This window comes from Leptosomus discolor, chromosome 5, assembly GCF_034619465.1.
Source record: "Leptosomus discolor isolate bLepDis1 chromosome 5, bLepDis1.hap2, whole genome shotgun sequence".
NCBI classification, from domain to species: Eukaryota; Metazoa; Chordata; class Aves; order Leptosomiformes; family Leptosomidae; genus Leptosomus; species Leptosomus discolor.
The window spans coordinates 79,799,131-79,871,219 of NC_141395.1; positions in this window are offsets into that span (position 1 = coordinate 79,799,131).

Below are 72,089 nucleotides of genomic sequence, written 5' to 3' on the forward strand. Positions count from 1 at the left end.
TTTGGCATTGCTAACCTCCTGCAGCTGAACAGTTAAATACCCTCCCCTCTATGCTCTTAATAATGTAAGTGGCATTCACAGGGGTTTTAAGAGCACATGCCAAGCAAAAGCACTTTCAACACCACAAGAAAGTGAGTTCTTATGGCCTCTTGGCTGGGAATGTATGCAGGGGCCTTGCATGGTGGCACTGCAGTCTGCAAATCCTGGCACCATTTGGTTTTGCACGTGCCTAGGAATGCCTGCCCTTCCTCTGCATTCAATTTTCCCGTCTCCAGCTTTATTTAGTCAGATGTTTCTCTTGTGCATCCAGTAACACTCAACCACAAAAATGAGTAGTTGCTGTTTATAAAATCAGCACATTGTTATGTAATCCAGATGACAGGAGAAGTGTGAAATGCTATTAAATACTTGACTATAACCACAGTTCAGTTAGATCTAGACGGTTAAAGTGTAGTGGCGTCTAGGTTTCCTGAAGAGCCGACTCTAGAAGTAGGAGGCCCACTTTACTTTCATGGTGTAGGAAACAGAACAGCTCTCATTGAAGTCTACACACTTACTCTGGCTTTTTGCTGGTCTTAATGAAGACTTAAGCCTACTGGCATAGTAGAAAATATTAGATGCATTCATAACTGCAGCTTCTTGAGACAGGCAGTTTGATTTTACAGAACAACATGAATGAGAAATACATTGGGAAAATAGCAAAAAATACAGGTTTTGCAACGCATTATTCTGTAAATTGTGAAAGCAGCACGGTAACTTAAAGGGGATATCAAATACGAGAACAACAACAATAATATTATCCTTAGCAAGCTTTCAAACCCAATATTATTCTAGATTTTTCTCTTAAAATTGTGATCTTCTGGGAAATTCCAGAATATTTTCATTTATTGGGAGAATGATCACACTGATAATACAGCAGTTTTGTTAACAAAAATATAGTTTAATAAAATTCTTTCATCTCCTTACTCTAGTGGGAATAAAAGAACAATTTAGGAGTTCCAGCCACGACGTTTCAGGTCTGGCATTCTGACTAGGAATAACAGTTACTAAATATATATATGTTTTCTTGTTCATAATTGAATTTTTCTTCAGTGCTATTACTATGGACTGGAGGAAATTTTGTTCTTTCTTTACAAATGTGATTTCTTTACCTCGTGGTGCCTTATAAACTAGACACTATATTTGATTCTGTAACCGAGTAAGACAGCCAAGTCTGAAAATGAATCAGAACTGCTGAAGCGACACCTCCCTGCTCCTGCTCTGGGATCTGCCCACCGACCCTACCAAAACGCATGGAGACAAGTATGGACAGAGCTGGGTAACAACCTTCATGTCATCTTGCATTATTTCCTAAAACTGAACACTGTATTACCTGGTGGAAGGCGCAACTTGCTATAACCCACTATTGATAACAACCACCTCATTAGATTTACACTTACCAACATTTATACTTACTACAGTCTGTTCATATGAATAAGACGGAATGGTCTCTATTTAACTCCACATCCAGACTTAATATCCTTCTTGTCAACATACTATTCAAAGCAAGAAGAGCTGAATTTAAAACACCTACATTTCTTTATAAAACAAAGAAATAGCATTAGCTTGAGCCTCACATCCAGAAACACAGGGAAAAGAAACACCTCCCCTAAGTTCTCTTCAGAAGTAGTGTTTCTTTAGCCGTAAGCACAGGAATTCTGTATAAAACGATGAAATACTTTATAAATAAGAAGGACCTTGGGATCTGGAAAAAAATCCCATGGTACTCAGACATTATTTCATTTCCCTGTCCAAGGGTGTAGATTTCCTAGAAGCAAAATCCACTTGCTTCTTTTTTGTCTCTGCCACATTAATCTAGAGGTTTTGGAGGTAGCTTTCAGCATCATCCAAGTATTCAGAGTCTGCCTTCAGTCTCTAAAAGTGTTTCTTGGATCACAGTTGCACTGACTTCAGTTTTACTGATACTGAGTGAATTCTTACCTGGATTTACTCAGTTTTGTTGCAATCATCTGTAAAGAGAACCAGAAACGTCTTTGATGCTACCTCCTGCTGCCCAGCTGTCTTTAGAAAACACCATTAATAAACTCTCAGGGATGATGTGTCAAAAGCACAATTGTCACAGAGTTGGTTCCTACAACAAGGTAGGAGTCCTTGCTTCTCTTTTACCTTGCGCTGCTTAGTCCTGCTACCTCATCAGCTCTGAGTTTCTGTGAGTTCTGGGTGCTCCTCAGTTTACTGGTCAAGATAAAAGAGAAGAAAATTTCATCTCTTTAGCTGCAATTTCTGCTGTCCCCATGTGGAGTGACAAACAATTTATTCCAATCTGCAACCGCCGTCCATTGTTCCGCCCTCTCCCTGGCCACCACTTTATGCATCATAAGGACATAGAGCTCAGGTACAGAGAGATCCCCCTTGAAAGATACTATTCTCAAGATCATAAAAAGGGATTACAATTCCTGTCTGTTCCCAGCAGACATTTTCTACGGAAGAGCTAAACGTTAAAATCTATACTGAACAAGGAGTGTACTTTTTTATGTAAGAATTGAGCAAATGTTATCTGCGCAGATCTAACAGTGAAGAGTAAGGTACCAGTGCCCATGAACCTAGGAGTGCTGTCAGGTGCGGGGGTATGAGGCGCACACTCTCTCGCAGGGAAAATTGTTCCCTCTGTATATGGCAGTCTCTTATTTCCTTCCGACATCTGACCCCAGTCCATGTCAAAGATTATCTCTGATACACAAAAATGTTTATCAAAGTGGGGTGCTTCAGTGCTAAGAGTAAGCAAGGACTGCATGCTTCTGACGCTGGTTGGGATCTGGTTTAATAACGTACCAGCAGCTGCTGCAGATCGTATTCAATCCGATTGCTATCGTTTCACGGTTCTTCTTCCAGTTGTGCTCGCAAGAAACTCATCTTCCTCTCCCTCTTCTGTGTGCTGCTTTGTTCAGCGAGACGGAGCAGCAAGACAGGTCAAAGAGGTCTAGCCGTAAGCAAACACCATAGTCCAGTGCAGGCAGGTACCTTAAGCCCTGATCTGGGCTGCGAGGTAAAGCTAATCCCCACGAACCACCCACACGTCTGTTTGCTTTGGGACAGATACCCAGATACTCCTGCGGCTGCCTCCCACCCTCTGACCCTGCAGCAGACCCTCTGCCACACTCCTTTTTCCAGACAGTGCTTTTAGAGCTAGATGGGATCAAATGTTATCTCAAATCGAATTTTTGGATAAGTGCATTATCAGGCCATGCGCCGTGAACAGGGGTTACTTTAATTTGAATGTTAAAAAAAAAAAAAGTGCAAACATTTTATAGAAGAGTGCACCGGTGTCCTATTCCCCCAGAAAATGATGACTTAATATTTCAAGTAAATGAGTAGATAATATTTATGAAACAGACCTTTTAAAGGCAGGAAATTAGGGACCTGCATGAATTTGTGTCACAGACTCCACTTTACGAGTTACATTTTATCATTCACAGTACAAAATGAAAATAGAGAGCTCTGTTTCATCAGTTACTCATATCCAGCTGCTATGAAAATAATATGTTTGATATAATTCATTTGACATTTGATGGGTTTAAGGTTCCTCTGACAAGATATAATCAACTCATTATAGAGAAACAGAAGCCTTCCTTGTTACAAATAAATTATTCCTAGTCATGATTGAATTACTGTGTATTCAATGAAACTGTGATGGTGGGGCTTCCAGTAGAAGTGGATATTTTATCATCAGGCCTGTGTGATAAAAGCCAACTCAAGTCACTTTATGTTTTCTCTCCTCAGTGCTCTGATTAATGAGTGGCATTACTCTTCTAAACCGACAAATTAGGTCTTTCCTCTCCATTTTTTCACATTAAAGCTGTTAGATCAAAGTATAAATAACCTGTCTTTCCTTTTTATGCACAAAGACTGGATCAAGAGCTTGGATAGAGTGTTATTTTACTTATATTTGTTAGTTTATTCTTTAAAATCTCACACAGTCTTTGTGAAGCAAGACTAGCTTTACGGATGGGCTGTGAATTGTCTGGTGTATATCAAAACTACGATTAATTTAATTTTGGTGTTAACATCAAATCTGTTGCATGCTCTGCTCTGCACCATTACTTTGGGGAAACAGGACAAAGGTGTGTAATTTTGCTGGCATCAAAGAATTAAAAAGGCATCTCCACAGGGAGCTGAGGCAATGCAGCCATCCAGGACTACAGAGTAATGCTGAACATGCTCGGGACTGAGGGTACGCACAGTATGCACAGCCTTGCGAGCTCAGCTTCCATGAATTCAAAGGAATTTGCACACGCAAAACCTTTTTACAGTTTTTACGGCCTGTAAAATAGATCAAAATAATGTTACATGGAGGAGACATAAAAACAGCAATAAAAATAAGTCTGGGATGACAAGTTTGGGGAGCAGACTAACACATGAGGTGGAACCCTGCAAATACCACCGAAAGACTAGGTTGCCTGCTTCAAAGGCTTCTAATTATAACAGTGCTTGTTAGACATTAGAAGAAAAAACATTTGGGCCATTTCGAAGCAAAGGCACATAAATTACCCAGCAGCTACTGACTGTTTCTCTAGATTTCCAGAAATATTACCTCTCATAGGAGCCACTTATTATTTCTGCATATCTAAAATATAAAAAAAGGTTTCACGTATAATTAAAAGGAGTAAGAGCAGACCTGAGGGCTATGCACCGTTTCCTTTGTTCATCTTTAGAAGGAGAGTGACTATTTCTTTGTTCTTTGCCATTTTTTGTGAGATAGAATGTATCATGTGTGTGTGGCTTCCTAGGCCATAAAAAAATATCCTGTATTGTGCTTAGTTAATGTTACCACACAGGGTCACCCTGAGTCCAAACAGATCAAAGCGAACTAAAAATGAACTACTGACACCACTAATACCGAAGAAAACCAGAATGATGCAATACCCATAAAGTCACTTTAAGTCTCACTAATTCCACATGTACCAGTCCTGACTCTGCTCTGTATATTATCTTATTGCCAGTTACAAGCAGTACAATTCACCATGACACAGAAGGATTTAAAAATTAGCCTCCAGCTATTCCACTAAGTACCATTCACTAAAACGTGATGATCACTCACGGGAAAGTTTGCAAGATCTTGCAAACTGCCTGTTGAGACTGAATGGCAAAGCAATATACTCTCATGAGTCCCTGCTGCTTTTCAAAGCGCAGCTCTGTAACCCTTGGCAAAAGTCAGAATAATCTCATGTTGCCATACTTTTAACTCTCTTAGGTGACTTTGAAAACCCCAGCATCCAATGTCTCCATCACGCTGACAGGTTTTAGTCTGCAGTTTCTTCTTGAGTGCTGGCATTCTTTGTGATTTTTCAGCTCTATCACTCAATATAACTTTGACATCTTTTATTTGGCCTTTGTTTCCTTCTGCATTTTTCCCCTTGTTCCCTGGAGCTGTGAGTTGTATTTCTCACCTATTTACAAATATATCTAAAGACTGTTTTTGCTGTGGGTCAGCTGACGATGCTTGCTTTTCAGAGAGGGATGTGAAATCAAACGATGGAAGAGACCTGTATACATAATTAATATACAGATTACGTATAACATTGTTTTCCTCATTTAGGCAAAATTAGAGAACCTTCACTATGTGAAAATACATGACTGCCATCTGTGGAGAACATAGACTTTAATATATATGTAGCTAACCAGGGTTTCTTCAGTTCACGCTTTTTTCTGCTATCATTTGCAACCAGATGTGACAACTGTGTGTCTCTCTCACTGAGCTAATTAGATCTGATAAGCAATTTCTGGAATTCAGGCTCCTCTGAAACACAAGACTTTTCAAAATCTACATTGCCTAGTTCAACAGAGCTCATTCTTGCCTACCATGCAGACGTACTGTTCACACAAATATATATCTTTTACGTATCTTGCTAGTACACAAAGGATACCAACCGTAATACAGGTGATCAAAGACCAGGGAGTGCATTGTTAGAGTGGTAGTTTCTGGCTTCTTCACTAACTACCAAGTAGCCATAATTTAGTTATCAACCACAGTCTCTGTCAGTGAAATTAAGGAGAGCACAGCTAGGAGAGGATTTGAGAGCAACACTTCAGTAGATACTCTCTTTCCTTTTGGTGGAAGAATGCCCAGGCCAGTGGTGGGAGGGAGTCAGAGCTCATCAGGAAGGGCAGCAAAACTCATGTGAGAGGTAGGATTTAACTGATTGTGATGGTAAAAAAGTTTATAGAAAAAACTTGGGGCAAAACTAGAAGAACTAAAGACTTCCCATCATCCTCTCTCTCTCCACAGGCACCTACCATCACAGGAAAGACAGCTGAATCTGCTGGAAAAGAAGAAACAATCTTGACAATGAATGCTGGAAATACAGAAAATTTAAAATACAGGGAGGTTAAAGCTGCTATGTTTCACGAGTCTGTCTCCAGCCTATCCGCAGTGAGAAGTGCTTCCCCAGGGCAACTCCTTCTGTTACCATGGGAATAGAAACAACTGATTTAGCAGCACAGTAACCACTCAAATTGGGTTAGTCTGTGTGTATTTCACTAAAAGATGTTTTCTCAGCTTTATCATCTGAGTTGTCATAAACATTAATCTGTTCATTTGACAATATTCAACAAAAAAATAAAAGCCACACACATCTGAAAATTATTTGACATTAGGATTTGAACAATTATTTTGCACAGGCTGAACCTGAAGAGTCTTTTTTTTTTTTTTTTTTAAAGAAAAAACAAGAAACAAAGCAAAGCAAGGGTAGTAGATTGATATAGATTTTTAACCGCTTCTTGCTGAAATCTATTGCATAGACAAGCTGATGCCAATAGCAAAGCTATTTCCTCTGATCAGCAATAAAAAAATTATTAGGGATTGGCAAATTGATTCAATAAGATAATTTAAACAATCATTACTTTATAAATGACATTTTAACTGTCCTTAATAACTGTAGAATGTGATTAGCTTAGTGCCTTTCAATAAAGGCTTACTCTGCTTTCCCCACTTGAGACCTGGGAAAATTTTTTCTTGAATCAGAAATTACTTTACCTAGAATTAGAGTTTCACATTCTTATTTCCTGAATTAAGCTTCCACTGTGGAAACAGGCTATAATTGAAATGGAAGGTGTGTTTAAAGTTCTTTCTACTCTATTTTGAGGGGAAAAAAAAGTAAACCATCTCAAATTCATAGGTTTGGATTGCATATAATGGAATTGTTATTGGCATCAGGTTGCCTGTGCAATAGCTTTTAATAAGGGCAGTTAAAAAGACTGGGGAGCTAAAATATTAAGTTTTGGGATTGTCCATTTAAGAAAAAAAAATCTTTTTTATTATTTTATTCAGAGAATATAGGTCAATAACTGAATGCTTTTGTAGTGATATTCTGGATGAAAATTGTAGATAATAAACCCTGAATGACAAACTGGATTCTGGATGGTAAACTCATGAATTGGTTAAAAATTCAACTAAAATTTAATAGGAAAAAAGTCAACCAAGAGCTATGAAAAGCAAAGGTTCAGTCTCTGATTTAGCAAGTCTTTAAGCCATGGACTTCAGAAGAGATGTTCCTAGGAGAAATACCACATTGGTTATAATTTGATATATAATTTCCTATTAGCTTAGCAAAATGCTTAGCTAAGAAGTTAAGCATTGCTTCTGGATCCTCTGCTTAGTGTAAACAAACACCATGGTTTTGATCTGCTGGCTGATATTAATCAACACAAAGGACTAATCAATCATTTCCTCCAGCTTCCCGTGTAACACTTCAGCAGTTCTCTGACATCTTCAGATACATCTTTGTGTGCAATGCTTTCATTTGCAGTGTCAGCCAGACTTGTGTAGACCTCAGGGAGAAGAGGCCAAAACTCTTAACAGGCTGTTCAAGCGAAGGATCTCACTGGCTGACAACCCTTGTCACTTGCATTACACCTTGTCTAGCTTTAAGTCTCATGCCTTAGTTAAACCTGCTTATGTCTTTTATGAAGAGCAAGAAGGGTATTTACAGCTTACATTTACTTCTGAAGGAAGCGTGTTTTGCCACCCTGTTACTGTCGAATTTAAATGCTGCTTTTTTTTTGTTTGGTGGTGTTAAAATAAGTTCCCAGGTAGAGGTCGTGACACAGGTTATGTGTGTGATGGTATGATACCAAATGTTAAACTCAGCTCTTCTGGTGGGTGGTATCAGCAAAGACTGCAGGACTTAAGGAAATTGTGAAGAGGCTAGTTTTGGAGTCAAATATCCTGCTGACTACCAGGAATTAATTTAGGAGTGGGATTTAGCAGTTTTTCACATCTATCTTATAACTCTACGTGACTTCTTTAGTCCAAAGAAGAGCAGAATGGCATTCAGATGTCTGAGCTATACTGTATATCTTATGCCACAGGCATTGCCATGGTTTGTTTGTGTCTCCTAATAGCAGTGGAGCTGAAATCTTTTACACTGAAGAACAGTTTTTGTTGAAATGGACACTCTTTTCAAATAATTTCAATCATCTCAGTGAAAAGTCTTCTGGGAAAACTTGTAAATTAAACTCAAGACCAAAAAACTTCCAGGATTTGTTTACATTTGGGAAAAGTCTTAAGGGTTTTTTTCAACATTCATTTTTATTTTCAGCTTGGAACTTTTTTCATTCGATTTTATGTTACTTAATTACAGCCTCTTATTGAAATGACAGATTATATTATTTTAACTTTATTTCAGAATCACTAGGGAATCGCTACTTATGTTTTAATATTTGTCCTGCTAGATCAAACTACTCCTTTTTATTAAATTGTAGGAAACTCCACACACAGAAAATAAACAAAAGGGACATGGGAACAAATTTTGTTTCCACTTTGAACAATTATCATTAAATAGAAATTTCCTGTAGTGATGTTATAATAAATGAATATTAATAACATTGAACTTGAATAAAATTCTAGGTTTAAAATATTATGCAATTAAAACGTTCTGATTATATGTCACTAAAATATTTTCAAACTGGATAAAACCACATCTCATTATGAAAGAATTTCTTTAGAAAACTTGAAATTCACATTTTTCACCAGTTTCATTTCGTAAGCTCTCAGCCAGCATCAGTTATACATCTAAATCTCCTCGCTGACATGGAACTTATTTAAAACATAACTCTGAGGGATAGGCTCATGAGATACACATCTCATTTCCGAGATGGGCCCAGTGGGATTGCAATTAAGCAATCATCTTCTAACCCAGTTCAGCAATGGCAAATAAAGGCTTGAAAATCAACCAAAACATTACTTGAACATATTTTAGTGTTGTTTATTATTAAATAAAGTTGTTGATTGTATTTTGCTTCTGCCTTTCAGGCATTCCGTGAAGCCCTGACACAATGTCTGGAGCGTTGCTTTTATTAACACCTTCCTCAGGCAGATGGCTGTAAATTTTTCTGCATCATGTGAAGTGTATTGTGAAGAACTTCAGTGAAAAAAATCATCACTGGGATATTTCAAGTTGGACTCTGTTCTTATTTTTGTTGTTGTTGCTGTTTGCTGATAGAAACGGAGTCTTACTAAGTCCTGTAAATGCCCTCAAATCCTGTGAGTAATTTGCCAAGGGAATTCATGTTGTTTCCATCAACAGCAATACGCCAAGATGATCCAGGATTGCAGTTAAAGCAGTCTGGAGACTTCTTTGGCTGACGGATGTTGGGTCATCTTGATCTGTAAGGACAGCTCCTGTGCCCAGATCATTTTGCCATCCACCACATCCATTTTCTCCCTCTAATTCTGACTCCTTAGGCGTTCACTCCCTCGCCAAGAACAGCCAGGGGAAATCCCAGGAGGACAAGCCTGCTGGCTTTACATCCCTTTTGTGTGGCTGACAGAGTGCAATGTCGAGCTGGGTATAGCGTGTACACGGTGGTATTCAGTTGTAGGAGCAGGCACAGCTGCAAAGTTGCTTTCCAACCAGTTGTTTTTGATATTTATTTGTTTCACGTCTGGCTCCTGAAGAAGCAAAGCATAATTTTATGGACTGTCCAGAATTTGTTCACTGGAAAAAAACCAAAACATTACCACCAAGGGAAATAGGCAGACAAAAGATTTCACTATCTTTGTCCTTATGTTCCTTCCTAACGGCAGTGACAGTTGAGAGGGGCACAGAGCAATGCTTTGCGTACTTAACTTGATGTGTCAGAGAAATAAATTTTTTAAAATTAGTTTTGCACAGGAATTTTTTTTTTTTCTTTTACGGGAAGAAAATAGTAAAACATTGAAAAATATTTCACCATTTACAGAAGTTCCTATCAAGAAGACTTTACCAATAAAATTGGTGAATTTTCCATCCTAGCTAAAAGAATAGCCTTTAACTCTTCAAAAGAATAATAACACTGCCAGTTCCATTCACGATTTTCGAGAAATATGACAAAGCTGGCACCATTAACTCACTGGGATTTCCAGTGTAGAGTTGTATTGCTTTGTTTAATGAAACATGTAGTAAGACTGATAAGTGCACTAGAGAAAAACCTGGACTTTTAAGGAGAATTGTTCCAGCATCTTTGGAGTTAACCATCTGCATTTCCTAAAGGCTTTTCTCACAAACATTATACCCTGTGTGCCTAATGTGACCAGCCAAAGAGCTGCTTATTGATCCAGAAGCCTCATTACAACTTGTACAATGTGAACATAGCATCACCGGTCATGCCATTAGTGTAATTATCTTATTTCATTAGTGATAATGCCATTTTGCATTACAGTATATTGGCTCACTTAAAAAGTAATAAAGATTTGCAATCAGGGGCTGTATTTGTTAACTTCAGAGCGTGCCTCGGAACTTGTCCTTGGTCAGGCTAAGCAGCAGGATCTGCCCTGTGGAGCAATACTGAAGTGCCTGTGGTGCTGGGGGTGGCAGCCCCACACACATGATGGTGTAACGCTGTTTAGAGAGGTGTAAGGCACCGACGGCCACACCTGGCTTCCTGGAGGTTAGCAGAGACAACTACATCTCTGGGTTTTGGACCCTAAAAGGCAGATTATTTCTCATTAATATGCCACTAACTATAGGCCAGAACCCACTGAGGAAGTAATGGTTTCATATCAGGATCCAACCTTTCCCAGCGCGATGGCTCCACTTCAAAGCAAACCAATGGCTGTCGGGCAGGATGTGAACACTGCTGGGTGAAACACCAAAAAAAGTAATGTATGTGAGCATCTTCCACAGGGATTTCCTCTTCTCCCTTTCCCACACTGACTTTGACTAGAGTGAAATGGAAATTCCTGTGGAGACTAGCAATGCTGGTCATCTGCTTGGGTGCAGAAATGTCAACTTGAGGCTATGCCTGAGGTGTTGCATTGCAGGGCAGTAGAACTAGTGGCTGGACCCTGAATATTTGTTAATCTTAGTAGGTAACCCCCACTCCCAGGCAAGTGGAGGCTGGCAGGTATTTTTACTCCTCCTTGACCTTTTTGTTTGCCCTCCCATCAGTGAGTTCAGCAAGGAAGCAAGCTCTGGGATGGTTCCATCTGTCATAGCTTTGCTCTCCAAACTTTTAGTCAATGAGCAGAACATCCTCCTACAGAGGGGACGCTTTTGCAATGACAAGTCATGGTCAGAAAACTGCAGCACTTGGACTTCTAATCACAGATCACAAGTCCACTCAGGTTTCACACTGGGATTGTTAAGTATGTGGATACATTCAATATATTTTCATGCATTTGATTCGCTCTCGTGCAGTTTAACACAGGACGTGCTGGTCAGTGTTTTCAGCCAAGCAAAAAGCTGAAGTATTTGGAGTCTAAATTGCAAAATTGTTCAGAAGAAAAGCAGAAATCTAGGATGACAACTGAAAACTTATGCTATTACCCTCTCATCCTTGCTCTCAGTTACGAAAATACCTCATAGCCCTTCCCTGCCATAGATGAGAATCAACTTTTCTTAACTTTGCCTCAGAGAAGTAGTGTTTCAGAGCAGACAAAACCCGAATCACCTATGACAGTTGCACACAAAAGTAATTCACATTCTAAGCAGGCCCTGTGGTCTCTATTTTTATTTCTTCTAACTATTTAGTATTAATGGAATCTGCTGCCTTAGCTCTTTTGATTTGTTCTTAATCTTTATGACAACATGAATAAAAAAAACGTTTCAGGTTACTTATTTCTGACCAACACTTGGAAACACACTAACACCAGTGTGTTGTTTTCTTTCACTGGATTTTTGTTCCTCAAGGATTGCCATTAAAACCACAGTTAGTAGACGGGTATCTCAGTTTGCTACTTTGGTCAGTCTCAGGCATTTGGCATGGCATGTAAGGGATGCAAGAATTGCGATCTCCAGTGTCAGCACTGAATTCTCTCTTGTCCAGTGTCCAAGAGTGCTAAAACCATGTCTTTTAGAACCAAACATAAGTAGATTCATCATATATAATTAGTAAATCATGCGTAATTGTGAAGCCAGTCTGAGGCTGGAACAGTATTTGGTAGTTGAATAACATTTGAAAGATGCTTTTCATCCTAGTAGCACTGTGAATCATTTCTGTAGTCACAGAAACACTGAATTCTACTCTTTGCCCTCAATATTCTTGCCACTATGATAGACAAGTACAAATCTTGTACACAAGAAAGAAATTGAGAGGCTTAGAAGTGGAAAAGTGTTTAATAAAATTAGTATTAGTAAGTAATAAGTGCTTTTAACATGCTAATAACTTGAACAAGGATGCCTTGGGACTTACCTCTTGTAACAGTGTTCAAAAAAGAATCTTTAGCCATTTCGTGGCAACTTAAATTCTCAAAGTCAATGGGCATCATTATCCTACTGTAAGACTGTAGATGCCAGTGACGAATTTCCTTTAGCAGTTGCTAGTACAGGCCTTTAATGTCAACAGATGCTGTTCTTTCCTGGCAGACAGATGCAGTAAACTTACATTCTAACTCCTTGACTCCAGGACACAAGTCAAGAAGCATGGAAAGTATTTGCAGTGAAACATAAAATAAGAAACCTGAATATCCAAATCTTTTTGCTTATCCAAAATTGTCGCTTTATCATGTTCTTGTCATACAAAGAAATTGCCTTCACTGTGAAAACACATGGGATGGCCACCAGAAGTCATCATGCTTTTGATACGTATAGACAAACACACTCACAAGATGGTCTCAGTTCTGCACAGACAGTCGATCATTTCATTCTGTAAGTCTAGGCAGTATCAGAGCACTACCAAACACACTGTCAGAAACAATCTGACATCGTCAAAGTGATGGCTTCGTAAATTTTATCACTCTTGTCTAACACCGTGATTTTATGAATTGTGCATTGTGGTTTGTGATTTGATGTTATGAAAGATGGACTTGATAAATGCCTTGTTTATGTGTATTTATTTTTTCACTATAGTTCTAGCTGAAGCATGGATGATGATTTCTTTAGAGTACATGTGAAGACAGCACTGTTGAGAGTAACTAACAGTGTGATACATATGCAAAATGTCTAATTGTGGGGAGGAAACAGCTGCTCATTTCAAGATCATTCTCAGGTATCAAGAGTGTGAATTACTACCTTCTAATCTTCTCAGTCATGCCCCTAGACTGTAAAACCAAAGGTTTTATTGTAGAATTACTCCTAGAGAACCGTCTAATAATTATCTGATCTTTGAAATGGATACAAACTCACCATATCCTTGGGAGCAGCAGGTAAAGGTCACACACTGAAATTGCTTGCTAGTTCACACAACCAGACATGATGGCTATTGCTAGCTTAAAGGTTTTTTATAATGGCTACTCAAATCGTACTGAATGATCAAAACTGTGTAAAATATTATGGCTAGAATCCGGTCAGAAACTCATTGCAAGTAACCCTGATGAAATGAATAGCAGATATTGCAAGAGGATGAGACTATTCTGTAAGTACTTCCCTAAAAAAATTACTTCATCTTTGCCTTTAGGATTCCACTGTATTCAAAGCAAAGGGCCAGGCTCCCACAGAAAATGATTCAAAGCAAGAACCTTCCTTTGGTACTTTGAACATCCCTCTGAGGAGCATTTCCCTCGGGGGAAGACAGTGGTGTGTCATGAATGTTTCACTAAGTGTCTGGCAAAGGTGTTGTACTGTGTGCCGCCGGGAACACCCTCACCAAAGTGCAGCTAGCGCTTTGTAAATCCACACCCCAGCTCTCTGGTGCTAACTTCTCTCCAGAGCTGGCGTAAAGCTTCTCAGTGAAGGCAGAGCTGCATTTCACTGTTGTAGGGCTGATGGTTCAGACCTGGCCAGAAGAGCCAGATTTGCTTTTCCCATTGCCCCTACAAGAACATGGCACGGCTGAGAGCACTGAGACTGAAAGGTGCCATCCCAAATTTCACACATGGTGTAGATACTACTGCTTCAGGTACTCTCACGTATGTACGCTTAGCCTGGCTTCTCTGCCTCGTGACATGCGTGGTGGGGACAGCGTGATTGTGCTGCTCGGCTTTGCCAGTCCTGTTTGCCAGCATGCTTTCCTTGAAAGCCTGTGGACCAGAGCTATGCCCTTCTGTCTTATACAAATCAGTTCAAAGGCAATGGATGAAATATTCCAGTGGGTTACTACAGTTATGGCTGAAATTACCTCACTAGCGATGCGTGCCCCTTCCTTCACGGGTTTTCCATTGGTTGGGAGGAGGGTATTACTGGGAGAAAAGTATTCACCTGACTAAAGGCTCCTTATGTCAGTTTTTGCTCATTAAGTCTTTCCTCTGAGGTTTGATTAATAGAAATTAAAGACATCCAGTAAGAACAAAAAGTAAAAGAAGAGACTGTAGGAGATAAAACAATAACCCAAAGCACACGCAGGAAACACGAAGACATGAAGTCAGAAGACTTTGATGTCGTGCTGCAGGGAAGTAGACTCGATTTGGACAGACAGTGCACTAGGGAGAGTAGGAAGTTTGTTTCCGAGTGTCTCTTGTAGGAGAATTATCTGAAATCTGTGTAAATAGCAAAAGGAGGGGGCACGGTTGAAAGGGCAAAGTGGGGCAAGGCAACTAAAACAAAGGGGGAGATGAGAAAGCTCACACTTGAGGGAGATCCGTGGGTGTGCTCTGCCCCTGAACAGAAAGTACACTGCCAGTCTCTTTTTATTGTCCGAGGTTTCCAAACGATTTCTGAGCAAACAACCACGGGTAGTTCGACATCCTAATTATAGCCTGCTCACCATCCATTTCTGAAGTGTTGCTGAGATCCCTGGCACGACAGCTGTTTGAGTGTACTTCCCAGAAGTCTTGGGCTCCCTGCCACGGTAATGTACTTGATTTATGTCAGACTTTTACCAGGGGATCTAGGGGAGACTTGACTGTGCAGCTGATGATGTTTTCTTTGCTGCAGACACAGGAGCCGAGAGTGGCCCTTGTCCCGCTTGTGCCCGTAGGCGTCCGAGCAAAGGTCCTGGAGTCAGCTGGTTCCTCAAGTGCTCTCTGGGGAAGCCAAATCTGCCTCCATGTGGGATGAAGAGCTTTTTCTTCCTCTTGCTAGCTCACTTGACAAAGTGCTAGACTTGTTAAAAAGGACTTCTTTTTTATTAGGTTATTGCAGGGTTTAAAGCTGTTAAGCACAAACCACTTTTTTAAAAAAATTATTTTTTTAGAGAAAGAAGTAGAAACATGGTGCCAAAACACTGCAGAGTTCCCCGGGGTGCAAGCCCCTGGCCTCAGTCCATGGAGTGAAGGAGACTGAGTCCCTCCACACTGGCAGCAGCGGGATTAAGAACAGTGAGTTTTGGCCCTACGTACAGTGTAGCCGTTGTGTTTCTGCATGCCACAGAGCCAACCTACTGAAAAGGTTTACAGCTTAAATGGAGCCGGGTAAGGCAGGCTTTCTCCTTTTTGTATATGGAGAATCCCGTATGTTTCCACTGTGTCAAGATTATTTGTTTCTAGGAGGCATGGAAACATGTTCGACAAATAGTGCAGGCAAATCATACGGCTTGAAACTTTCTTGGCTGGAAGCTCCAGAGCAGGACTGTAACTGATTATAGTTTCTTTTATATTCTGAGAAGGCTCAACAATCCTTAATCCAGCTTCATAAATAAGAGGTGATCATTACTTGCCAGTAAATAAAATTGATTTTAAAGTTGTGACTGTCAGGATTCTAGTGACCATACCTTATTTATGAACACAACGTGGGCTAAATGTTGCACTGCAAAGGATGTGCACAGAATAAATAGCTAAAATGTGAATGAACTGTGATTGCAAAATGCCATCAACCTCAAGGCTAAGTGCTCTTCTGAGTTAAGCACCATTCAATTGTTTGCTTCTGCACTCCACAAGTGGAGGTGGAAAGCGCAGTGATGATGTAAGAATATGAAAACAGACCTTCTTGGTGGTGGTTGTGCGGTTGAGCTCAAAAGTAAGAGCTGGTTGTGATAGGCAGTCAAAATCCGAGAGGTAAGGAGGTTCAAATTCATGGTTTTTAGCTTTCAGAAGTGGACATCAGTAATATCTGCAGTGGAAAGCACCGGATATGAGGGTTGGTGGCCAGATTTTTAAAAGTCACAACTAACTTTGGATGTCTAACTTGGAATATTTAACAGCCTGATTTGGAGAAGGGAAATATTAAATGCTGGCTGGAAAATCAAACCCAAGATAAGCCATCCAAACGTGGCTAAGTATCCAGTGAAACTGCAGTGCAGCTGCCAACAATCTGCCCCAGCATATGGAAGAACTCCAATATCTTTTTCTCCAGTCCCACCCGAATACCTGCTCCAGGGTGTGGTATAAAGATTGACTTTTCCACAAATTTGTCACAATGAGAGACTCAGTCTGATCAGAGAAGGTGCTACTACAGGGTAATTAATTTCAGCATACTAGATTCTTATCCTTAGACAAGATCAATAAAACTTGTCCCATCTTCTTTGGCTTTACATGCAGAAAGGAAAAGGTTCAGTCAGAACAAATCTCAATAATTAACTCAGAGCCTTTAATTAAATGTTAAATATATGCGTGCATTAAAGACACACATGTTTTTTGTATCTCTGAATGGTACTAAAAATCAGCACTGGCACCTCCATCACCAGCAGAAGGTTATGCCCAACATGCCTCTGTGAAAACAGCTATTTTAAGACAGATGAGACCAGCTGATCTCAGTAAAATGAACATGTGCCCTGTGAACAAACCTAAGAAGAGAACAACAGTAACGTTAAAGGACAGCATTTGAATGAAAATTAGAATGTATTTTTCTTGACTCTCTATAACTGAACAGCTGCTGAATAGTAGAATGAATTTGAATCATGTAGGGATTACACGACGTTGTTTTAAATGGTGGTAAATCAAATTATTAACAGGGAATGACATTACCAGCATTGTGTATAGTGATAGCTTTCCAAACGCTCCGGAAGCACCAGGTGTAGGTGACTGCTGGAGGGAAAGAGATCTACAGTCATTGGTCTGTTTCAGTATGACATCTCCTTTCTTGAGTGCGTAACTTGAAACATTAATCTAGGATGATATGGCTGACTATCCTTAAAATGAAAATAAACAGAGGTCAAGTAGCATAATCTGAAGGAGGGCAAATGGAAAAAAACCCCTTTTGCTGTAGAAATTCCACCCAATTTTAATATAGATCTCAGCTTACGCCTAAAAAAGTTGCTAGAGATGTGAAATGCTTCAAAATGTTAGAGGAATCTACCATGGGATGCATTTTAAGGGTGTTAGTTGTTGACCTTTGACATTTACGGCGAATTAGTATTTTTCCTCTGCCAGATCATTCTTTCTCTAGTGAACTTTTGTTGCCAGGAAGATGCTGAAAAGACCATTTTGGTGCCTTTCATCACCAGCTGGTCCATAGAAATGTTTACCAATGCCCTGTGGCCACCCATCCCAGACATAACCTAGGTGCAAGGCAATTGATGGAAGTACTGTCCCAAGTCTGACCACCGTGCTACTATAACCATTTGCCTTGCATTTGTGGAATCACGGTAGCTACATCTCTGTAAGCTTTTTGTCAGTCCACCTATGCCAAGCTTTCTGAATTGTCAGGTTACGTCATGTTATTTTGTGAGATCTTACAAGATGTGTGATAAAGTTTTCTTTGCTTGAGTGAAGGCTAGTAAAATTGTCCAAAGAACTAATGAGGGTAGGAACACTTTCCCATGCTATATATTTTGGCATCAAATTTTTCTTGGCTAGTGAAAGTTAGTGCAGAAGAATGATCCCAGAGTTGGTGGAAAGAGCAAAAAACACCCCTTTAGGAGACAGATTTCCCAGTTCTTCTGCAGACTGTAACTATACAGCCGCCTTTAACCACAGCGAAATTTCAGCTAGGAGAGATTAGTTACACTTGCAAAATGGCCACCCGGGTAAGGGCTAGAAAAAAAGCTTTGGCTCTAAAGGATTTCCTGTTAGGGTGGACCTGATTTCACCAAGCTGGCTTTTGCATGTCATTTAATACATGGGATAGTTGGGATCAAGTGGAGAGAGTCAAAATGCTCTGTTCTCTGATTCCAGTGAGCTCGATGACCTTTGTGCGCTGCTAGTAGTCTCTGATGCAGAAGCAGCCTTAGGGCTGGAGCTGAAGTCAAGGCCAGGAATAGTGAAGGGTTTGAGCACTTCTAAAATTGATTTCTTACTCTTCAGAAAGTTGAAAAAACACCCTTTTGTTGATTTATTCGATCTGATGCGCAAGAGAGAAAAATATTTATATCGGAGCCTCAGTCATCCAAGTTCTGAGTCATGTGAGTAGCAATTTATTCATGTTAATTCAGTGAAAGCATCAGCTTCAAAGAGATCACTGACATGACTCCAGATTTGGAGGATCAGGTCTTATTTATGTGATAGCTTGAAGAGTGAAAAAATGAAGAACTGTCTTTTCTAATGTTCCCTTCTTGTACAATTTATTTACATTTTTTATAAACATTGATTAGCACAGATGTTCTTAATAAGATTTTCACATCTGATCTGAATACATTTTTCTATTATTTTGCCCTTGAGAAGCTAGAAAAGAGGAAAAAAATTTCCCCACTCCTCAATTTCCTTTAAAGAAAAAGAGAGGTTTTATTTATTGTATGAACAAAAAGAAAAGATATTTGTGGGTAGATCTTGTGTGTTCTTTGGCTGAACTACCTTTTAGTCAGAAACAAAGACGTAACTCCAGAAACCAAATCTTAATCAACACATGTACAGTGTTACTTTACCAAGTTATTTTCATTATGTATGAGATGAAATAAATATTAATACTAAACGTGGGCAAGAGACTTTAAAATAATTTCAAAAATCATGGTATAAGTAAGCACAATGACAATGAGCTCATTGTCAAGCCTTAAGTATCCTTTAAGAAGCCAGCTTAATCAGGAAATGCTAGCAGGTTTTTCCACAAAGAAACAGTTCAGGGACTAATATTGCAGCACTGCAAATTTCTCACCTACACAGATACTGGCCCATTGTGAAAGAGTTCCCTCTGTGACTGGGCTCTAGTGAACACATGGCAAAATCGCCAGTGGATCTAGCTTCATTTGTGTGCTGACAGAGTTAAAAATTAATGAAAACTTTTAAGAATCGCATATGAATAAATTACTTTTATTTCCTTAGCACTGTTAACTCACTAATTTGCAGGATTTATTTTTTTTTTCCTGTGGACTGTGTAATCACGACCAAAGAAAAGACTCCAGGGAAATTATATCTCTTGGGTTTCATTTCTAGAAGAGCAGAGAAGTATCTTTTACATTGTAGAAGTCTGTTTTCCATGCCTGAAAACTCATCTGGAATCTGACTAGGCTCAGAACATTGAATTGCAACTTTGAGCCTTTATTTCTGAGGGGCAAACAGTAAAACATATTGTAATGACCACTACTTAGATTATTAGCCTTTTGTTGGAAACATCTGCTTAATCGCTAAATATCTGATGCACATGAAAGCAGCTTTAACTGTAAGGTCAGCGGGAACCCTGTTTCAGAACAAACCGTCATCCAGTTGTTTTGCTACTCCCTTGGGTAGACGAACATCCAAGATAAGATGAAGTCTGAACCATTCCATATAAAGATTTTAGGATATTCTGGGAAAGTCTTAATGATTCTTCCAGTTTGGGCTTGCTTTGGAGATCTTCAGAGGCACGCTCTGATTATTGGCTTGAAAGGAAATGTAGGGCCCTGTCAGGATGAATAGACTGAGTTCCTCAGGACAGGCAAACCAAAATGTCCTTGCACCTGGGGTTGTCACATGTACTGAGAGGTGACCAGTAGCACAGACTTGGTCCTCAAGATCTTCAGCTGGGCAACAGAGCACCTGGGCTCCATGTCCAGCCCTAATCAAGGGTTAATTATTCACTCAAAGTGGAAGGGACATCATTAACAATAGTGAGCATCAGTTCCAAGCCAGCCTCCTCCTTCCACCCCCACATTACACTGATGTTTGAAATGGGAAAACAGAAATTAAAGTCTGTATCCACCCTTTGTGTATAATAAGCTGATATCATGTCAGGGCATAGAATATCCAGGGAAAATGTTCTACCTGCTATTAGACAATAAAAGGACAGCATCTCCATTGTACATATTTTATCAATATTATTGAAGAAGGATAAAATATGTTTGGTGAATTCAGGCTGAATATAATTTGATCTTTTTTGCTATATTGCAAACCTGAAAGTTGCAGAGTACAATCCTTCATGTCCCCCTAAACACGTGCATGCATAGGCTGAATAAAGCTTCCATTCAAATAAATATGAAATCTGAAAAATTTGGCAGCCCAAGATACAAAATGGACCAGAACAGATGAACACAATGGTTTCTTCTGGATAAATTACTTATCCCCTTTTGACTCATTTTTTACATTTTACGATCTAGAAAAATGAGGCAGGTGTTATGTCTAAGTAGGTCTGAGATTAGCGATGAAAACTTCTGTCAGAAAACAGGAAAAAGTCCTTATAACCATGGTCAGTTAAGTTCCTTACTGGATCCTTTACAGGACTGATGTAACAAACAATTTATGAACTAAGAGAAAAATACTCCTTTCCTTCTAGATACAAGATAACTTACAGAAGAATCTGACGCAAATAATCTCTGGTCAACAGAGACATCATTCTAGTAATCAAAAAGCATGGTTATTCACAGAGTCATATTCTCAAAACATTTTAACTAGTTTCCTTGGGCTCTTCGTTAGCAAAAATAAGAAATGCAAGCTTCCTACATTACCCTCTGGAAGTCTTAGTTTTGCAGTAATAGTGCTTAGACCTGGGACACTGATACTTAGTTTTCATACTTGGATCATGTACTTTAAGTTAGATAGTTTCAATATCTCCAGGATGTCCAGGCATGACATAATACGCCATTTTAAGGATCAATACGTCAGCAAAGTCAAGTCACATAATGAAGGAGCAGTTTTAACAGAATACTAGGCTGTACACCTTCATCTTCTACAAAAACTAATTATCAAATGAAGATTAACGTATCTTTCAGATTTCAAGGAATTCATTTAGGCTAACGAGAACTGAGATGGAGTCTAAGCTTGATATGTCTTTGGTCTGGCACTGTTTCAGTATATCGGAGAAGAGCCTTGCCACCTACTCTGGATTTGCAAAGCAATGGCTTAATAGCAGGCTTAAACGAGTAGTTGTAAATCCCACTGTTGATCTCCATCTCACCAGGCTGGCATTGCCTGTGTGGCCAGGAGACAGCGGTGGAGTTAATGGCATTGAGGTCTATACCCAATAGAGAGTAGTTATGAGCCTATTGACTTTAGAAAAGAGAAAGCTGACTTAACATCAACTTGAACAGGAGCTTCGTTTGAATTTTTGTATATTTTTATTTGAAACGTTGTGCTATTTCACCAGTTCAGCTCTGAATCACATGAAGTAATGTGTAAAGCTGAAATTTGCCTTCTTTTAGTTTTACTGGGACACAACTTGCACAGCAAGAGTTTGAAGTTCTAACTCAAAAACTGATTATTAGAGGAGCGCACCGAAGTATAACATTTTATAGACATCATTGTACTTAAATTGCTTCAGGAATACACCAGGCTTCCAGGCTTGCTAAATGGAGTGGAAAGAAAACCTTAATTATGCTACTGAGGGCAAAGGCAAATTTACTTCACCTAATTTTAAACAAAGAGAGAAGAAGTAATATTTAAAATTTGAAAAGGACTCAAGATATAAGCTTCAAACTGCAGTGTTAGGGTATTTTTAAATTGTCTCTCTGTTTCTTAAGAAAGCACATCATTAAGCTCTCTGGTTGTCTTAATGTTAGAAGATAAGATTCACCCTCTGTTCACATTTGCATGCAATTTTTCTTGTTAATAGCCTATTTGAGAAATTTAGTGTCCTGCTTCCCAAGAAGAACACGGAACGAAGAACAAAAGTCTCTGTACAAATAAATACTAGAGAAAATCTGAAAGGCATAGAATTTCATGAGTATTTCTTCAACTTATTATATTAAGAAGGTGAAGTCATGCCTGAAGAAACAACTGTTGTCTCTGTCTCTGCAACCCTATGCTGTTGCCAGAGGCTCTGGCCTAAAGGAGTCATGGAAAGAAAGACCTGTTAGGAAACAGGGATGAAGGAATTAACTCCTAACATCTAAGAAACACATAAACCATGTTGTTGAGTCAGAAGTTGAAGAATGAGGCATGATGATAGCATAGTACTGGTGTGCATTTGCTGTTTGTTTACTGTGATGCTCCAAAAGGCACAAGAGTTCTTGTTTCTCACAGGGACCCACTAGAGTCTAACAGAAAAAACTGAGCAAGATAAACATGACAATTATTTAGAACTCTGTAGTCAGATAAGGAATAGGGACACCTTTGCCCAGGCTCAAGATTTCCTCATTTTCCATGCATACAGTTTCATTTCATTTTTTTAAAGTTCTTACAACGAGATCTAAAGTCTAACTACAATAATGGAAATAAAATGTTTAGCAACTATTTTAAACTTCACTTACTGAATATGGGGGTAGATCAGTTTATCTTTATGATTGAGGGATGACCACAAAATTCACAAGTGGTGGAGCGCAGAGAAACCATCAGTACCAATTACACAAGGCTATAACCCTTGAGTGAAAATAAATTGGTTATTCCAACCGCCTCACATTGCATGTTTGATTTATATCATTTAATCCTCTCTCTTTGTATTTATTATAATGGTTTCAATGCTTCCAATTACCAGTACTGGCTACTGTCCTTGAGCCGGCATCCGAAATAATTTTGTGTCTAACTGATAAAGCATTGACAGGAGAGATTTACAACATTAGTAATAATAAGTATTTGTGCATAGTGTTATAACTGTTGCCCTCTGAAAATCTCAAAGCACTTTATAAATGTTGATTAAGCTTCATAACTGGGCCCTTTGTGAGGTAGCAAAATTTATGTCACGCACTATTTTACACTGAAACGTTAACAAACAGCATTTGATCCCGACTGGTATAAGAATCTCAGGTAAAAGAAGGAAGCAGACAGACCCTGAGATCTAGCTACTCTGAAAAGAACTGGTACGAATGCTTTTTTTCACTTAAAATGTTGTTAGAGATGTTTAAGATCTTAGGTCATGACAAAATATAAGTGTCTTTTGTAAGATGGTAGTGTGACTACAATCACTGCGGAGAAACTAGAAAGGAGAGGATACATATTTTTAATATAACAATACAAAGGTATTTTTACACTATTCCCAGTGTAATCATAACCTGCCAATTCTTCAGAGTCCCACACAATTAAAGGATTCAGGGAAGACCTCCTTCAGCCTATACATCAACTACCAGCAAAGAAAGATCGTTAGAAGTTGAAATACCATGCGGGTGTCTCCTTCTTCTCAAAGAAATCTAAGAGGCTGGAGCCGTTTCACTAAAATGCTTCACAAATAATAGAATTTGCAGTTCAGGTGATGGAGATTCAATGCTGGAGAATATTCCCTGTCACTTGTTAGTTTACCAGTGCGCATGAAACCCCTAATGCGGAGGAACCCGAAAGTACGGGTCTCTTCTGAGTTACTTTGGTGAATAGACTGAACGGTGTGTTGTGCATGGACTTGTTATGACACACTGACACATTCTCTGCAACAAGGACAAATTACGGCACAGCTAGGCAGATTCAAAGTAAAAATGGTCTCAGGAAAATACTTGGTAAAAAAAAAATTAAATACTATTTGAGCCTAAAGAGAACACTACTACAGATATTGAACAAATTTGCCTGTAAAAGAATAAGATTCCTAATAGCATTGGGGTTTTGGGTTTGTTTGGGGTTTTTTTTGTGTCAGCATAAATATCTTGTAAATTAGCATCAAGAGAAACAAGACAAAATATTTGGGAAAACTGGGAAACATTCAATTAAATGAGTTATTGTACAACTTCAGTCTCCAGGACATAGTCAACAGAGATACATCAGAGATAGATTTAAGCTGTTTCAGTGGCATTAAAGATTAAAGAAGCCCCATGGCAAAACAGTATTTGGATACAGCCTGTTTCCCACGTTGCTCTGAATATGAAGTGTCCCAAAGAGAAACACTGTGGCCAGTGCATTGTTTGAAGCATCTCTTGTCATCAGTGAGGTTGGACCGAGACAAGGACTTCCCTTAGCAGGACATCCTTGGGTAGGAATTGCAGCTGTGAACATTTGCAACAGGCCTTAAAGCAGGATTGCGAGGCAGGTGGGAGAACGGCTTCACTGACCAGTTGGTAGACTGATACATGTTCCTGTCTCCCTGATGTCAGTGGGACTTCTGCCATTGATCTCAGTGATGCCATGAGTTGTCTCATCTTATTTTGTTTTCTAAGTTTTATCTACGGTTTCCATTAGGCTGGCTGCAGTTCAGGAAAATTATTGAACCAGTGGACAGTTTCTCATAGTTTCACCTTCCTAATTCATCTCACTAAGACTGTTCTTAATGAAAAACTATTGTAATCACTTTAGCACAGTGAAACACTTGTTACTAAGGCACTTTTTGTAAGAGAGAAGTAGTCAAACTAGGATTCAATCCTCTTCTTCCAGAACAAATCTTTACACCTTCTGTCCACCCTTTCCCTTAAGGTTTCTTGCCTTCTTATAGCAGTCCCCAGTCTCACACTTCTAACTGAGTGAGAATGCTGTTTTTCTTTAGGAAAAGGAGAAAAAAAAAAAAAAAAAAAAAAAAAAAGAAGTCAAGTCCTCTTTAGAGTTGGGTCTCTTTATAAAGGGTTGGCTGAACTTTGCAAACTTTACCGAAGGGGGAACCCTTTCCCACAATCCATTTCAAGATCAACTCTTTTGATGTCACAGCTGGCTCAAGTAAACTCATTTCCTTCTTCCCTAATGTGTGTCTGATGCAATTTTGGCAAGCCGTCTCTCCCTGCTGTTACTGCTGCCTGTTTTGAAATGAGTCCAAGTGCAATGTTTAATATGAATGTTTGGTTTGGCCTAATCATCTGCGCTTTGTTTCACTGGTACTCCGCATTATACATTTATATATCCAGATCTATCTATAGAGATCTATAGGCAATTTTTTCCCCCTTTCCCTCCTCCTTTGCAAATAATTCACACCACATGTTTTCAGTTTATTCCTTTGTGGTCTACTCCACCCAGTTCCTAAATCAGTAAATCATCTTCATGCTTCTTCCCACACTGAGTGAAAGCAAGTTCTCAATTACAGAGACAGAATAGAATTTGCAAGCCTTTGTGGTAGATGTTGATTAGTTTCTTGGTAAAACTTGAAGGTGCTTGACAACAGAAGAGAAGGTTTCGAAATGCCAAGATTTGCCTAATATCATACATACTGCTTTAATATCGATGGCAGTTTGAAGATATGAGGGGCAAGCTTGTGCAGGAAATGACACGGGGCATCAAAATTGTGGACACTGCTTGCTTTCCCTGACAGGAAGATGTTGATAGCAGGGGGACCTCATCCACTGCCAGAAATGGACTGACCATCCCCAGAATAGGAGATGTGAGCCTGCAGGACCCTTGTGGGTCACGTGTGGGAGTCACACCCTTGTGGCCTCCTGAAAAATCTCTTTGACTCAACACGTTTATTCAAATTTGATGCAGGGATTAAAATTTGACTCTAAAGTTAAACCTGTATTAGTAAATTAAACATTGCCAGGGGGTGTTCCCAGGCCCTGGGGCTTGATTGCTTACATTGCTGTACTGTTAGAATGGCCCTCGGCATCACTTTGGCCCAAGTCAACCCAAGCTCTTCCAAACAAGGCTGCATGTTGTTTAGTGAACAATGGGGCCAAAGGCCATTCATGTCAAATAAAAAGAATACAGCCCCCACTGTTTTAAAAGATAAGGGAGTTTAAGACTATAGCCCTATAATCTTTCATGTTGCTTGGCATCTGTGTCAGAGAAGATGCTGGGAGTCGTTAATTTACCAACACAGACATAGCTTAAAAGGTATTTTTACAGCATCTGGCATTAAACATCTCCTTACTGCCTAAATGCAGGAATGAATGCTTCCCTCTGCATGTAGTTCAGAGAGACATATCCTGTTTTCTTCCTCTCCCCTGAAAGGAAATTCACAGTATCTGAGGTAGTTTGCACTGAATCACTAAATCTGTTCTGGAGGACCTTCCTCCTCTTCACTGGCTACAGAGAAGGAGTAGGCCCTAGCTCTCAGCCAGTGACTTTGGGATATAAAAGACGTGCTGCAATGGGCAAATCAATAATGAGACAGAAAACAGGGATGCTCCTGAATATGGATAAATAATATTTCGATACACCAATATGGCAGGTTGGCCTTGACCAGCTGCCAGATGCCCACCCAGCTGCTCTCTCACTCCCCCTCCTCAACAGGACGATAGAGAAAATAGGATGGAAAAGCTTGTGGGTCAAGATAAAGACCAGGAGGTCACTTACCAGTAACCACCATGGGCAAAACAGACTTGACTTACAGATAATTTAATTTCTTGTCAATGAAGTTTGGATAGCGAGGAAAAAAAAAAAAAAACAGACAAAAAAGCCACATCTTCTCCCCACACTTTATTCCCAGTCCCACCCTCACCCCTCCACTCCCGACCCCTCTCCCCCCGAGGGGCGCAGGGCTGGGGCTGGGGGTTGCGGTCGGTCCCTCGCAGCCCCTCTCGGCCGCTCCTCCCTCCTCCCACGGCTCCTGCTCCAGCGCGGGCCCTTCCCCGGGCTGCAGCCCTTCAGGGACAACCTGCTCCCGCCCGGGCTCTCCACGGCCGCAGCTCCGGCGGGAAACAGCCCCCGGCTGCGGCCTGGGGCCCTCCCCGGGCTGCAGGGGGGGCTCTGCTCCAGCGGGGTCTCGCCAGGGCTGCAGGGGAGCCCTGCTCCGGGCCTGCACACCCTCCTGCCCTCCTCCTCCTCCTCCTCCTCCTCCTCCTCCTCCTCCTCCTCCTCCTCCTCCTCCTCCTCCTCCTGCCCTCCTCCTCCTCCTCCTCCTGCCCTCCTCCTCCTCCTCCTCCTCCTCCTCCTCCTCCTCCTCCTCCTCCTCCTCCTCCTCCTCCTCCTCCTCCTCCTCCTCCAGCCCGGGGCAGCCCCGGCCGCCCCTCACCAAGGCCGCCCTACAGCCCCCCTGCTACCAACAACCTGGACACATAAACTTGATAAAACCAACCACTCAAGAAAAATCCTGTGTTACGCAGGAAGGGGAGGAGTGGCTTCTACACTTCAACAGCTTGGATTTTTTTCCTGGAAGTCAAGTGAGCTTTGACCACAAATCCAAGCTAATCTCAATGCCACACTCAACTGAACAGAAATAGCAAGCGCTCGCCATGATTTCAGGGAAATGGGAAGGACTTACAAGGTTCAGGTCACATACAAGAATCTATCGATATTGCCGGTCTTTGATATAAAGATCATGAGTTAGAGCCCTAAGATTATTAATTGGTTTTGAAACCTCCTCGATTTCCTTCTCTAATGGGCAGTATTGAGATAATAATGACCCCACTAGTGCATTGTAGGAAGTATACAGACCACAATCCCAAGCTCTATGAATAACAGGAGAGAAAGGAACAGAAAGGTAAAAAGCTGGGAGAGTTGACGGAAACTTATTACAAAGTTAGATGGTCAATGTGTTTACACAGTGCCGAGGGTTAGCACCTAAAATAAACCAAAAAAATCTCAGGCCACTGAATACCAAAGAACTGTGATGGAGCAAGGCGCTAGTGCTCTACTGATCAACTAGCCAAATACATTTTCTATTACCTTTGAAGTGAAGTTATTCACGTTCATATACACTCACCATCTTAAGCTGGCATCAGGGACTATTGTGGGACAAAATATGAATACAAAGATTGAGATCCTCAGCTATGAATGAAGAACATGAGTGCTTTCCTCAAGGGTTGGCACTGGGATCGATGCTGTTTAATATCTTTGTCAGCAATATGGACAGTGAGACTGAGTGCACCCTCAGCAAGTTTGCTGACAACACCAAGCTGTGTGGTGCGGTCGACACGCTGGAGGGAAGGGAGACCATCCAGAGGGCTGGAGAGGTGGGCCAGTGCAAACCTTATGAAGTTCAACAAAGATAAGTGCAAGGTCCTGCACCTGGGTCAGGGCAATCTCAAGCACAAATACAAGCTGGGCAATGTGTGGATAGAGAGCAGCCCTGCAGAAAGGACTTGGGGGGCTGGTGGATAAAAAACTGAATACGAGCTCGAAATATGCACTTACAGCCCAGAAAGCAAATCACATCCTTGGCTGCATCAAAAGAAGCGTGGCCAGAAGGTCGAGGGAGGTGATTTTTTCCCTCTGCTCTGCTCTGGTGAGACTCCATCTACAGTACTGTGTTCAGCTCTGGGGCCCCCAGCATAGGAAAGACATGGACCTGTTGGAGTGTGTCCAGAGGAGGGCCACGAAAATGCTCAGGGAGCTGGAGCACCTCCCCTGTGAGGACAGGGTGAGAGAGTTGGGGTTGTTCAGCCTGGAGAAGAGAAGGCTCCAGGAAGACCTTATAGTGGCCTTCCGATACCTGAAGGGGGCTTACAGGAAAGCTAGGGAGAGACTTTGTATTAGGGAATGTAGTGATAAGACAAGAAGTAATGGTTTCCACCTGAAAAAGGGTAGATTTAGACCAGATATAAGGAAGAAGTTCTTCCCTGTGAGGGTCATGAGGCACTGGAACAGGTTGCCCAGAGAAGCTGTGGCTGCCCCCTCCCTGGCAGTGCTCAAGGCCAGGTTGGATGGGGCTTGGAGCAACCTGGTCTAGTGGAAGGTGACCCTGCCCATGGCAGGGGGGTTGGAACTAGGTGATCTTTAAGGTCCCTTCCAACCCAAACCATTCTGTGAGTCTGTGATTCTATATGTGTCCTCAGAGCAGGAGGAACAAAAGGTCCCAAAGGAGAAATACAGTAATAGTCACTTTTGATTGGCTAATTGCATCGGACTGATTGGTTTTGATGAGTCAGTCCTGCCTGTTTATCTCATTTACTTTTCATCTGTTATATAAAAATGTAAAGAGACACAGTGAATTGTTGGACTAACCTCTACAGGAAAAAACACTTTAATAAAAATCATGGCATTTAATTGGACAGTATCAGTTTTTATAATTTAAAGTAGAAAATTTATTAAGGAGAATTGGCTTTTCCATTTTAATAAGGTGACTGTGTTTCATTCTGATTTATGTGCAGAGCGTACTTAATGTATTTTAAATAATTTCAATTTCGTTCTGACATTAGAACACCAACTGCAATAGAAAGATAGCTATTTTATTATATTGAATATTTGGATATTACTAGGTGAATAATATCAAAGAAAAAAGGTTTCCCAGATTAGGTTCTTGGGAACTATTTGCATCTGTATTTTAGATTTCAGTTTTAATTCAGGAAAAAAATTTTGGAATTTCCTGCAGAATAGACATTTCTGCTTTTGACAAGGCATACTGGGAAACTCTTTGGCATGGGAACTGTTATTTATAGCAGATTTGATTAGCACACAGTGACTGCAATTATACTGATAACTAGGAATGATTGGAATGTATATAGATCAAATAAGAATTTATTAATTGCGAAAATGTTCAGCAGATATCATACCTGACAATTTTAATTACCTGCTGTAGTTCTTGTACTGCTATGAGTCAGTAGCGGTGACTATATAATCTCTATTGCCTCTTAAGCATGAAGCATTTTAAAGAGACTTGCAGAAAGCAAAGCATGTATGACTTTGTGATGACATTATTTACATTTGTGAGACTGAAATTCGACTTGGGTTTGTGACACAGAATTCAGTGCACAAATGTGGTCTCCTTACGGTGTAAGGAAGAAAATTACAGTAATGTCATTCTTGTGCTGAAACCAGTCTTATTTGTTGTTCATAGACACTAACTGGTCACCTGTGAAATGAAATTAAGGGTGGTATGTGTTTGATAGAATTTGCAGTTTTCTAACTAATGATTTTAAAGATAGAAGAAGAAGCTGTGCAAATACAAAAAAAAAAAAAAAAAAGGAATATAGAGAGATTCAAACTTGGTTAAGCCATGTGTTCTTCAAAGAACTTGTGCCCCAGAACCAAACAGAGAAAAGTGGAAATGGCATCAAAGTTCCCGAGACCAAGTACCAACGTGGTGGAAGAAAAATAAAAAAAAAGAATTGGAAGAGTGAAGACAAAAATTAGATCCAACTCTAAGTAAATGCAGGGCAATATTCCATGATGCATTATTGTCAGAGGAGGACATAATGTTAGTATGATACTCGGTAGAGAGGGAAAACGATTGGCAGGTGGAGCTGAGAAGGCTCAACCCTTTTTTTCCTAAATTCTGATTATGACTCTGGATGAACTGGCTGGACAGACTTAAGTGAGTTAGGTACCTCCTACCCAGGCCTCAGGAAATTCTTTCTGGGGTACTCAGGTGACTGGCCAAAGAGATTTGTGAGGAAACCTCAAGGAAGTGGAAAACAATTTCATATTGTTTTGTGAAGAATTAGTAACACTTTAGACCTACCTCCTTTCCTTTTACATCAGGAAAGAAACAATTTATTGTTCTTGTCTAGTGGGGATGGTGCAAAAAGGAACTGTCTTAAATCACAGTGAGGGTGATTTAGGTTTGGCAATAGGAAAAGGCTTTGAACAGTAAGTAAAGTTAAATTCTGGAATAGATTGTCTAGGGAAATTTTGATGTCTTCACCACAAGAAATTTTTAAAGAACATCGGAAACAGCTATCAGGAGAAATTCGGACACAATTAATCTAGCATTTGGAATATACCTGGCTACATAATTTATTATCCCTTGTCAGATTTACTCTACATTTGGTCAAATCATATTACTCTGTGTACTGCTGGTGAACTGGCAGAATACAAGTCTGCTCTGCCTTTTCTAAAGCGTATATTCCTGTACACTTGCATAGAGTATGGGGGGAAATTTGCCATGATATTGCTATTTCCACATACACACGCATACACATATACATGGAATTAGCAATATCATGACACAGTAATTTTTTACATGGAAATGGCAGCTGCTTTTACCTAGAGGAATGTTTAGTGGGTCTATCATGATGTACACATACATACCATACTCTTAATAACTCAGTTATTGACCCTGAGCAGCTTGGTTTATTTCAGCTACCAGACACAGCTTTCCTAGTTTCATCATATTTCTTTTTTTTTTTTTTTTTACCTAAAGAAAAGGTGATTTTTTTGGAAAATATTACACTGTCAAAATTACTTTTACTTTTAACTTTCAATAGGACTTGAAAACTCTCAGCCTCTGCATTGGCTTAAGAACTATTATGTACAGAAGCTGAACACATGGAAATCTCCAGTAGCAGTAAGAAATTCGTAGACATGTTGAAGAGAAGATTTGAGAATTTTGCAGCTTTGTCACTGGTAGATAAATTGCTTTGGAAAAAATAACAGTAATCTGAATTTTCACCACTTTAAATTGAAATCAGACTGGATCTGTCTGTAACAATTTCTAGAGAATTTCAGACTCTTCATTCACCGGATACCTCAAGTTGCCTGGGCAGAACCAGCTTTGTGTGATCCATGTCTGAACACCACCTGGTATTACTGCGATGAAATAAGTGAATTGTGAAATTCTGAATGGAAATAAATGTTGATACTAACAGATAGCGGAGTAAAACCATAAAGGGAGAACCTGAAGTGTCACTTAGGCAACAAAAGTACGGTCTAGACAAGTTGTAGCCACTAACGGTGAAGGATCCACCTCCAAATATGCCAATCCACTGCCAGCCCCTCAGCTGTGCTATAGCAGTGTCCAGCTGTAAGCAAAACTGAGGGCTAGGACTTCAAAGCACAGCCCTTCCTGCGAACACCCATGCTGTCTCAGCTCTCTTGTTCTTCCAGTGGGAGAGCTGGGTCCTAGACCTGTCTTTGGACCTGTGCACGGGGAGGTCTTCTCAGCACAGAGTTTACAACCTGCCTATGCGCTTCCCTCCATGAGAAATCCTGTCGACCCACCCGGTGCTTAGCTTTCTGACCTCACTGCCATGTTGCAGTACACTACACAGATGTTAACTGTGTTTTCCAAGCTGCAGCCTGGGCTCTGCCAATATCTGGATGCGTGTCTTGAAGGAACCGAATCTCTCTATATCTATTCCTTTATCTTTTCAAATAACAATGTAGAAAGAGCTTACCCACTTTACAGGGCTTTTGTGAGACTGAAGTAGTTGTTGCTTGTATGTGACTTTGAAGAGGTAAAGAGTAAGCATTATTATTTGAGCATCATTCCTGAGCTACAAAAAAAAACCCACCCCGTTCTGCAGTCAAGGTGCTCAAAAGAAAAGATAAATGCTGTGATGAAAAAGAGGCCTTGAGCACAGATGTGAAATCGCTCTTGAAACCTGTGTGATCTCCCCACCTGCAGATCTCTCTCCACCTGCTCGGCATCCCCTGCTGCCGTCGAACAGAAAACATTCGGCTTTTCTGCCAGTGCAACAAAGTGAAACCGTGTGCACTAAATACCCTCAACCCTTCCTCTGCATCTGTCCTTACCATCTCTGATATACAGACTGTGTGAAAACCTTTGAGAACATTTTTCTTACCTCCTGAATGGGTGTTGTAAGAATATACCTTTTGGGAATCTGTGAGTGTTCCCAGTATGTGCAAAGAGGGCTGCAGCATCAAGATTTTGATTATCACTGTGAAAGCAAAATGCATCTCTATTCATTTTTGACAGGATTCAGACATGGTAGAAAGCAGATTTCCAGCGACTGTTCTACACATGAAGTGATCACTGATACCACAGGTGCTTTACTTGGAGTCACTGAGCTGTGAGTTAATTTCAATCCATCAGTAAGGACACATTAAGAAGGTAGTGACCAAAGAAATGGATATATAGCCATAAACATGTACAGTTTCCCCATGGAGTATTCCTGCCTGGGGTGAGATTATCAAGGACAACAAATACATTGATATTTCGGCCAACTGCGATGCACAATGAAGAGGCCAAGTACTTCAAGAAGAGGACGACTTTCTGTTACAGCTACAGGGCAACGTTTTGTACTAACAGTGTGGGAGCATGTCACCAGAGGCAGGGAAACAGATCCACGGAAAAGTGTTAATGCCGCCTGAGCTCTTATACTGTTGAACCATGACCTCAGCCCTTTGCCTCTTGTGAGGTTATAACTTGATTAGTCCTCCATTGACACAGGACCTTTTAAAGCAGACAAGATTTTAATTGCTGATACAAAACATTTGTGTTTTCCCACCTCCTCTGAAAGAAGACTAGAATGACAACAGACAATTTTTTCTTCCTTTGCAACTCACCATTTATAAGGGTTCAGCTGATCTCAGTGAAATAAAGAAATGTATCTTCAGCTATTCTTTTAGGAGATAACAGATTAAGGTTCTTTCTAGTATTTATAACTGTAAGATTAACTCAGTAATCTGGTTTCTTATCTGGTTTCTACCTCCCACTCCTACCTCTTCTTGTACATGGGAGAAGTCAATAGCACTTAACTTCTCTAATTGAAATCAGCCTGCTGGCAGAGTCCGCCCATGGATACAGGAGCTGGACTGTAATAATCTGTTCTGCAGAGAATTAATCTCCCGGGAGTGAGGCAGACCTAATTACCAACCTCAGTGAAAAGTCTGGATTTGCTATCGCTGCTTGTGGGCCCAGCTGGAGGAAAAGGCCCCGCATACCATTTAACTAATCTCTTCCTGAAATGTTTTAAACATGCCTAATATTGCATCTTGTGCAATTGGTTTTAGCAGCTCCAGTAACAGCATAGAGGCTCTCTTTCAATCACACTTAACATTAGAGGAATCTGGGCCTCCCATCTGGCTCAGGGCAACAGTCTGAAAGTCTCTAGAACTTATGAGTCACCACAGGCTTAGGAATGGCATTTAGACCATGCGTTTTACAATTACAAGTCAGCATTTCTGTGGGCGACAGCTATTTTGCTAGAAAGAAAAGAAGAGTCTCTGCCAATGGCAAACTGGGAGCATAAACTGCTTCCCTTTCGTGAATGGTGTATCAGCATATCTTTTCAGCTTCGGTCAAGTGATGCATCCCGCAGGATAAAAGATGGGAAGCCTGTAGCCAGCACATGGTTGGCTAGGATATTTTCCATGAAGGACTCGCTTCTTCTTGAATTTGCTTCCTATTTGTCCAGAATAGGCTGTTGAGCACTGTAAAGATTAATTGCTAACATTAAAAAAGTATGTCAAAACTGGTTTCCTAAGTGTAAAATGAGACATCAAACGCAAAAGCAAATTTATGGCAGGCATTCCATAAACTAAGAGCTCTTATATGAGCTATGCCACATCTTTTAGAAGACATTGTCTTGACATAAAGAGCCCAAATTTGAACTTTAGAAGAAGCTAGCATGAACCCGATGTCTTTTAAAGGTGCAGTAGTGGTAGATATGACATCAAATGCCTCATACATTATAAATTATAATTCATCACTCAAATATGAAATCCATGCAGGATTTATTTACCCTATGTGGACTGTGAGAACCATATTGTTGAACACCTCGTACGGTTTTGGTATTTTTGGCCTGATCTCAGTCCAACAAATAGGGGAGACCTAATTTTATGATGTAGTACAGTGGTTTAAATGCTGTAGATGCGGGTGGCAGTGAAGTAGCACATCTGACATTTCTCTTTTTCCTTACCTGCACTGACTTTAGCTAGACTCTGGGAAGTTCCTCGGAAGAGAGGAATGTTTCATCCCAAGCCTCCAGCGTAAAGATACGGTATGAACTCAGTAGTTCTGTTGATTGGATGTTAATGAAATGTTGGAATCTGGCTTGTGTCGGGCAGTGTGTGCAGTGGTAGTCGGAAAAAATTACAGATGCCAGCTAAGCAGCATGCATCACGGATGTGGATGTGTTTGTGTAAGTATAGATGGACCTATTTTACCACTAGGCACTGCTTTATTGATGAACTGACATCAACCAAAGCCAGCATTTTGGAATGACATGATAATTCAGACCACATTTTCTGCTGCCCTTTCTCCAGTTTTGGAATTACCCTGTATTCTCCCTTTGAGGTCCAAGATCTCTCAACCTCCCTGTTAGGAGCTCTGTGTGTGAATGGACACGAGAGACTTGTATCCCTGCTGTGGCCATGCCGAGGCTTCGGCTGAAAGCAAGCAGCGCCAAGATGCCTAACAGGAGGCAGCTTGCAAAGCAAGGAAAAAGGAAGTAGAAGTAAGAGAGTCTGAAGACCTCTCTAAGTAATTGGCTTAACTAATTATGGCTCCATTAGCCAGAGGCACTACTGAGCCTAAAAGCCAGAAACTCTTTAAGACCACTCTATACAGATACTAATGCTATTGGAGTTCCTTCTCCACTTTTTGTTACAATGACCAGCTTGTGCGGGGATAGTAACATCAGTTCCCTTAACGGGAACTGGCAAAAACATGCACAGAACAAGGCACTGATCCACAAATCAGACTAGTGTGCTCATGATGTTGAATTCAGAATCCGCAAGTTTCGTGGTGACACAACAGGCTTCGTTATGAGTAATAAGTTTTTCCGTCCCCAACAGACATGTCTGCAAAACCACTCTTTTATTTTTCCCCCAGTGTGCCAATACTGCTTTTGCATCCATGTTTTTTTTAGTTTGTTTTACTTGGCTGTATGCAAATCAGAGCTCAGCTACCTCACCTGCCAGCCCTCATTTTGCAGTCTGCTCTCCCATGTGCATTTATATGACAGCAGGTTTCAGATGAAAGTCGTTGGTTTTAATATTTTACTGTATCAATAGAAAGATGATACTCCTTGCCACATGAGAAGGTCGTAATTCATTCTAGATTGCTCTATTACTGTGTCAACACTCAGGCATCTGAAATAAGCTTTGAACTCCTTATTTATGAACTTGGTGATACTGACTTCAAATTTTAGACTGGAGTGAGGAGCCTCAAGACTATAAAGCTTTGTCCAAGGTGAGCCATGGCATCCGTTCTGTGATCGGTCTGGGGCTCCCAGTCCCAAGACAGGACCTGTAGGGCTAAGTGAGGTGTACTTACTGTTAAGAACATCCTTGAAAGTCGTGACATGGCAGAAGAAGGTATCCCGGAGGGTAGCAGTTGGTAGCTTGCACAGAGCTGGTAGAGCTCGGTCAAGAGAGGTGCGAGGGCTAAGAAACATAGATCCATGGCAGGGCAATTTTTTAGACTAAATGGATACTTTGCAACAATGGTAGTTCAGATTTTACTCTGACTTACGATGGTCAGATCTTGCTAAGATCACTGAAAGTGCTTCATTTTATTGAGGCCACACTGATATCCCAGTTTTCTCCTCTTTATGTTCACAAACGTACTATGAATTTACAGAATTTATGGAAACACAGGCAGAAAATCCTGTATACATCCTAAGATTTTACATTCCCTCCAGCCTCTTTCTCTCGCACACAGAGACGGTTCTGTGGACACATTCCTAATCTTTCCATGAAGCAATGCAAATATCATTAGCAAAATGATCTTTTAAAGCAAAAATGGATATTAACTTGCTTCATATAAGAATACATTGTCCTAACAAACTGGTCTTAACCATGCTGTTAGACACAGTTGCAACACAAGTGATAGAAATGAACTAGTAAAATTATAATTTATTTTCTCTTCCTTCAGGGGAAATTGCTTGTATGTTTTGGAAATAAAACCCTTAGTGTCCTGAAATATGAACGTTACCCAGTCAGAGGAGACCATGGGAGAACGTGCTAAGGTTTTACTGAGACTTCTCTCTGTTGAAGCCCTTGTAGAGTTTAAGTAAAATAAAAGCATGTTGCAGTTTTATGGCAAAAAAAATAAATAATAAAAAGAGAAAATAACGTGACTATAAGTGAAAGCGGGAGAGAGCTGACAGTATTGCTCTTTGGAGGGTAAGCATATTTGTGATGAAGGAAAAATTATGGTGTATGATTTTCAGCTAAGCAGCACCTAAATTATCAGGATTACTGATAAAAAGAATCTAGCGTCCAATAACCTGAAAACACAATTAGAGCTCTTCTGGGGAAAAAAAATACACAGAGAATCCTTTACATTCTTTTACAAACGTATGCATATCAAAGTCTGATTTTATCAGAGTGAGGTAAATATTAGCTGAGATATAGAATCAAAAGTCTCTGTCAGTGTCACTGCTCAAGTATTAAACACTAGTGCTATAGAAACTCAAAGATAATGATGAAGATGCAGAAATATTATAAGATTGAGGAGGACACGTGAATGTGCCACATGTTTCTATCAATCGGAGGTATTTCAGTAAAGGATTTTTAAGTAAAAAATCCTATACCTAAAAAACATACAGAGAAACCCAGGAAGATATAGATGTGGATTTTTATGAAGAAACAGCAATAATTGGTTTATGTTGACTCAAAAGGGATTATTCGACGCAAGCACTTTGGCCAGTGCTTTCTTTGCTTGGCAAAATCTTCCCCTCTCAGAACAGACCAAAAAAAAAGAAGGAATATTAAATTCAAAACCAATAAAATCAATATATTAAAACAAAGAAAAAGTTCTGAAATGAAAAAAAAATAAAAGATTATTAAAATTGCTGAATAGAAATGAGCCATTATCTTGAAGGACCTTCCTCTATCCCCTGTTTCCACAGTTCATTTCTTCCCTTTTTTGGTAGCAGAAACCACTCACCATTTCCTAATTGCTTCAGTGACCTCCGGAAACTGCATTTTTTGTCAATTTACTATTCAGTGAAAACATATCACCAAACTCTAATTATAAAAGCATTTATTAATGTCAGCTACTAATGCCACATATTTAATTGTTTCACTACATCGTCTTAAACTGTGAGGCCTTTGTAGCAAAGGCCGTTTCGCAGCACACAGAGCTCAGTTCCCAAGAGCAGGATGAGATCCAGGGCTCCCATCCTAGAGATCTTGTCTAAGGCTGCACAAACAGGACAAAGATTGTCACATCTCACTGTGGGATTCCTACCTCAGCCTTGAGGGGTTCTGGTTGTGGTTAAACCTTCTTGCTATTTACCTCTTTCTGGTGTAGGCAAGAGAAGAATAGGGATAAAAGATTTACATTTTCTCTTGTCCTTTTATAAACACACACTAATCTTTGCTTAGGTAACTTTGGTTTTCCTCACTAACTTTCTCTGAGATGTGGCTGTGCATCCATCCTTCACTCCAAAGCAGACAAACAGTGGCTTGTTGTTGCTTAAGCACCACTACGTTGTAGAATATTTTTAGGTAACATTTAGAAAACAGGCTTAGTGGGAGCTGAGAAAGGAAGGAGAGAGTCCCTTCCTTCCCTACTACTTATCTCTGAGGGAGGGTGGGGCTGTGTTTTATGTATTTTAAACAACCGAGCTACAGCTGTGAAACTGGTGATAGAAACGCTTATCAAAGGGCCTTGAAAATGCTCGCGATTTGTGCAAGTCTCCCCAAGGAGAGGAGGGGGAGGAAGGAATTCCATCGTAATCCATGTTATAGAAAATGCTCAAATGTATGTAATGCTGATTATTACCACCTGCTCAGCCCCTTCTATGTTACAACACTCTTGGGAGAGGCATACTTAAGGGTCTTGTCAAAAAATGTCAACTTTATTTTTCTCGCCAGATGCAATAACTTTCCTTGAAGACCGCCTGCTTTGGATCCCACGTGAAAATACCATTAAGCCTACGGAGAAGGAGTTTGGCGATGGCAATCGATTTGGGACTAGGTTACGGCTGTTGCAGGGCTTTGAAGGGCCCATTGCTCCCCTCTGTCCCTTACTGAAAAGGCAAAGCTGGGGGAAATACTATCCATGTCATTCTTTCTTTATTAAATAAAATACAAATAGGAAGCACTTGATTTGACTGTCTATGATTTCTTTTAACTAGAAGCCTGAAGCCATCCTTTTCCCAGAGGCTAATGCTGTCAGATAATCTTGAACAATGTGTACGTACAGTACAAAGCCGGCAATTCAACCACTTCTGACTGTGGTTACGTGTCACAAATGAGTTGACAGCAGGTGTTAGGAGTGTCTTCCCTGAGCCAGGAGCAAGGATGCTATACTTTTGTACATAAAGAAATCAGGCAAGATTTTTCTGGCCTCGGTAGCTTGGAGACAAAGAGAGTGTGTTGCCAGGATTTCCGGCAGCTGTAAAAACTCCTTTCACCTTTGTGCTTTAAAATGATGCTGTCAGTGATAGTCACAGTGAAAACTGTTCCGCTGAAATCCATTGTTTTCCTTGTTTTTTTGCTTGGTAGTTCCTTTTGCCTTCTGTAGCGGTTCAAGGCGAATAAAGTTGGAGAAGTAGACTATGTCTATTTAAAGGGTTGCAAGTGGTAGCCAAATGCCAAGGAACAGCTCAAACAAGAGCGTCTTTGGCGTTTGCGTGTCTGTCCCTAGCACACTGCATGCTATTGTTGACCCATGCTTCAGACTGGCCCCTTGCAAGGTTTTAGTTCTTTGGCTGGTTAATGTTTAATGTTACATGCATTTGAAATGAGGGTCAGGGTGCGGTCACTGCTGGTAACTAACTGGGTTTTCTTCATACTTGCGGTAGGTTCGCAGTGGCAAACTTTGAAAAGCCCTTTCCTTTGAGCCTGGAGGAGACAACTGCAAGCGGAAGGCTTAGATCAACGTACCTGGGGGGCCCAGGCTCAGATCCTGACATTGATGCTGACTCTCCGTGGGGCTTGAGACAAATATCCCACTGTCTCAGCCTCATGAACATAAAAATCCTGCAGTTTTTTCTTCTTTCCTTTTGTATTCTGTCTTGACAGTTATAAACTTCCCAGGTCTCAGATGGAGGCCTTGAAGTTGGTTGTAGCATCTTACACACCATTGTAGTCAAAAGCAAATGGAAAGACAGGAACTCATAAGCTCTGAGGAAGTTAAATTCTTCTATCTGGAAGCAACCAGGGGACTTTTTGGCTTTCTCTTCAGTCTTGAGGGCTAATGTGATTTCTGTAAACCATAAAAAAAAAGACTTGTCAAGAATGTTATGGTCTATAGTTTTGACAGATAGAGAGGGAAAGTAATTTCTGCGTGAATGAGATATATAAAAGGTCTTGATTGAGTCATAATGGTGAACTACCTGATACTGAGTTAGTATGGAAATAGAATCTGTGATGGACTACTGGTCAATGATCCAGTAACAATAAAAAAGGTGTTCCGTATGATTTTCTGCTAAGTACTGAGTGCCAGTGAAATCAGGAGAATTTGTGTGGTAGTAATTAAAAGGTTTAAAGCTTTCAGTCAACTACATTTTAGTCAGAGCCTGGCAGAGTCCTTCCACATGTCTACAGAGAATTTCATGTGAGAAAGTCTTCCAGAGCTACACACAAATGCTTGGGAGAAACTTCAATGCATAAATGCATCAGTTACTGAGTCATCGCCCTGTACTGTTAGTTCAAGGGTAATTGTAATTTGACAATAAGTATTTCCTTTTTTATCAGGCATCCTGTAACCCTGACACTTCTGTACATGTTTTCCTAACATTTTTTCCAGTTCAGCCAATTGTCTGCAGTGTTACCAGTTCTTTTCAGAAAGGAAAGAAGGTAAGAAGGAAATCACCCTTCCTTCATATAACAGGACTTTTATGCCACTAGATAGTTACCAGAAAGCTGATTTTCCTGAATACAAAGTACAGAGTCTGCTGCAAGTGGACACTGGATTGACTGTCAGGGGTTGGCTGTGCTCTCTGAGAAAGGAAGGATGCAGTGTGTTCAGCTGTTTGAAAGAAGTGGGGGAAATTTAATTCAATCCCTCCCATAGGGCATTTCTGTGATCATTCCAAACGGCTTATGGCTAAATTGCTGTGGGAATTACTGGAATTCTCTGTGAGTCTGAATGTATTTGCTCCACTTGACAATACAAGGAAAGAGTTTTTCAACTGATAATCCATCAGAAAAGGATTCTGTAGTTTTGAGGCAAATAAGAGGCAAACAGACATCACTTGGAAGAAATCAGAGAGACATGTTCAGGCTACTGGTGCATAGCACAGACCCAGATGATCAAGTGCAAGGCCATTTCACTCAGTGCTGGAACTAGACAACATTACGCATAGGAAGGTTAGCTTGGCACAAAATTGATCCTGTGGCTATGGCATGATAGGAAATAAACGTTCGTTAACTCTTTGTTGATGATCCAGGATACTTTCAGTGTTAGCTTGTAGATACTGAAATGAAGAATTTCAATATATATAAATTCTTTTCAGTCACTGTAGAGGGACTGAGGAATGATCTTGTGGTTAAAGCACAGACCTGGGACAGAGGAGATCTGGGCTGAAGCCAGACTACAGCTGAAAACTTCAGAAAATAATTCCAAGCACTTACATCAGGCACCCAGAAAGAGAGATGTCACAAATTAACTACCTCTTTTCTAGCTGCTGACTTAACTTCTCTTCACTTTCATTTTTTCCTGTCTACTGTAAATGAGTTTAGTAATATGAAAATTTTCTTCCTTTATAAAAAGTTGCTAACTTACAGAAAAGAGATTATAATACTCTCAATATACTACCCCATAATAATACTGAACCATTTGCTACTTACTTGTTTTCCATTACATCTGTAAAGTATGCTGAGATACAGAAGGAACATCCTAACCAAATACATATTTTCAAAACATAGAATCTCACAAAAATCATTGAATCAAGAATAGTATGTGTTGGAAGGGGGTTTAAAGGTCATCTAGTCCAACGCCCATGCAATGAGCAGGGTCATGTTCAACTAGATCATGTTGCTCAGAGCCCCGTCCAACGTGATCTTGAATGTTTCCAGGGATGAGGCATCTACGACCTCTCTGGGCAACCTGTTCCAGTGTTTCACCACCCTCATCACAAAAATGTCTTCCTTATATCTAGTTTAAATCTAGCCTCTTTGAGTTTAAAACCATTTCCCCTTGTCCTATTGCAACAGGCCCTGCTGAAAAGATTATAAGAAAAGATGTTTCTTGTAAGTTCCCTTTAAGTATCGAAAGGCTGCAGTAAGGTCTCCCTGGAGCCTTCTCTTCTCTAGGCTGAACAACCCGAACTCTCTCAGCCTGTCCTCATAGGGGAGATGTTCCAGCCCTCTGATCATTTTCATGGCCATCCTCCGACCTGCTCCAACAGCAACATGTTTTTCCTGTGCTGAGGACTCCTGAGCTGGGCATGGTACTCCAGGTGGGGTCTCAGCAGAGCAGAGCAGAGGGGCAGAATCCCGTCCCTCAGCCTGCTAGCCACACTTCTTTTGACGCAGTCCAGGATATGGTTGGCTTTCTGGGCTGCAAGCGCACACTGTTGGCTCATGTTCAGCTTTTCGTCCACCAGTAACGCAAAGCCCTTCTTGTCAGGGCTGATCTCAATCCCTCCATCCCCCAGCCTGTATCGATACCAAGGATTGCCCTGACTCAGGTGCAGGACCTTGCACTTGGCCTTGTTGAACCTCCTGAGGTTCACACGGGCCCACTTCTCAAGCTTGTCCACATCCCTCTGAATGGCATCCCGTCCCTCAGGTGTGTTAACCGCACCACTCAGCTCAGTGTCGTCTGCAAACTTGCTGAGGGTGCCCTTGATCCCACTACATCACTGATGAAGATATTAAAAAGTACTGGTACAGGTATGGTCCCCTGAGGGACACCACACATCGCTGATCTCCATCTGGACATTGAGCCATTGACTGCTACCCTCTGGATGTGACCATCCAACCAATTCCTTATCCACTGAACAGCGCATCCATCAAATCCATAGCTGCCTAATTTAGAGAGAAGGATGTTGTGGGGGACTGTGGAGTCCTTCTCCATTCACAAATAGCAACTCTAGGAGGGCATCTTTCCTCTTTGGCTCACTGAGTACTTGCAACAAAAAGTTACTGTCCACAAACTTCAAGTATTTCCCCAACCTGCTTGCCACAGCAGTATGATATTCCCAGTTGATGTCTGGGAAGTTGAAATCTCCCATAAGGACAAGAGCTACCAATCCAGGGATTACTCCCAATTGCCTATAGAGTAACTCCTCAGTGTGAGCATCCTTGTCCTGGTGTGAACAATCCTGGCTGGATGATCGGTAGTAGATGCCCTTTGTTTTCCATCCCCTTAATCCTCATCCAGAGGCTCTAAACCACATCATCCCTAACTCTTAAGGGCTGTACAACCAAACCTCTCCCTTACACTCAGTGTGACACCCCCACCTCCCCTCCCCTGCCTGTCCCTCCTGAACAGCCTGTAACCCTCCATCCCAACTCTGGCTGCGGGACTCATTCCACCAAGTCTCACTACCACCAGAGATATCACAGCTCTGGGAACTGAACAAGGCTTCCAGCCAAAGGCATTTGCAACCACAGCCCCCAACAGCACCCCTTTCCCCTTTCCCTTTCCCATGAGGCACTGGGGAGGCCATGGGGGGTGGGGTGAAACACAGGACACATTCCCTCCTGGGACACCCCCAAACAGGAGGCCACAGTCAGCAACCCCAGAGACTTCTGAGCCCCCAACAGACGTAACAGACCACGGCACTGCCAGGACTGCGCCTCCCACTGCGCAGCTCCCAGGCCCCGTCGATGGCCCAGCTGCGGTTTGGGCAGTGGGGGGACCCCCTCAAACAAAGCCCCCCCCCCCCCCCCCCCCCTTCTGTCCATCCCAAAACTTTCTACCCCCGAGGTAAGGACCAACCCCAACCCCTGCAGCCTGGGGATGCTCTCAGGGGCAAGAGTGGAGGTGACCACCGGCGATGGCTCCTGTCCCTCTTTCCAGGCTCAGCGCACCCATGCCAGCTGCCTGGGCAGGACTGGCCCTTCCCTGCAGCCTCAGCACCCCTGGCCAGGGTGGCACCCCGGGCACCCCCACCAGGTATGGCACCTTCAGCATCCCCAGCACCCCCACGCCCCTGGCATTTTTGGCACCAGGGTACAGCAATCCTGTGTGAGCGTCCCTGCCCTTGCCTGGGTGATGTCTGCCCAGTGGACACAACTTACAGAGAAGTTCTCAAATATTTGGGGACATCTCTCGTCTCTCACCTCCTATAAGCGAGTCTCTTCCCTGATCTGCAACCCTGTCCTGCCAGCTCAGCAGCTCACCCCATGGGGCATGTCCCGGCCACAAGCTCCCCACGTGCCCGGCACAGAGCGGGGGGACGTCGCTGATTGGGGCCGGCCAGGTGGGTGCCCCCGGAGGGACCCCTGGCCCAGCACGGCTCCCTCTCACCCGTGCAGGTCTGCAGATGGCTCCATGGGGCTCGCTCTTCGACCCCCGGGTCTCCAGTATCCCGTGGACAAGCACCAACTTGCCTCCACCAGCTGCCTCCACGCTCAGCCACAGCGTTGCATCCCTGCCGGGTGCTGCCCTGTGGGGGCCCCAGGGCTGCAGGACCCCCCAGCCTGGGCAGCCCCTGGGGCACCCCAGGGCCAACCACAACACCTAAACACCCAGCACCCTTCAGCCTTCAGGGGGGCGCAGTGGTCCTGAGCCTCCAGCAATTCGACATCATTGGGACGGGGCCCCGGGAGTCACGGTGGGATGTGGGGACAGACTTGTCACCGCCCCAGCCTGATGTGCCCAAAAAGTGGGGGGAAAAGTGAAAAAGCACCTTTCCAAATCCACCCAGCAAACACAGAGCCCTCGCGATCAGCACTAGGGTGGGAAGCTGGGATTAAACCCAGAGCAGGGATAGGAAAGGGAGGGTAGCAAGTGGTGGTGTAGTTTGGGGGGTGGTGCTGTTACAATTTTACAAATATAAATTTATGCTACGTTATATTATATATATTATAACATACATGAATACCTTTTATGACACCCTTGCTCTTGTTTTTCACATAGCATGCTGAACTACACATAGGCTATTAACTTCAGGAAAAAGTGAAGCCCCCAAAATAGCTACAGAAATCCAGTTTATGCAATATTTTAATACAAACAGGAATCGCTACAACTAAAACCCGATCTGAACTGCACCTGCTAGCAGAAAAATCCCATTTTCAAGCAGCAAAACCCATCCTGTTCAGATTCATGCAGACCAACATCAACATTTCAGTTTTTATAATATTCTCATAAAGGGAAGAAAAGCAATACTGGCACAGAAAAGTAACCACGCAGTAAGTACAGCATCATCTTTATGCACAACTGCACGATTCCAGGCTAAACAAGACTGTCTAACACTGAATATCGTTCAGGGCAGCTCTGTTTGAAAACTACAGTAGCTGTTAATCGACAGGTTCTTCCTGCCCTTGTCTCCCCTGACTTTAGCACTGTTAGCTTCGCACAAACAGAAGGAGGGAGAACTTGTTTCTTTTCCATTCAGCAGGTTAACCTGATTCTCCTGCTGCACACAGTAACAAAAAAGAGTCTAACTGAAGCTGAGCTCAGTCACAAAATTTGGATTTGCAGAGCAAGAGATGCTAACTAGTACGGATGCAAGTATGCAAGTGATGTGGGGGTCAGGGATGATGAGCCCCACGTCAGCAGCTTCCACGCAGAAAAGTGATAAAGGAATAATCATTCAGCATCTTTAGTAACAAAGGCTACCACAGGAAGGGCATTAGATCCTCACGGAGGACTACTTCAGAAGCAGCTCTCAAGGTACAGGATCTCACATCTAGCAGCCTTTATCAAGACAAGGACACTAGCTTCCCTCACCCTCTATTTTTTGGTGTCAAAAAATCTCACTAACTTTAAACACACTGATTTTCAGCACCGATACAAGAATAAGTACACACATGTTTCTATTTTTTACAGAAGATATAAACTCAAATATTACTTAAAGCTGATATCCTCTTTGTAACAGAGCCTTTTTTTCCTGGAATATCTTTTCTCTGCCTTTATACTTGCTGAAATCCGAGGACAAACAGAAGCCCTGAAACTTTTCCTCAGAAGTTGAGGATCTTGACACTGAATGCGGACTATTCCCCATTACACCCAGATTTTCCAAACGCAGGCAGGAGTTTTTTGGCAAGGAACGCACAGCCAAAATGATTCACACCACATGCTCACCTAGTCCAACAGCAGGTATTTAGGGAAATATCCTCAGGACCACCTCAAAGGTACTGCAGAGACTGCCTCAACTAGAAGTCGTATCTGCGCGTTTGATATCTATGCACGTTTTCCGCCTCTTCAACCAATACTGACGGCAAGTGCCACAGTCCAACTGGGTACTGCGTGAGGAAAAAAAAGGCCTGATTTATTTTACACTTATCGTCTGATAACTGAATGCCAGCTTCAGATGTCATGAAGAAAAGTTATTCATTCCCTGTCAGCCTGTGTGGTATTATTTATGTCACAGGCCTTTATCACTTCGCCCCTCAATTTCCTTAAAACAAAGGCCTAAGATGTTTAGGTTAGTACCCTGTCTTTATTTTCTAGAAGATTTTCAATTGCCTTAAACTTTAGTTCAGTCCATGACCAGACTTTACAGAAAGCAGGCAGGTACATGAATTTACTAGCCAAGAAGCTAGGTCAGCCACGTTCTGAAATCCAGGCAGGTTCATCTCTGCACACAAGCACAAGGAGGCGATGACGGTACGATGGGGTTTTATTTGGTTTTAACTCTTCAGCCTTTATTAGAGCAAGGCTGACCTTCAGAAGTGTCATGGGTGTTCTTTAATCCCTTGCTAAAGTTTGGTGCCCTGGATGACTGTACTCTTTGAGAGTGGCATCTGAGCAGAACATTAGTCCGGTATCAGGCCATCTTTAACAAAGTCCATCTTCCTCCACCCATTCTCCTCCCATTTCTGCTTCCCTGAAGGTCTCCTCTTCTTCACTTACCCCATGATTCAAATTGTACCCTGGCCAAGCAGCACAGCAGATCAAGAGTAAGCATATAGTGCAGAAGTCCTGGATCAGCCATCCATCATGTCCCAGTCACATCACAACCTTTTGTCCCTACCCCCGAAGCACTGTGACTTTCCACTCTCCTCAGCTGCAGTAAATGCGAGGAGAACTATTTGTATGGTGGTGCAAGCCTCTCCCCTGGCTCAGAGGGATCACCGGTTGTGATCTGCGAGGTGGGCGTTGGTTTGGGGGGTTTGTTTGGGTACTTCAGTAGGCTGTTCATACCCCAGTCTGGGAAAAAAAACCAACACCCTTACAGTTCTACCTTGAAGAAGGTATCGTGCCCATGACTATGGAAAGCCCATTCAGCACTAACTGTATAATAAATGGAATAAAAGACAAAAATACTTGGCTGCTGCATCTTCTATTCCTTAGCTAGCACACTATTTTTAGACAAAAAGCCTACCATAAACCAAAAAGTTTAATATTGATGTTCACCACTTTGGCTTCTAAATTTGCCCTGAGCACAAATTAATTTTGGATCAACAGATGATGGGAATCATCATATTCACACCTACAAATGACAAAATGATTCAAGTATCTATAAAAATGGAGAACTAGCAGTATTATCCTCCTGTCCACACTCGACTTGTTTGCACAACAGGGTCAGCAACCCCAAATCCACCATCGCAGACTCCCATCTCATACCAACGAGGATACGTAGCATTTTGTTCCCACAGCCTAAGGAAGGGAGACAGGGAAGAACAGGACTTCACACTCCTTTGGGCTGAAAATATTTAAATTAGGGGGTAGGCTGCTTTTTTGTTTTACTTACACGCAAGATGGTTTTTTTGTGCAGCCAAGAACACTCACACACAGCTATGCTTTCCCTGTTTTCCACGCGCAGTACAGCTGTTCTGCGCTTCTTTAGCAACAATGCTGAGCCCTCTGCAAAGGTTTGCTGTAAGTTCAGAACAGGAGAACAGCCTACATTTCATGTTTCCTTCCTTCTGCAAGGTTGAGTCACATCCTTAGGTCCCCTTTTAGAAAGCTAACAAACCACATTAGAAGAAAAAAAAACAAATCTTTAATGGAGAAACCTCGCACTCGGGAGAACATACAGCACTGACACAGGCCACAGTTCAGTTCTTTGGCTCATTTTCTGCATGACACAGACAGGAGAACTGCACACCTTTTTTCCTGTTAGAAGCAAAATCTGCTGCTCTTCACAGCGAGCCAACTTCGTCAAAGGATTTCAGAGACAAATGAAAGGCTTTAACATTTACGAGGAGTGAATTAGTGAAAGCAAACTCCTTGAAATTACTGTATTAAAAAAATCCCAACACCCTCACATACAGGAGAAAGCAGCAAGTTCAGCCACCTTTGAAGACAATGCCTTTCTAAAAAGCAAGCACAGTATAAAACTAAGATCTGTATTTGTTTCCTTTGGTCTCTCCAGCACTTCACACAAAATAAAGCTTTTATCCTATTATATTTTAAGACGTGAGTGACAGCAGGAGAAACAGTTCTTGCTTTATTTCCTCTGTTGTACCAACATGAACCCCACCAGGCTAACGTGGTAAGTTCCCTGGTTAAAACTACTAGAACCCCACAGGTGGTTTGAAATCTGGACCACTTTCCCAAGTCCGTTCCGCACAGCCCAAGCAGTGCACAGGCCGGGGCAAGAAAAGCTGCTAACTTAAAACAAGTGAGTTCAAGCTCTGGAGAGCTACTTCTGTTTGTGCAACACACCACTACAGTTCATTTCATCACGCTGAAATGGATGGGCGTCTTCAACTCCTCTACATTACACCCTTGTATGATGAGAACAACTAAGCAATTGGGATTAGAGGACCTCAGTCAACAAAGACAACAAAATAACATCCCAGATCTGCTCATACAGTTGGTTTTGTCAGGGCAACTTTCCGCTGTTCGATACTGCAGCTACCAGATTCTGAAACAAACAATTGCTCACACATTACATAGTATTTCATACTGTATGTTTAAATATATTTCTTTGTCTTGCTGTATTATAAATACTACGTTCATATGTATTACACATTGGATTATGCATTACTATCCACGCCTTCTAGTGAGTCAGAAGTTGGGCAACAAGACAAATGCAAATGTAATAATTTTCTTATAAACGTGATAAGGAGACAGAACCGATTCCCTGCTACCAGGCAAAAATGTTAAAGAACACATTTCCATCCTTTCTGCTCTGGATAGTCTGAAGGCCCTGACATACTCTTTCAATATTGATACGTACTATAGTCTTCTGTAAACACAGGTTCAGATAAAACTAATACATGTAAGTCAGTTGTAAAAGGTGAAAGTATCAATAAGCATTGGGCAGTAGAAGTATTTGGAATAAGTGTTTTCTTTTCTTCAAATTTCAGATTTTTGAACATTTCTGCTGACACAAAAACGTTCCGTATTTGATGTTAGGTTTAACCTTATTAAGGTAACTTGGCCTTGCTGTTGTAATGCCTTGGCTTCTGCCACGTTACGAATGTTGAATGTTAAACAGAATTGATGGGGGGTATTCTTACTAATTGCCACTTGTGAAAAGATAATTATGTTCTCTGTCTTGGATAATATGCTGTGGCATTTGGGACTAGCTAAGTGTGACCTACCTGACCTTTCCTGTTGTCAGTTTTGGAGTGAGTGGTGTGGAAAAACAAAGGCTAGTTGAGACTAGAAAAACTGATTGCAGGTCTTCAACCTACCATAATTCATTTAGAGGAAATACATTTAAAGTTAACTCGATCAATAAAAATGATGGTATATGTTATTAGGAGTGACTGGGAGATGTTAGCATTGAAAGCAGTTCTATTTTATTTTGTGGTGCAGTTCCAGGGTCTTTTTGAAGTCTGAATACATGAAATAATGTTGCATGAAATATTTGTCAGCAAAATACTACTAAGGCAAAAATTTGCTGCCAACCTGCACCACGCCCTGGTGAACAAGGACTCAGAGTAGTTGAAAAACTTTGGTTTTCACAGAACACCAGTTACCTGGTGAAAAATGACACTTCTAAAATGGCCCTTCAATTCTGTGGACTGTTTTCCCCAGGTCTAGGATGAATCTGCAAATATAGGTGGACTGATTCAGAGCTTCAAGCCCTTGTAGGTAACACCAGTCACTCTAGTTCAAGTCCCCACTTGTTTTCTCGAACAACTGTAGGCCTGGTCTCTCACATCACATGCAAGTACCTATTACCAAGCCTTCCTTTGGCTTCCCTTTTTTTTGTTTCCTCCAAGAAATTCTGAAAAGCTTTGCTTTCATTCTTTGTAGCAATGAAAAGCTACATTTCAAGCTTCGGTGTGTTTTATGAAACAGAAATGCAGTTTTCTGCTCCTCCATACTTCGAACATTTTTGTTCTGCTTCAAGGCACCCTGTCACTTCTGCAACCTTGATTGTTACACTTGAAGTCTAAAGGACTAGGGGACTTTAGTGCTCCATCTATAAACTATGGAGAATTCAGTGCTCCGTTTGTAAACAGGAGAGAGTGCTCCTTCCCCTCTTCTTTTTATTAGTCCTGTTGTTGTCTGCTTTGTTCGTTTGTTTTCACATTTTTGACACTTACTAGCACTGGGCAACCCACTTAAGTGACAGTCTGATCTCCTTTAACACTCAGCATGCTATTATCATAATGCAAATAATTAACAAGATGCAGAAAACATTATTACAAAACTGCAAGGGAGTACAAACAGGAACAAAAATAAAAAATTACTAGATATTTATTACCATACCTTCACACCATTTTTTCATGTAGGAGGAAGGAAGATAAAGAGAATTTTTTGTTCATCCATTGGATTTTTTTTTTTTATAGACTTTGGCACTTTTCTTAGTGCTTTGCAAGTTTATGGTCCATTTCCTTTTGATTAATTTCTGCACTGTTCTACTTGTTGCTCTAATGTTTTGTTATTAGACTTCGGGCAAAACTTCGCTTCTTACACTTCAGCATATTTGCCCTGTTTAATTCTTTCTTTCATTAAAGCTCTGCAGATCTATGAGACCACTGCTTTTCTTTGCAGTCCTCACTGACAATTAACATATGTTCTATATTTTTGCTAAGTTACAGTAAAAATCCACAAATCTCTGCAATGAAGGGAATTTAAAATTGTGGCTGTTGTAGGCAGAAAGATCCAGCATTTTCTGACAGACAAATTTTTTACAAGAGCCTGACATCTCCCCCTATATAATTAAGCTGTTCTAGATTTCATCCCTTCATAAACCATCAAATTCCTGAAAACCGAGCTAGCCAAAGACATGAGTCGGCAATTTCTTCATTCACTTTGCTCTTATTGCTCTTTCTAGAGCAATGACTATTTCCAGCTGTGCATTGCTTGCCTCTGAGTTAAATGTGGGTGGCAGCATGTACCATTGCTGACTGGTTTATGAGCCCAAGCCAATACTGAAAGAAACCACTTCAAAGAATGCTACCACAACAACTAAGTGGTATCAGATGGACATTGACTCAAATTTGGTCTATTTCGAAACAGTTCCCAAAAACGCAACCCTTTTCCAGATCTAAGTGTGGTGGTTTTTTGTACGGCTAAATTGGGTAATTATGGGGGACACGTATCTTATAGCTATATTCAACCAAAGGGTTTTCTTGCCTTTATTTTAACAGAACAAGAATATGTGAGGAGCACAAGGCTCTCACATCCCCTGGGTGCTGAATACACTCTGTTCACTCTCATATCTATATGAAAGGACAGAATGATGCTTGCCAAGATCCAGCTCTGAAGTTACGTGGACTGTGGGCAAGATCATCGTGTTGATCACTTCAGGCTCTCAGTGAACAGGAAACAGTAATAACAAGTCAAGTCCTGCCATATGAGCCAGAGAAAAAGTTCCCACTAATGGTAAAGGCTGAGTAAAATCTTGAACTGCTACCCAACCAGTTTGCCATTTCTTCATTTTGGCTTAAGAAAACTCATATTCTAGGATGCACATCTAAAGTGACGTGCAACTTCAGTAAGCAAAAATAGACATGTTCTGAAGCCTCCTTAATGTCTTCCAAGTCCTCAGGCCATTCCACAGGGTGTTCTGGGAAAGGATTAGGTGCAAGAGTTGGACCTCCTGCCTTGGCACCAGAACAGTAACCTACTTGTCCCTGCCCAAATATATGAAGAAGTCAGGAAGAATTTTGGCAGTCTGAATTCCAGTTTTGTGAAGGCATATCTCTGCCTGCCTGAGCTCATCATCGCTGCTCAAGGGAGAGACAGTTTTCTTCACACAGCCCTTCTTCAGTTGTTTCCCATTGACTGATTGGTGCTAGACACTTGCCTCTCCTCAGATGGTGCAAACAGAACTTAGATGCCTCTTTCAGTCATTTGGGTTATACTTCCCCAGCCAGCAGCTCCAGACATCATGAAATCTAAACCCTTATATCGTGAAATCTAAATCCTCCTTTTGTATCCCATCTCCCGGCTTTGGCCATCCTCCATATATTTGTCTATTAGGAAAAGATGCAGGGATGTTGGGAGCAGAACAAAGTGACACTGAATGGCCTTCACATACGTTTTTAATAGTAGAATGCGTTGGAAATAAAATCACTAGTGACTGAGTCAATAGGAATGAGATACAGAGGGAGAAAAAAGTATTAGAGGAAGAGCAAAAAGTAGAGCGTAGACGGGAAAGACTTGGGAGATGCAGCAAAGAAAGGAAAGGAGAGAAAGAAACGGGTGAATCATAAAACAATATGCATAAAATAAGGCAACGTCAGGCTAAGGAATAAGTGTCACAACTGAGCCCGAGCTGAGATTTTTTGAAAGTCTGGCCTCTGCTCTAGATGCTTGTAAATGTAGCTCTGAGCTCTCTCAATAGTTTGACCCCATTTGTCTGGAGTGAAATGCTCCCTTAATACTATAGACTGCTTCACAGAATAGATGCAAAACTGTTTATTGAAATATTTGTTACTGTTCATTTTGTCCAGGTTCACGCCCCTTTCCTTATTTGCCCATGAACTTTAGAACAATGATACCGTCACATTTTAGCAGCATCTGCACAAAATCCCAATGTTGTCTGAAGCAAACTGATCAAACTGAAAAACTCAGGTGCCAATTTTAGCTCTTTCAGCAGGTATCTAAGGCATTTCAAAGCATGATTTTTTAGTATGCTTGAATCGTGCTCAGAACATAACGAGCGCTTATATCTCTCTTTTCAAAATACCATGAGAATATTAGCAAAGAGGCAGCCGACCCGCTGCTATGCTGTGATCCTCTGTGCCCACTAAATGTGCTGTTGTAATTTATAGCCCTCTTTGTTTGTATCTCCTCACAGTAATCTTAGCGCTGCCATCTTGGGAAGTGATATATGTGAATCAATTACTAACTGAGGTTACTAGCATAGCGGCACCTGAGAAAATGGTTTGTCTGAAGTGAGGAGGTGAGTGCCTTGAGACCTGACCAGAAAGCAAATAAAAAGAAATGAAAAAAAAAAAGAGAGAGGAAATAACAAAAAAATGAAGCTGTAAATAGAAAGAAATAATGTGGTTTAATAGCCTGGATTAGGACAGGTTCTTAGCCTTTCCCTGTGAATTTGGACAGTTAACCGATAATTACCTAAATGTACTCCTCCTATAAAACGTATGCCGATAACTGTTTGGACCTGGGCAGTGATCAATTTTGTTGCATGCCACCTTGTTGGGCCTTAATTCAAGAATCCATTCTCTTTCAGCGGCACACTTCAGAGATGGCCTGACCTCAGGTATTCTGAAGTCCTAGTGATTGGTCTCAAAGATTTCACAACTTTTACGCTTTTCAAAAAGCAAGAGAGAGATTCCAGCCCAGCTTGCTCGTCCTTTTGGTCTCCGTCTTAAAAAGGAGCAACAGGCATAGGGAACATCTGGACAAACATCTTGGCCTCTTTTTGTTATGATGGCTCAGGCCAATATTTGCATTTCAACAATGCCTCGTAGCATCCCGGCACAAGGCACAGAGTGACTTTAGGTCCTTAGAACTGAAAGATTTTGGAAAATTTCATGCAAACGAGGCCCAGACACGTAGTCTTAGAAGCAATCATTAGCTTTGATTTAACATTTGTTTGAAATAAAAAGGAGCTTTTTCTTCCCCCCAAACCTGTCTTTTTTCTGAGTTTTGAAAACATTTTCTTTTTTTTTTTTGCATTTAGATCAGGTTCTGGCTGTTCATGTTTTTGTTAGAGGGCGCTATTGCTTCTTTTGATTTATCATCTTAACCCTATAGCAAGCTTTTCCGAATTCAATCTAGATAAATATATGTGCGTAATCTGAAAATAACTGAATGTTAGCAGAAATAGGCTCACTCTAAACCGGTAACAAAAAGGTCTCTGCAGCGTAGATGTAAGGTTTTATTATTATTTTTCTGTGTACATGAATTAGTTGGTCTCTGTATTTGTAAGCTGGTGAAATGGAATTTGCCAAGATTTTTATTCTTATTTCCTTTAAACAGCTAACTGGACTGACTACAAAACTCTCTTTAGAACTACTGCGGAATAGGTAGTAGCAAATAACGTCTTGTTGAAAGCAAGTTTCTGTTCTCAGCTTGTAAGGGTGGAGATATTTTTGCTTAGTTCCCAGGGGTGAAATTCTGCCCCATTGAAGTTTTGCCATTAATTTCAGTAGGGTCAGAATTTAGCCCCAGGTCTGCAAAACCAGCTTCCAGATGTACAATAAAATACCTGAGTTTTGGCCAGTTTTCCTCGTATCTCTGCCAGCAGCATGCATTGAACAAATACATAGAGAAAAGAAATCTTATAGAAAGTCTCACAGACCTGAACACAATTTAAGCACAAAGGATTTAAAGAAATGTGGAGGGATTCTGTACATACAGGAAAGAAAAGTTTTGTAAAGTTGCTTGAAGAATAGAGCACCAAGGAGACGCTCAGGACATCTAAGTCTTCTCCCAGCTCTGTCACTATTGTATGTGGCGACTCTGGTCAAATCATTGCAGTTTACTGAGATGTTGTTCTTGCATAAAAAAGGGAGCAATAGTTGATTTCCTCCAGAAAATACTTAAAGAACTACTGAGTAATACCACTATATAATTTGGCTTTTTTTCCCCTTCCTCCTAGTGAAAACTGGACATCTATAGTTCGTTTTTGGCATTTTGCAACATGCAGTTTAAAGAGCTGTCTTTACCACGCATATAGTTAAAAAGTTATTTATTAGGTGCATAGCAGAGATCCAATTCTATATAGTGGTCCAACCAAAGTGTCCTTGAGAGATTCATCCCACAGATATTGGGTTCTCCCATAACAAAATAAAGATACTCTCTGTGGAAAGGAAGCTGTAGGGCACATGCCAACATCCCAATACGCTGTGAAGAACCCATAAAGTGAAAAGGGCTTAGGTCCCACATCTTTTGTCCAACTTTGTGTTCACTAGAATTTTTTCAACAGCTTTAAATGCAGACTACAGTTTATGATAAATACAAAATAACGCTTAAAAGCAAGGGTTCTTTTTTTTTTTTTTTTTTAATCTGCCACAAAAATAACTATTTACAGTAGTAGTATCTGGCATAATAACGGAAGATTTCCTACAATTCTGCATGGTGTAATTCCTTTTCTTTGGGGTTGACTTGGTTTGAAGGAATTTTATTTTTTAAAATGGTCTGTCTTATTAACAGCATCTATTTTATGTGAAGGAAATACATATATGAATTGTGTCACTAAGAGAAGTGAATTAACAGAGTATAAAGCCAAGAGGTAACATTAGACTATTTCCCCAGAACTCTGCTATATTACAGTCCTTTAAACATCACCTACTTACTTCTATATGAAAACTTTAATTTCTGCTTTTGCTTCATCTTGAAGATGTATTCCAGAAAGACAATCTACCCATGCTGTCAGTGATTTGTTATACTGATTAATAATCCTCCCTGTTAAATATTTGTCCATTACTTTTTGTATTATATGACACTTTTCTCTCCTAGATCAACACAACTTTTAGTACCTGCTCTCTTCTCCCTGGGAAAAGGATTCATACTTGTAATCCCTCCCAGTCTTCTTGTGATCAGATAAACAGATTGAGACTTTTTAAGTGTCTTCATGTACAAAATTTTCATCACCTTCAAAACTTTTTAAGCATTCTTCTGAACACTCTCCAGCTTTTCTACAACTGAAAGATGTAGGGTGCCAGAAAAGCATGCATCATTCTTCTACAGAGGGTAGCTGAAGACTGTGCTGCACACAGGGCATGGTCACCTCTCTCTGCTGGCTCAGTACTCCTCACTTGCATACTAAAGATGACATTAACCTATTTTGTCACAGTATGTATGCTGTGCTTGCACCATATGTCCCCTAGATCCTCTTCAGACTCCTGATGCTTAGGAGCTTAGCTAGAATGCTGAACAAGGGTAGCTCAAGTATCACACCAAAGGCTGCAGTTTCGTAGCTACACATTTAATTTTATCCACCACATTCTAAATGGAATAATGACAATGATTACAAGGCGTAGGTATAATAGGTAGAGTTTATAATTTCTCCTCCAGGAAAAATCGGGGGGGGGAAAGGTATTTATTATCACAGTCCCATTAGTCTACTGGATTTTCTGCAGGCTACATTTTTCAGAGTACCTAGATGTCTCAGAAAGTTGTCAGGGTATTCTGGGACTGTCACAGAGGTTCAGAGGAATTATTTGTAACATCTTCTTGACAAAATCTCTGCCAAACTCTCCTGGAATGTTACCATTTTCCTGGTAGTTGTTTGTGCTGCTTTAACCAGAAATGTATGGGGCATTCTTAGAATGTGAGGGGCTGAGAGATGGACTGTCACTTGGGCCAACCATTCAGTGGTCGCTTGCCTCCTTTGCCTTCCTGCACCATTTCCCCAGAAGAGCGCTCACCCAGGGGCCACCACAAGAGCTTTGCACCTGTACTCCATGAAAGGTGTTTCCTTCAAAGAAAACATCAGAGCTCTGAGAAATAACCACAAGAAGCATTTCTCTGAGCATCATTTTAACTATTATCTTGACACAACTGCTGTGTTCTGCGTACTTAACCCAGGAGATTAAATCTTTATGCGCCAGTGCAAAAAAGATCATATCCACGTAATTTTTCATATATATAATTTCTCATCTGCCGTAGTTTAAACCTGTCATATTTATGGCACAACTGTAATTTAGGTGAACACTTTAAAATGCCATTCTCGAAGGACAATTCTCTTGAACTACTACAACAAATGCCTTTCCTTGCCAGTATATTGGGTGGTGGAACTGATCATTGCAGTCAGTTATATTTCTGAGCCAGTGACTTCTTAATATTCTCTAAAAGAAAAATCATTAGGGAGTCCATACCGATAAATTACAGTAGAGTGTAATTGAAGTAGGAACAAAAAGTAAGACTCCATACTTAACTGCATTTGCTGCAGAAGCGAGTTAGACAGAAGTAATTCATGTTGGATGCCTAGAAAAAAACTGGGTTGGAGGAGCTATATATAAAAACTCATTTAGCAGCTCCCTATCTGCTTTTGGTGATCCTGTACCTACTTTTCAAACTGTCTCTGCTCGTCCAGTGATAAGCTAATAATTTCCATGTCTCCTATCAATCACTGCAGTATTTCCTGTGTTGCCTACTGTTAAGATCCTTTCTGCACCCTGAGGATCTTTAAACCGGCCGCATTTTTGGGGTCTTCAAATTGCAGTCAAGCCTGTGCTGTACTAACCAAAAGTGGCTGAGATGACTAATGTGGCTAAAGGCAGCTGACAAGAAGCTTATGCTTAAATCTCACTAAATTCTGTGTGATTTAAGCATTTGCTCACATGCAGTGCCAAACTGGGGCATTTGTGTTCCTGTCAGTGCTGAATTCTGTATTGAGCTGATTCTGCTCATCAGTCCCTAGGGACCGTGGTGGTCAGGAAACCACATAACTGAGCACCTTTAGACACACTGAGAAACACAACCTCAAAAGTCAACTGCCGTTACACACTGAAGTGATGTGGGTAGCTACCAGGCAGCAAAATGCACTTCTGGAAGAATGCTGTTGGTTTATAGAATGTTTCTGGTTACCCTCTTTAAAAAAACCTTGGAATTTCCAAGAATACAAGAGAATAAAGAAAGCATAGACAGTTTTGGAGCAGCAGAGAGGGTACACCACATCACACAAACCTCCACCACCATGGCATTCTTGCTGTTAGCCTTGGATCGCAGCCGAATGACTGAACAGGCAAACGAATCTGAACTCCTCCCTTTGACCCAGGCTTGAAGCCCATGTGGACAGCAGAGTCAGGAAGCTCTCATTGACACTGTTGCTCAGGCTGCTTTTGAATAGCTCAGTCTCCAGGGCTGTTAAAATGGTGTTTCTGATCCTTAAACTTATCTAGTTGAAGGGGGTCATCTCTCTGCACAGGCTTCTCCGCAAGGCAATTCCCTGAATCTCATTTAAGTTCCTGTTCCTGTTCTGGTGGAGCTTTCCTCTCTATGCAGCTGGCTTAAGAGGCTTAGGCTCTGCAGACCCTCTCAGCTTAGACACCTAACTCACCAGAAGTCAAATCTTAAAACAGAAGTGTATCTTCAAGGGTTTGGATGGAAAGACAACTTAATTCCCATTTGGCCCACTAAAATCATTAAACTCTTCCTTATTGGCAGCTGATAATTTTGTTTCAGGATGTGCTGCCATATTTTCTTTTTAGAAGATCATGGAGTCTGACCAGAAACAGTACATATGGGCTTCACAAGGCAAGACTCTAGTATTTTCTGAGAGCAAATATAAAGAGGAAACTAAACTCCAGCCACCAAATAGAAAAGCAGTGAACCACTGTGTTAACTCTATGGCATGATGAGTGGGCTGGCAATGGAGTGCCTGCCTGACACAATGCTAAGAACAATGCTAAAAAATAAAGTGTAGTTCACAGCAAAGGTTCTGAAGTTGCCAGTCTCCACATGCTTCCCTACAGCTGCAATGAGAGCGAATCAAACCTGCTGTACTGGGCTTACCACCACCATTCTTTGATCCAAGACAGCCTCCAAGGAAAAGGAAAGCTTCTCCAGCTAGAAGGGCTAACAAAGGGCTGTCCTTCAGAATTACTCTTTCAGTATTCTCCTATACAAATTTGGTGTATATTTTTATTCCAACGTGGCTTAAGCTGCACACAGATTGTATATATTTCAGGTATGGATCTAAACCTGGGACTGAGTTGAGGTTGTAATAGGTGCTGGACCTAAGTTTTCTTTGCTGAAGAGGCAGATGAGAAAGCAGGACCTGCATCGTTAGATCGCGGTGCAGCAGTACACCCATCAGAGCATTTGTCTTGAGGTGAAGCAAAGGCATCACATTTTCAGTCCTGAAACATGTGAATCCCTATCAGTGCCGATCGCCTTTTCTAGGTGTTCATCGTGTGCGTTGTTACCACGTGAAACTTGCATTCGCAACTTGCTAGCTCAGCAGGAATGCCTCCCTGTGGAGCGGACAATTGGCTCACAGGTTTTTAGAAGGTGAGATTTGGAATCCTCCTGGGATGCTTTCAACAGATACCTGTAGATGCGTAATTTGCCAGCGTAATCTGAGAATATCGCTGAGCTCAAAATCAAATATTCATATTAAAAAAAATACCCCAAAACCTCTGAAAAAATACTGATGAGTCAGCAAAAAATAATATATTTGTAGTATGTAACTGTCCCACATCACCAAGTTCAACTTTGGTTTTTAGTGATAGTCTTAGAACTGTGTAGTCTAATTTGTCTGCCTTCTGAGCATGTTAAGTACTAGCTTTCAAGACCTTTCTTTGTTTCCTGTAGGTCCATTCAGAAAGATCCTCCTGAGAGTCAGGAGGGTGGACTTCTGTACTATTCTTCTGCAAAATCAATGAATGATGATTGTAGCAAGTCAATTAGGATGAGAGATTTTTCAGGTAGCTATCAAAGTGAGACAGTCAGCCTCAGCTAGTCACCCAGACGCTCTATCCAGACTCAGTGGGGTGAGAAAGTAACTTCACAGAGTGATTCATTTCATCTGTCTCAGATATTAAGATGGGATGAATCACAGTTTTGGAGATGTCCATCAGTTTTCCTTGGAGTGTTTCTCAGTTTGATACTTAGACACTCTATAGCCACTGGAGCATGGAGGTCTATGGGTTATTCCTGAAGTCTCTGGAGCTTCGTGCTTCTGTGACTGGATCGTTTTCATTACCTGTTTAGTTTCTTTAGGCTACCTCAAGTATGACAGATTTTCTTTGTCTTCTTCATCTGTAAACACCTCCCAGAAGACCTTTGAGATGTAAATATTGCAAAAGTTGTGATGTGCTCAGACACCTAGTGCTGTACACCTCAGCTGTGGTTATGCAGCCATCAAAATCAAAAACGAACAATCAAACAAACAAACTAACCCAAACCAGAAAAAAAAAGACAGATTTAGTCTGACCGATCAAAACTACTTTTCAAGCTAAAGTGCCATGGAAAGATGGAAGAAGTCTAAGGTGAAGAGTCGAAGTTTCTGTCCATTGATGTTGAAACATCAGTTACTAATTTGAAATAAATTCCCTATTTCTTACATTGTATGAATATTCTACTGATCTCTGGTTAGATAGACAGAATGTCTTAATTTATGGGGTTTCATCCATACTTTAGAAAAGCATGATAATTATAAAAAATTTTCAGGCAAAGAAAGATGCAAATATAGGTATGTGTAAGAGAATAGATGAATCAGTGGCTACATACAGAAAAGCAAAAGGAAAAAACCTGGTGTGTGTGGGCATGAGACCGTTGCAAAAGGAATAGTCTTGATCCTCTAAATTTGAGTCAACAGACTCCAAATTGTGAGATAACTTCTCGTTTTAATGGACTTCCTTTAACATTGATGAGAGGCTTAATTATAGGCATTCAGTTCTTACAAGCATTGATAAATTTAACCCAAAACATGAGTATTTTTTTTTGTTCTGAATGAGTTACAAATTCTACTTTCTCTTTACAGCTGTAGGATGCCATGGATTTTGCTTAGGCAGCACAGGTGTAGCTGGAAGATGAATTTGGCCCAGAATGTTTTCCCACATTAACAATTCATTTGACATTTTAAATAAACCATACAAAGGCAACAGATTAATCAAGCCAGATATTGTAGATATGCCTGAAGCACAAAGGAAAACAACTCCACTGAGCTCAGAGCTGCACTGCCTGAACTATAAAGCAGGATTTCATTAAGTGTGTATGATTCAGACAAATTAGGAGCTGAGTACAAGGGGGAAAAAGCCCAAAACTACAATCATTCCTGCACACTAAATTAAGATTAAAAACAATAGAGCTGTTTGATACATTGCTGACCATGTGAATTTCTATGTCTAGATGCTCAGGCTGGTTTGTGTCCACCAGATCTGTCAATGTTGTTTGTTGTTGTTTTTTTTCCCTCTCCCTTCTACTGCATTGTCAAAGACTCTTCCTCAGCCCGCAGACTTTAGGCATAAATTAGGATCCCTTGTAAAGCAAACACACTATGCAGTCACTAAATCACCGGTATTTCCCACATGCCTGCATTTTAAAATGTACCCAGCATTTTCAGATGTGGCCAAAAATTACATCTTGCAAAGACGCTGTTGTTTTATACAACACTGAGAACAAAAAGAGTAGCAACGTGTGTTTTCCATTCCTCATCTGAGAACTTGGTAGTAAGATAACTATGTATTAATATTTCTTAATTTATTTTTCAAAATGCCATTAGATTTTACCACTACAGCAGTTAAGATAAAAGATGTTCTACTGAGTATGGGACTAGTTTAGTTCAGGTTCTATTGCAAAAGCTTTTTGATCTTGGGTAAGACATTTAGAAATCATTGAAAATCTGGAGCTTTTTAGCTGTGTTCTTGTTTCCTTTTTGTAAGATCAGGGTTAATAATATATCTTTACTTCCCAAATATCTTGAAAAGGTTAACACTGAGCTGTAAGAAATAACTAGTTTATTTGAGGGGGGTTGAAAGATAAACCAAAAAAATGGGAATTTTTACCTTTTGGGGTTTTTTAAGTGCTTAGTGCTTCTTTTTCATTGAAACAATTAGACCCAGTCACAAATTATTTCAGTTGGAGATAACACACACAAAGATACCATCTAGGGTCAGTAATGTGGGTCACTCCGCTCTTTTAGATGAGAGCTGTACCAAGAGCAAAGTGATTAGATTAGAGATTGTTCCTTGCGTTTGTCCTATTTGGGTAACTAAATCTTTGATTTCTTTCTTTTTATTTCTCCTTTTTTTTTAAAAAAAAAAAAAAAAAAGATACTAATTATTTCCTGGTTTAAAGAGATTTATTTCTGAGTAGTTTACAAATCTTTTTGGCCAGTGAAGCCATTTGAATCTAAAAGACCAGTCCTGCTGTGGGTGGCATTCTTCTTCGGAAGAAGTCACTTTTTTTTCCTCCTAGAGAGTTGCAAGACTGCAATTGCAAGTCTGCCAGTTGAAGCAGAAACCCTTGCTGCTTTTGAGGAGACATAGATTATCTAGATCTCAACTGCAAAGCCGCGTAGCTGCCATGCACCTTACCCTTTCAGATTTCACAGCATCCGATAGCTGCAGATCTCAAGGTGCAGAGGTATTCCCCTTCCACTGAAGGCACACCTCCACAAATGCATATGCAACTGCGGTTGCTAGGTCCAAGAAGACCGCTATTGTAAAATAACTGAGATTGAAGCCACACGCTGTATTCTCTTCCTGAAGACTTTTAGGATTCTTCAGATGACCTTAGCAAAAGCAACAGCAGATTACCCTTGCTAAAGCAATAAATTACCCTTTCAGCCAGAAAGCAGGGCTGAAATCAGCCTTTGAAGTCTCTGAACCCGGTGTTCAAGCATCACAGGCATCAAAGCCATCAGGTTACGTAGAAGGATCTGCAGAACACTGGTTCCATGAGTCTGTTCGAAGCATCAGTCACAAAACACTTCTACTGCAAATATAATATAAGACATTTCCCAACTCTCTAAGGCAAATCAAATGGCACAGAAATAAAAAAAATCCTCTGCCACTGTCTTGACTCATTAAAGTACAAACTTTTTTAGCTCATGGCAACCACATTATTCTGGGGCTTCCTACACATAGTAAGAGAAGATCCAGTGGCTTTTGACAGAGCATTCAGGGTCGATGAAACCAAAAATCACTGCAATCATTTGGAAAAGGTGTAAATTATGGTGGAATATTTGGTTATTTAATCACTGCAGTAGGCAGTGACTGCCAGCAGATCTCGATGATACATCGTAACAGTAAAACTGTTAATTTCAACGTGACAATTTTTGTGCAAATGTTAATAAACATCACCGAAACTCGTGGTTATTATTACTGTGGTTTTATTCAAGAGATAAGACATAATGATGTAATAACACTGAGTCATTCGCTTAAAACTTCTCCAGGCTCTAATAAAAAAAAGCAGAACAATAAACATTAGAAAAGACTCCTACTGCATCTACTTTTCACCATCTCACAGCTGTCTGGTGCAGTCTTGTTTTTAAGTAGTCAGCCACAGCAAGCAAAGGAGCCACAGTCATCTAAGAGGACATACTGAGGGCAGAGGGAGGTCAACTGTTATATTTTAGGAAGAGGTCTGAGCCACAGTGTTCAGATACTGATTCAATCTTCCCTAAATTACAGAGGTTTCCAAATCCAAAGTTTGGCTTCAGGCTCAAGCCTCCTGATTTTGCATTTTTGAAAACACAGAGTTTGATGTTCACAGTGTGTGTTGATCTTGTGGGAATACTCGGAGGAGAGAGTGTACAGTGTTTGCAGCGCGACTGGTTCATTTCCTCTCCTCCCACATCCACTTAGGAAACTTCCCTTAACGTTAACAGACTTAACGTACTTTACTGAGTGTGAAACTGGAGTAAGACAAGGTGGCAAGGAGAGGTAGTCATAAAGACCTCTAATTTTTCTTTCATCTTTAAGAGAAAAAACAGTGTTGTTTATTTGTGATTCATTATGAGGCTGTACTTCAGGACCTCATTGTTTTGGGAAAGAATTGCTGCTGCCCTATAAGTTGAGAAGGCCTACTCACAGTCAGTAACTATTTATGACCCCATACTTCTCCAAAGCGTGTGTGTTGAAGGGCATCATGGATGGAAATACCTTTTTCCTTTAATGCACTTGGAAAACATTCACAAGCAACTTTAAGATAGGTGATTGATAGTTGTAAAGTATACGTCTTCCCCATCACTTTTTTAAACCTGAAGATCTCCAGTCTATTAATTGATGTTCATTAGAAACCCTTCATTATCTTTGACTGCGCCTTTCACCTTTCCATGTGACTTACCTCAGTCCGCTCATTGATGAGTTTACTGAAATAAACTATGTCTTGACTAACCCTGGTGCAAAGCATGTGGATTTGAAAAGGGGCAACTGAAACTAAAACAGGGCTTTGAAAGGACCATTCAGTGATCTGACTGTGGTACTTGTGGATCTGAAGTTCTCAAATCTGGCTGCTGTTCTGAAAATCTGGAGAGCATTGCTAGCATTATTGCTTGAGCAGAGCCTTTATCACTCTTTGGAGATGACACCGTTAACGAGCTGTGCTCTGACCTCATTTTCACCCTCTTTTAACAGCGTTTCCATTGTTTGACACTAATGCTCTGCCGGGAGGCTTACCTGGTGCTCTTAACTAGATGCGCTTCTGTTTCATTGCCACTTGCTAATGTTTGAGGAGCACAGGTTTCTCATGCTCCCTTGCTCTCAGCCTCTCACAAGCCACCGGAGTGTTTATATCTGCTGTCAACAGCAGAAGCAATATTTACAGTCTGCTTCACCACAGCACAACTTCTCCTCCACTCGAACCCCACCAAGTCCATTTCAGCCTGAGGGACTCCAATGTATTTTTTTTTCTGTTTATGCCAAACCTCTGATGCCTGTAGTCTAGAATGGGGCATACCACAGTGTAATTAAAGCCCACTCCTCATTGCTAAGGTCCTACTGTACAAAGACAAGACGAAAGGCAAAGGTCAGGATTATTGCCGTGTGTTAGGATAATGTCACCACCGTTGACTGATGTCAGAGGCGACATGTAGATACAAAGACACTTCTTTCACTGCTCACAGCTCTTATGGCCCGCAGGTACCACAAGATGAAGCTGTCAGACAAACCACAGTGGTTTGCCTCCACAACTGCCCAGTGAAACTCATCTTGTCCTCTAGAAAGTGGGCTGAAACTCAGCACTAAATGAAAACCACCAAATACATTCTGGACTGGGAAAAATAACAGAATGACCATTTATTGTTTTGGTTCCCTGGAAACTATTTGTTCATTAGAGGACTTAATAATAATATGATATTTTAATTGTACTCTTATTAATAATCTACATTTTTCTCTGTGGTGGTGGGGAAATCAGGGCAAGACATAGGGGTGGGTTAATAGAGAGCAGGATTAATTTATGGAACTACTGAAAAAGACTTTCTCTTCCCACCAAGTGCCTCAGGGGTCAAATCCTTATCTGGTATGCATGCAGAAGAAGTTCAGGTTCTTTTTTCTCCTTCACCTGGGGGAAGTAAACCTGGACCTCTATAGCAAACACAAGTCACCAGCCCTGTATTGAGCACTGTTTGCAGTATTTCCTCTTGACGCTGGCCTGATTTGTATGAATATTTACAACTGACTACACTGTGGCTTGAACTCAACATGCTACCCTAGGTGAGGAATAACCTCTGTCACACTAACTGTCTTAGTGTTTTGAACCAGTTGAACACCTCTCTGACAGGCAAGGAATTTCTCGTGAAAGATGAGAAAGCAAGGCTAGGCTTCTCATGAAAGACTAACCATTTTCAGAGTAACTGTCTTTCTGATTCAGTGCAGGGATTTGAATTACAGGTTATGATTAGCACATTTAACAAGGTTCAGCCCCTCTTCTGAGATGCTGGGTTTTAAACAAATCCTTGGAGTTTCCATTCCAAAGTGAAATATATTTGCATTTTTCCTGCACCACAGAAACAGCAAAACACACAAGTAGTTACTGAGGCTGCAGCTCAACAAACAGCTGAGAAGTAGTAACGCTTAAAAAGATGCTAACGTGACCTCACTTTCTCCAGTTTCCCAGGTGAATTTTCTTCCCCGCTGGCTATCACACACTGTAAAACATAGACATCGTTTCGGTTTGTTTTTTAGGAGTTGTTTCATTACAGCCCTGAGACACTGAGACAAAGATGAAGAAGAAAAGCACAACCCTTCTCATCTGACAATTAGTATATATTTGAGAAGTGCAATCCTTAAATTTCAGACTTTTCCCAAGTGAATAATTAATAATACAAAGTATCTACAAAGGGAAGTGAGCCAGTGTGCATGAAAAATTTCATAGTCTTGACTTCCCAATCCAATGCATGACTGATATTTTTTTCCTTCCTCAAAAAAGGGCATTTTTTTTTTTCTTTTAATGGGAGGATTCCTATTTTTTTTGGCCAGTACTAATGTATGTATTGCTCCACTGGAATCCTCATTCTGCCTCTTCACATCATTTCCAGAAAACGTAAGCTGAGCTGAGTAAACCGAGTTGATATTATTGCTGAAACACAGTTTGCAACACTAGAAGCTAGAGATATTGGCAGGAAAATGTCACGCATTACATTGTGGGGTTGTTAGGCACTTACTTGTAAACCAGGATATCCAATAAAATATTAAAAAATATCTCTAAATATTTTAAAGAGCAATCATACTCTAAAAAGTGACTGTAAAACAGCTTTATAGGCACTGTGTTTATATTCTCTCACAAATGTGCTTATTCTGTCTCAAAGTGCGGCATATTATATAGACCCACTTCAGAAGCTGCAAACTTCAGCTTCTCCAGAGCCCGTTCGCACATCTGAACAGAGAGCTACGAGACAAGATTTTTCTCCTTAGCTGAGATCTCTGCAGGAGAAAGGCAGTGGGTGATACAAACTCTTGGGGCTCAGCTCTGGCAGCCTGAGGGCGTGAGGACAGCACATACCCAAGAGCAGCAGGGAGACGCTTGAGGGAATCAGTATAACTAGCAGGGCATGGTGCCCAAGCTAATCAGCCTGAAGGCTGTCCTGTTTTCCAGACTTGAAATCATGTCCCAGAAGAGTACTGGACCATAGCCTGTGGAGGTACGAATCTGTGAGGAGCTTGCACGGGGATTTCTGGAGGAAAGCAGTGCTGTTCTGGTGCAGTCACAGTTGCTGTGAGCATACGTGGACCATATGAGCACAAAGAAAAGCATGTACATCATCTGTGCATCCAGTCAATTATTTTCCCAGCGCATGACCCATTGACCACCATTTTAACTTGTAGCACCTCTTGAACAAGAAAGATCCTAAATTCAGCTTGTGGGCTCTGGGATTGCAGTGAAGCAAACAGTGAGCTGAATTTACAATTTAACATTTACATAATTAAGGGTCCAGTTTTTAATGCATTTGTAGTTGTACCTGCACATGTAGAAACGTGTATGCTGTTGCACACCTACTTCTTCCTTTAATTAATCTTTATCTCGCACATTTATATGCTAATGTTTTCCAGCTGGGACAATTATTTTTAGCCTCCTATAAAAAATGAAGCACTAGGTGGAAAGACAGTAAGCTCCTTCGGTCTTCTACAACATGAGAATACATCTATTTCCAAGTGAAAGGTCTGATCCTGCTTGAGCTTAAAATGTGCAAAAGCTAAGTATAAGGCATGAGTCTCCACAAAGCTATGCAGCCATTTATTCTTTCTAGGACCAGACCCAAAATAGATTTGAAATCCTATTTCTGCATGCCTATATTTGAAAGCTTTGTTCATACTTCCTTCCATTTTAAAACATAATTAAAAAGAAAAGCCACTCTTCAGAGAGATGCATACCAGCCTGCAAAATTCCCTCTTTCCCAGGGCAGTAGCCCAGAAAGAGACAATGTTTCTTCTCCCTAAAATAGGTTCTGGTTGCACTAAACCAAATTCAGCCAGAGAATTAATTGTCCGTGGTCACAGATTAATCAGGGCTCTCTTTTGTTAGTTCGGCGCAAGATACAGGAAGACAAACTTACTAAATGGAATTTTAGTGCACACGTTTCAAAAATAAAGGCTCTGCAAAACGCATAACCAAATGGCATTAATTGGACAGAATGAAAGAGTCAAATAGAATATGCGTATGAAAAAGGTGTGTGCAATCTATTTTGTGGGAGGTTGCAATTTTGCGCTCACACACAGATATTTCAAGTGCTAAATTAACAGCTACACGCCCAAAAGGAAAAACATATTTTAAAGTTGGGGTATAAAGTGATCGACAATTGAAGATGGAAGCAACAAGCTGAGATGTGGGGATATAGCTCGCATTTTTGGAAATGTTACACAAATAGGATTCGGAGTTGGGACTTATCTTGCTGGAAGTAGAGGGAGAGTGTGAAAATAACATTTTTTGGGAAGTTTATATTTAGCATAAAGACAAATATGGCAGTGGGCTTAACTTCATGGCTTGACAACCAAAGCAAAGCTATAATGTTGAACAAAGGGGTCCCTCTTCTATGTGGGAGAAGAAAACCTGTTGACCATCTGATAGCTGGAGTCATGCATTATGAGGAACTAAATGTTCATAGTTTTCAGATTCCTTCCCACAGGGAGCTAGGACATCCAGCTCTCTCTCCATCTGTGCACCGTGGCAAGCATGAATATAGTTCCTTGCAGCTTCTGCCACAATGCTGAGCCTTCTCAGACTCTTTCTGTCACCACTTGAAACAAGAGTATGCTTCTCCCTTGTTAAAGAAGATTAATCTGCCATGATGTAAATGACTGAGTGGACTTCATGTATTTGGTCTCAGTCATGGTATTATTAGCCTAACTGGAGACAAAGTTGCTGATTTAGACCATCTGCTGAAAGATGACATACTTTTGAGGCACTCATAGACCATAAACAATAACAGTTCAACATGCATAGAGATGTTTTACACTTCTACCCACCATTTCCATTAGAGGACCTCAAAGCTCCCTACATACCAGTTAGTTTAGCTTCCCAGGGACTTCCATGAGTAGACAATACTCCTGCTTTACAGATGGCAAGATGAAAGCCCAAAGAAGCCAAGGAACCTGAATACAAGATCACTCAGCAAATCTTTGACAGGATGGGGAAATAGAAACCAGGCCACCTTACATGTGGTTCTGCACTTTATTCACTCCCCTGGCGCTCTGACCTCACTGTACTCCATGGACCTCATCATAACTGTTTGGGATATGCAGCTGTTGGTAATAATGCATTACCTGTTTGAACAAAAACCACACCGGCAGATGGAAATACGGTTGGGTTAATAGCTATTCCAAGAAGCAGTCATTTAAGGTACCAAGAAATTGCTTCTGTTAACCTTTTCCCATTGCGACATTTGACCAGTTTATATGCAGGTTGCAAAGGTCACCCATTATCACCATTTTATGAGGCTTGGGTTGCCTCTGATCTTTCTCCACATTCTCCATTCAATAGCCTTTACCTGATCCAGCTAATGGTAATATTAACCAGCTACAATACATTTTTTCATTTATGACCCAGGGTTCGCAGTCATAGCGAAAGTCTAATTCTTTTCACTTAGATTTTTGCTCTTCTTAGAGCCTTATACCAATTTTATGGCAAGATCTTATTCCCAATATCTTTGACCTAGCCTCAATTTCATATGTATTTTAGAGTCGGATATTACATTACTAAATAGATTTTGGATGTTCTGTGTTTTTCAGTTATGCCTATTTTGTTGATATACCCCTCCACTCTCAGCTAACCTGCCTGTGGTACTGCTTGTGTAAGTGTCCAGGCTTTTACAGCTTCTAATTTACACCAAGATTTGCATAGATCTGTGTGCTGCCTACCAGAGTTGTAAAATACTGGGGTGGGTCTGGCTTACCAAGTCCTTCTGAGGTTCAGGCAGTTATCAGCACTGCTAACTTCCTACCTGATTTCTACGCCTTCAAGGACAAAAGTCATTCATGAAATCATTTTCCAAAGTGATATAACAAAGACCCCTTAGGGGAGAAAGGGTATGTTTTGATCTAAATTCATATCATACAGGAAGTTATACAGAGAAAAAGGAATGTGGTGATGATTTAATTATTCTCTTCAAAGCAAAAAGCATGTTATTAGCAAGAGACTGTGACTCAGAGGTTTGTACTTGGTTTAAGTTCTTATTAGAGGTTTTTAAACAAGGGAGCCTGATTGATTCTTGTTCACTCATTAAACTCATTAATTTACAAAGATTCATTGCACTGGTGTTAATTTGAGAGTTGCAGGAAGTTACCGAAAGAAATTGAATATGGGGCAGATAAAGTTATTTCTTTCTTAAAGGCTGATCATCGATCTCCTGTAAGGCTTCTTTTGAACCACGTTTTCGAGGCTTGTTTTCTGTAGTTTTAACATGTCTAACTAATGAAGGGGGACAGGCATGGGCACTCACCTCCTAACCCAAAGTGTTTTGTAAAATTGTCTCCAGAAGAAGTTACTTTAAGAAATAACATTTTGACATCTAGTATTTTTACTGCTATTATTTCTACCTTCTTGAGCTTTTCTAGCCTGAGAAAACAAACATGAGAGTTTGAATCATCAGCTGTTCCAGCACTAACAGTACAATGTAAGGACATTGTGGGATTATCTTTCTTTGAGTCAGGCCATATCCAGTACAATTTCTTCCTTAGATATCATGTCAGCAATAAAAGATGTGAATACAGCATCTGTCATGCACGAAGATATTGAGCTCCTTCGCAAGGCTAAAGTGAACTAAGGTGCGGATGACAGGAGATGAAAATAAAAGCATTATTTCAGGTTCTGCCCTACATCAAAACCAAACAGAATCAGCACGTGTGTAGGACAGAAAGTGTCAAGTCAAACCACATACCCTACTAACAACGGTCTGTAATTTATTACAGCCTTGGTTTACACTGTTTAGTACAAACTATCAGGATTTAAGGAATAGTAAGTGATTCTGAATATCCCAGTTGGGATCTGTTTGCCAGAAAGCAAGTGCTCAGTGCTTTTTCTAAAAATGTAGCACCTTTTAAATATCTCCGTTTGGTTACAAAACAGCAGATATCCCCCATTCACGACTAAGCTCTGCTTCAGAAAATATTGGCTGTGGTGTGACAGTTAAGCTGCCCATGATGAAAGGAGTCTGTTCTCTGTGACACTCTTAATCGATTAGCATCTTGTTGGTCGAGGCAACACTTCTCCTCTCCGGTCCTTGATGCCGAAAGGTTAGGTAGGAGCGGAGGAGGTCAACGCTGTTACTTTTTATGGAGGCAGAAAATGGCATAAAATGAAAATAATTTCCTGTGAAAGCTGAGGACATTCCTTCATTAGATTTGTTTCCTGTGCTAGGTCATATGGCTTGCTTGCTTTCTTTCTTTCTTTCTTTCTTTCTTTTTTTTTTTTTCTTGAACATGCATTTGCTGGTTTCCTGTGCCCCAAGGGCCTTAGTGATCTGCTTTTATGAGACCAGGCCCACCAATGCTGTTTTCTATGGTAAGAATGAATGAACTAAGTGAATCAAAAACATCAGAGGTGCACTTGATAAGGGACAACAGCTGATATGTGTTTGACAGAGGCTAAACTACTCAAGTTATAAAAACCTGACTTATTATGAAGGCACCTTCTAAATTGCCACTTCAGATTGGTGCCTCACAACTACAAGCGACACATCCTCTTCCAAATAGCACCAGCTGGACTTCAAACAGTCCCGGTTAGTCACCTGCCTCTTTTTTCACTATTGAACATAAAAAGTTGAGGAATAATAAGACCCAGAGCTTTTTTTTTTTTTTCACCCTCATAAAAGCTGTTGTTGCCTGGCAGGAGGGAACAGCTGGTCATCTCTTTCCCCGTCTTTGGTGGAATGCAGAGCAAAATGGTGTCCTTCGTTCCCACCACCAACGGACCTGAACCCTAAATCACAGCTAAAGGTTACTTTTTCATAGTTCTTTGTGACTTTAAGAAAAAACACAGTAAAACTATCAGTTCCTCATTTAATAGCCCTTAGAAAGGCAAACTGAATATCAGGATGTATTAGGAAAGGAATAGCAAACAAACCAGAAAGTATCATACTGCTGTAAAATTCACGTACACCTGCATTTTGGTTATGGTGCTCAACTTAGCACGCTTTCCTTCCCTCCCTCTTCCCACACCTTCAATAAGGACATAGTAGAGCTACAAAAGTTTTCAAGAAGGACAGCAAGGGCAATCAGAGGCATGAAATATCTTCCGCACGAGGAACAAGTAAGTAGACCAGCACTTTTCAGCTTGGAAAAAGAAGATGAGTGAAAGGGGATCTGAGAAAGCATGAATGACATGCAGAAGGTGAAT